Here is a 72,089-nt window from a genome sequence, read left to right as displayed (position 1 = left end):
TTGCAAATCTGCCATGCCTACTTCCATGTCTGTGCCACCTCACTTTCCCAACATGAATGTCATGCCTCCCATGCCTATGAATGTTATATCTACACGTAATATGAATGCACAGTTTTCTAATCTGCCATTTGCACCTAATCCTTATTATGCTGCATTTAGTATGCCACAAATTCCATTTAGCATGCCTTACTGGAATAACATGTTCACTAATAGCATGCCATTCCCTGTTAATCAGAGTATGCATGATAATTCTGTTATGATGAATGGTTTCAAAGGCCCAACTCAAATGACTAAGGATGAATCTGATATTCCCAAGTCAAATGAGATAAAGCCTAAGAAACAGAAAAAGAAAGCTAACAAGGCAGGACCCAAGGAAACTTGGGTACCAAAATCAACTTGATTTAATTTTGATGTGTGCAGGGAAACAGAAAGAATCTTTTGTTCTTGGATAGTGGTTGTTCAAGACACATGACTGGTGATTCTACCCTGCTCACAGAGTTCAAGGAGAGAGTTGGCCCAAGTATTACTTTTGGAGATGACAGCAAGGGTTATACTGTGGGATATGGCTTGATTTCAAAGGACAATGTCATTATTGAGGAGGTTGCCTTAGTGGATGGTCTCAAGCACAACTTGTTGAGTATCAGCCAGCTTTGTGATAAAGGCAATTCAGTAACCTTCAACTCAGAAGCCTGTGTTGTGACTAACAAAAGGAGCAACAAAGTGGTTGTCACTGGTGTGAGAAAAGGAAATGTGTACCTAGCTGATTTCAACTCATCTAATACAGAATCTGTTACTTGTCTTCATAGTAAAGCAAGTCAGGATGAAAGTTGGCTATGGCACAAGAAGCTATCCCATTTAAACTTCAAGACCATGAATGAGCTAGTAAAGAAAGAACTGGTTAGAGGCATTCCTCTAGTGGAGTTTTCTAAGGATGGATTGTGTGATGCCTGCCAAAAGGGGAAGCAGATTAAAGCATCATTCAGGAAGAAACTTGATTCAACAATTGAAGAACCTCTGCAACTGCTATGCATGGATTTGTTTGGACCAGTCAATGTGTTGTCCATCTCAAGGAAAAGATTTTGCCTAGTAATTGTAGATGATTTCTCAAAGTTCTCTTGGACATATTTCCTAAAGTCTAAAGATGAGGCTAGTGAAATCATAATCAATCACATAAGGCAAGTCAATAATCATCCTGATTTCAAGGTAAGAAGAATCTGGAGTGACAATGGAACTGAGTTCAAGAACTCTGTCATGAGAGCATTTTGTGAGCAAAATGGAAAATGCATGAGTTTTCAGCAGCAAGAACTCCACAACAGAATGGAGTAGTGGAAAGGAAGAACAGATCAGTTATTGAAGCTTCCAGGAAAATGCTTGAAGAATCTAAACTGCCAACATATTTTTGGGCTGAAGCTGTAAACACTGCATGCTACACTCAGAATATTTCCCTGGTTAATCAATCAAGATGCATGACTCCCTATCAATTGTTCAAGAACAAGAAGCCAACTCTAAATTTTCTTCATGTCTTTGGCTGCAAATGTTATATTCTGATAAATCAAACTGATCTAAATGGGAAGTTTGATGCTAAAGCAGATGAAGGAATTTTTGTTGGATATGATGTTGGTAAAGCATATAGAGTCTACAATCTAAGAACCAACATTGTTGTGGAATCAATACATGTTGTGTTTGATGATAAAAAGATTGAAGAACTACAAGATGGAGATTACCATGAGAGTCTCAAATTCGACAATGTGGAGATGGTTAGTGATGACAGTGATGATGAAAGTGATCAAGAAACAGTATCAAAGGATAATGCAGAAAATTCCACTACCAATGAAGCACAAAACTCAACATCTGTCGAGTTGCATAATGCTTCATCCGTCGGGAGGCAATCTGCTTTATCCGTCGGGAGACAACCAGCTTCATCCGTCGGTACTCAAAATTCACCATCCGTCGGGTTATCAAAAGGAGCAGGAAGTCAGGATAGATCACCTATAGAAAGTTCCCTTTTCTCAAATCAAAGATCCACAAACTCAGGGGGAGTTTCTAAAAATCAAAACTCAATCACACATCAAGATAACAATGAGGCCTCTTCATCTAGAGCTAATCTACCTCAACAAAGGAAATGGACAAATGATCACCCATTTGAAGGCCTCCAACGGATAAGAAACAAAGCTTCAACGGATGTCTCCACAGCTTCAATGGATAACATCCATCAACGGATGAGTGCATCAACGGATAAAGCTTCAACAGCTAATGCATCAACGGATAAACCCATCAACGGATGAAAGCTTCAACGGATGCTAAGTTCAATAGCAGCTGACAGTGACAATTCATAAGCTGACAGAGGCACATGGGTTGACAGAGACAATTGGAATGTGGCAGCCTCTTGGAGGAATCAAGAAAATGCAGCATTTCCATTCTGGTGCAAACAAGGAAGTATTCAAAGATTCACATATCAACCTAGATTGCATTGGATAGAGAAATGAAGAAGAAACATGTGAAGAATCTTTTTAATTGTACTTTTGTCTTCACTTGTAAACTTGGTGATATATAAACCAAGTTGTAGCTAGTAATTAGAGTGTGAATTTTCCAGAGCTGTTTAGAAAAATATTGAGAGAAAATCATCTAGTTTGTACTAGGAAGCAGCTGTGATCAATTTCTTAAATCACAGATTTTCTGAAATAACACATCTCTGGTGGAACAACAAATCCATCAGAAAAGTTTTTAAGTCTTTTGTGTTCTTTACATTTGTGTTTAAATATATATCTGTCTGTACCAGCTCAAAGCAATTCACACACACTTGTTCATCAAAAACATAGCCTTTGAAACTGCTCAAAACTTGAAAAAGTTTTGAGATTTACATTCAACCCCCCTTCTGTAAATCTCATTGTTAGTTCCTTGGGAATAACAATTGGTATCAGAGCAAGCTCTTAACTTACAAAGAGTTTAAAGATCTATTCTACTAACATCATGAGTAAGAAGGATATTGGTGTAAAGATTAAAATCCTGGAAAGAGATAATTATTATCACTGGAAAGTGAAGATGCACCTACATCTTCTCTCTCAAGATGAAAGCTACATCAACTGCATTGAAAATAGTCCTCACATCCCTCACAAGGTGGCCACAGCTGCAACTGCCACAGTTGCTATTGGACAGTCTATTCCCAAGATAAAAGCAGAATGGACTGATGAAGATATTGAAGAGGTTCACAAGGATAAGAAAGCCATGAACATTCTGTTCAATGGTTTAGATCAAGATATGTTTGATAATGTCATTAACAGCCAAACTGCTAAGGAAATTTGGGATACTGTGCAACTTATCTGTGAAGGTACTGAACAAGTTAGAGAAAACAAAATGCAGCTTCTCATTCAACAGTATGAATACTTTCACTTTGAAGAAAGAGAATCACTGAATGATACCTTCAATAGATTTCAGAAACTGTTGAATGGATTAAAGCTGTATGGCAGAGCGTACCAAGTCAAGGACTCCAACTTAAAATTTCTGAGGTCTCTACTAAAGGAATGGAAGCCTATGACTGTTTCACTAAGGAATTCTCAAGATTATAAGGACTTCACACTTGAAAGATTATATGGAATTTTGAAGACCTATGAACTTGAGATGGAGCAAGATGAGCTGTTGGAAAAGGGAAAGAGAAAAGGTGGATCAGTTGCACTTGTAGCTGACAATGAGAAGACTGAAGCCAGGAATGAAGAAAAGACAATGCCAAGTCTCAAAATTGGAACAAGCAAATCAGAATCAAGCAAGGGAAAGGAGCAAGTAGTTGAGGTTAAAGATAGTTCCAGTCAAGATGACTTTGATGATGTTGATGAACATCTGGCTTTTCTGTCCAGGAGGTTTGCAAAGATGAAATTCAAGAAAAATGCCAGATTCACTAAGCCAAACAAGAACATGGTGGACAAATTTAAGTTCAAATGTTATAACTGTGGCATAAGTGGACACTTTGCAAATGAGTGCACAAAGGTAACCTCTAATAAGAAGAAATTTGAGCAAGTGGATTAAAAAAAGAAATATTTCGATTTGCTCAAACAAAAGGAAAGAGCTTTTTTGACTCAAGATGACAGGGCAGCAGATGGAGCCAATGAAGATGATGATATGGAATATGTCAACCTAAACCTGATGGCTAATTCTGATAAAAATGAAACTAGTTCATCAAGCAACCAGGTAATTACTACTAACCTCTCTCAGCTTTCTAAGATTGAATGCAATGAAGCTATAAATGATATGTCCAATGAATTATATCATTTGCGTGTTTCTCTTAAATCAATAGCTAAAGAAAACATAAGAATTAAAGAGAATAATTTGTTTTTAAGTGATAGGAATGTTGTGTTAGGGGTAAGGTAATTGAGATTGAAAAGATTAAAATTAAATGCTTAACTGTTGAGAGTGAACTAGAAGAATCTTTTAAGAAAGTAGAAATTCTTTCTAAACAATTAGAACGTGAACAAGATGTAATCAAGGCCTGGAAAACATCTAGGGATGTCAGTGCTCAGATTGTCAAGGTTCAGGGAATTGAATCACTATGTGAGAATGCCTGGAAGAAAAACAAAATGGAAGTAGAATTAATTGATGGATTATCAACGGATGATGAAAGTTATCCGTTGAAGGAAGAAAAGGAGCATCCGTTGAAGGCTCATCAATTAAAACAGGCAAGTGATTCTAAAAAGAACAATTTGAAAAATCTCAATAAGAAGTTTGGTTCAACTTCTAAGAACTTTGTCAAAGAAGAAGCCAGCATATCCAAAGATGACAGTAAGGTGAATATAGGACACACGACTTTAGATCAGTTGAAAAATAGGCTTAAGATGGTTGAGGATAAAATGGAAACTAAAAGAAAATCAAATAGAAATGGGAAGGTAGGGATTAACAAACACAACAATTACACACCTGATAAATATGCTCCTAGAAAAAGTTGTGTGCATTGCAAAAGTGTTAATCATCTATCTGCTAAATGCAAGTCAATTAAGAATGCTCCCATGCCTTTAACTCCTTCCATGCCTAACATGTCTATGTCACCTCTGCATGTTATGCCTATTATATCTCAACAGAATCCTCATGCATATTTTGCAAACACGCCATATGTTAATAATCCTTATTTTGCTGCATTCAGTATGCCTCAAATGCCATACAACATGCCTATGTGGAATAATATGTTTGCACAATCTATGCCTTATCAAATTCAACCAAATGTGCTAAATGACTCTGTGACTAACCCTACACTTCAACCAACTACATCTGAGACCAAGGTTGACCCAAAGTTACCTAAGTCAAAAGATGCAGGAGGTATGAAGTCTAGGAAAAAGACTAACAAGGCTGGACCCAAGGAAACTTGGGTACCAAAATCAACTTGATTGATTTTGTTGTGTGCAGGGAAAAAGAAGGAATCTATGGTACTTGGACAGTGGGTGTTCAAGGCACATGACAGGAGATTTCACCCTGCTCACAGAGTTCAAGGAGAGAGCTAGCCCTAGCATAACCTTTGGAGATGACAACAAAGGGTTCACTATGGGATATGGCTTGATTTCAAAAGAAAATGTCATCATTGATGAAGTCGCATTAGTTGATGGTCTCAAACACAATCTATTGAGCATCAGTCAACTATGTGACAGAGGGAATACTGTTTCCTTCAATTCTGAAGCCTGTGTTGTCACAAGTAAGAAGGACAACAAAGTGGTTCTAACTGGAGTTAGAAAAGGGAATGTGTACTTGGATGACTTCAACTCTACAGATGCAGAATCAGTTACTTGTCTTTTCAGCAAAGTAAGTCCAGATGAAAGTTGGCTATGGCACAAGATGTTGTCCCATTTGAATTTTAAGACAATGAATGATATAGTCAAAAAGGACTTAGTTAGAGGAATGCCCCTAGTGGAATTCTCAAGGGATGGACTGTGTGATGCTTGTCAGAAAGGAAAGCAAAAGAGAGCATCATTCAGTAAGAAGCTTGAATCAGCAATTGATGAACCATTACAACTGCTACACATGGATCTTTTTGGACCAGTCAATGTATTGTCAATTCAAGGAAAAGATATTGCCTAGTGATTGTAGACGATTTCTCAAAGTTTTCATGGACCTACTTTCTTAGATCAAATGATGAAGCTAGTGAAATCATCATCAATCATATCAAGCAAGTCAACAATCATCCAGATTTCAAAGTAAGGAATATCAGGAGTGACAATGGAACTGAGTTCAGGAATTCTACCATGAGGTTGTTCTGTGAAGAAAATGGGATCATGCATGAGTTCTCAGCTCCAAGGACTCCACAACAGAATGGTATGGTGGAAAGGAAGAACATATCACTAATTGAAGCTGCAAGAACTATGCTTGAAGAGTCAAAACTCCCAACATACTTTTGGGCTGAGGCTGTTAACTGTGCATGTTACACTCAAAATATTTCTCTAATCAATCAGGCAAAAGGCATGACTCCCTATCAATTGTTCAAGAGAAGAAAACCAACTTTAAACTTTCTTCATGTCTTTGGTTGCAAATACTACATTTTAAGGAATCAACCTGATTACAAAGGGAAGTTTGATGCAAAGGCTGATGAAGGAATATTTGTTGGTTATTCTGCTGGAAAATCATATAGGGTCTACAATCTAAGAACCAATATTGTCATGGAATCTGTGCATGTTGTGTTTGATGATAAAAAGATTGATGGACTAACAGATGAGGGACATCATGAAGGACTCAAATTTGACAACATTGAGATATATTTTGATGATAGTGAAGATGAGAATGATAGAGAAGGCACCTCGAAAATAATTCAAAATCTGCCTTTGGATAATGCACAAACTACTGCATCAGTTGAAAGTCACAATTCAGCATCCGTTGAAAGAAGTAATGCAGCATCCGTTGAAGTACATAATGAAGCATCTGTTGATCATAGTCTGTCAACGGATAATCAATTCACTTCATCAGTTGACAGAACTCCCAGTTCCTTTCAAAGGATCAGTAACTCAGGGGGAGTTTTAACCAATCAACATTCTATCTCACATCATGACAATACTGAGGCAACCTCATCTAGAGCTAATCTACCACCTCAAAGGAAATGGACCAAGAATCACCCTTTTGAATTGATCATTGGTGATGTTACATCTAAAGTACAAACTAGAAGGGCTACTCAAGATGAATGTCTATATAGTAGTTTTCTATCACAGGAGGAACCTAAGAGAGTGGAAGAAGCTCTATTGGATCCAGATTGGATTTTAGCAATGCAAGAGGAGCTAAACCAATTTGAAAGGAACAAGGTATGGAAGCTGGTACCCAAGCCAAAGAACAAGAGCTCTATTGATACAAAATGGGTATTCAAAAACAAGATGGATGAAAATGGCATTGTCATAAGGAATAAAGCCAGATCGGTTGCCAAGGGCTACTCTCAACAAGAAGGAATAGATTTTGATGAGACATTTGCTCCAGTTGCAAGACTTGAAGCCATCAGAATCTTTCTAGCCTATGCAGCCCATGCCAATTTCAAAGTCTATCAAATGGATGTCAAGAGTGCATTTCTGAATGGAGAATTGGAGGAAGAAGTTTATGTAAGCCAACCTCCAGGATTTGAAGATCCAAATTTTCCAGACTATGTGTATTATCTGTTGAAAGCACTCTATGGACTAAAGCTAGCACCTAGAGCCTGGTATGAGACTTTGTCAAAATTTCTTCTAGATAATCACTTCACAAGAGGTACTGTTGATAAAACTCTTTTCTTTAGAAATGTTAATGGCTCTACAATACTTGTTGAAATCTATGTAGATGATATTATATTTGGTTCTACAGATGATAAGCTTTGTAAAAAGTTTGCTAAGTTAATGCAAAGTAAATATGAAATGAGCATGATGGGAGAGCTAACTTATTTTCTTGGTTTACAAGTTAAACAAGTTAGTGGTGAAATTTTCATTAGTCAAACCAAATATATTTATGATCTTTTAAAGAAGTTTGATTTAATGGATTGTTCACCTGCAAAAACTCCCATGGCCACTGCCACCAAGCTTGAATTAAACAAGGCTGAAAAATCTGTGGATATTACAAGTTATAGAGGCATGGTTGGCTCACTTCTATATTTAACTGCTAGTAGACCTGATATAATGTTTTTTACATGTCTCTGTGCTAGATTTTAAGTTGACGCTAAGAATCTCACTTAGTGGCTATTAAAAGAATCTTCAGATATTTCAAAGGGACTCCAAATCTAGGAATTTGGTATCCTAGAGAGTCTGGTTTTGATCTAATTGGCTACTCAGATGCAGATTATGCAGGTTGCAAAATAGACAGGAAAAGTACAACTGGCACCTGTCAATTTCTAGGGAATAAGCTTGTGTCATGGTTCAGCAAGAAGCAAAATTCTGTTTCTACAACAACAGCTGAAGCTGAGTACACTGCTGCTGGTAGTTGCTGTGCACAAATACTGTGGATGAGGAATTAACTATTTGACTATGGGATAACTGTTGACAAAATTCCAATTTCTGTGACAACACAAGTGCCATTGCCATTACTGAAAATCCAGTGCAGCACTTAAGAACCAAGCACATTGACATCAAGTACCACTTCATAAGGGAACATGTGATGAATGGTATAGTGGAACTTCATTTTGTTCCAAGTGAAAAGCAGATTGCAGACATATTTACCAAGCCACTTGATGAATCGACATTCACAAGATTAGTAAGTGAGCTAGGTATGCTTAATTATTCATAAATTCATGTCCTTATTATAATCTGTTTTGAAGCCTGAAATGAATTTGCTGCTAGAACAAAGTTGGCTTTGAGTAAAGATTATTCTATCAATGGATATTTCCTATCCGTTGAAAGCCAAAATTGTTCTATCAACGGATGTTCATTATCCGTTGAAAGACAAATACATCTCTGGTAATTTTATCCTTCAACGGATAAAACTGTGTTAATCTTCAACGGATAACTATTTACCTTATCCGTTGAAGTGTCACATCAGTTGTTTTATGTAAGTCACAACCGTTGATTCTTTTACTTAACCGTTGATACATATATATATATACACAGTTGTATGTATTTGTATTAAAGGCAGTTTTTAGAATACATGCAGTTTTCTTTATTCTCAAACGGTTATAATTTACTTAAAAGTATTATTTAATCATTCTCCTTACATTTTAATTCGAGAAAGTATAAAAGCCTTTTGAATTCTTATTTTCACTTTACGCTTTCTTGCAATCTTTCAAAAGCTTTTACTCTCTTTCTCTCCCAAAACTCTCAACTTTTCTCTGCAACCTCTACTCACTAATATGGCACCAGTAGTAAAAATAATGTCCCAGTCTGGATTTGTCTATGAGAAGAACAATTTCGTAGCTTTGGTGGAAAAGAATGAAGCCCACTCAGATTATCACAAGATGATGGACTTCATCAAAAATTGCAAACTAAGCTATGCAATGCTGGAAGCCCCAACCATTTACTGTGAGATAATTGAGGAGATTTGGACAACTGCAGAGTTCAATCCCACAGATATGACCATCACTTTCTCTCTCAAAGGTAAAGATTACTGTATTAACTGTGATGATATACAGTCTTGTTTCAAACTACCTGAGAACAATGCCATGACACCACACACTGATAATGATATATCTAGCATGTTAGATTCCATAGGCTATTCTTTTGATTCTGCTAGTTTAGGGAGTATTAGAAGAAAAGGCCTTAGGAAAGAATGGAGTTTTCTTTGTGATACCTTTATCAAGGTTTTCTCTGGGAAAATTAGTAATTTTGATGCAATAACTTCATCTCTAGTTAATATGCTCTATATGCTAATTTCTGATAGGTATTTTAATTTTAGCAACTATGTCATGCTAGAATTAGGTACCAGGTTAGGTATCAAAGTTAATAGACCTCATAACATCTACTATGCTAGATTCTTTATGTTATTGGCTAACCATGTTGCTGAAGGATTGGTCATAACCAATGAGAGTAACAAACTCAAATGCTGGGCACAAGAGAAAAGGGTTCTTGCAGACCTTTTGAGAATTAACCTCAACAATCAGGGGCCATTGGTATATTTGCCAATAATGAATGCACCTCAGGTAAGTGAGGTAAATACTTCTTCAACTCTTACTACTTCCAACCCCATTATTTCTTTGCCTTCAAGTGTGGCCATGGAATCAGTGTCTTTGTCCCAACAGATTCCTTCCAAATCCACCAAACCTAAAGTTTCGAGAACAAAGTCAAAGAAAGCTACCTCTGTTGTTTCTCAAAAGACAACAGTTGTAACAACTCCATAAACCCTGAGGAGAGTGAATAGGGTGTGAGTGGTGAGGGGAGGGGTGAACATCAAGAAACCCCCCAGGATAAGGTAGGAGAGGTGAGTGGTACCTCAGCTAGCCAAGCCACAGTTTCTCAAAAGACTGTGGTGGTTGAAAAGGATTCAAACTCATCCCTAGTTGCATCCTCCCAAAAGGGTGCAGCTATTGAAAATAGTCCCCAACCAGGGACACAGAACAAAAGAGGGAGGGACACTGAAGCCACACACTCACCTGTAAAAGCCTTTACAAGAAGAAAGAAGGTTAAAACCTTAGTTTCCACATAGGGTGCACATAATGCACAGATACACCCACCTGTATCTATGCCTTCTCAAATTCAGCTTGATGTGACTCCAACAAATGTGGAGTCACAACCCCATTCTCTCAAAATTGACACACATCAATCACCAAATTCTCCATCACCATCTCTGGATGTGGACATGATATTCACATCAATTCCTGATTCTCTCTCTTTACAACTCAGGGAGGAGCCCCACTCAAATACTGGTGATCATCATCTCTTAGATGATTTATTGGATCATCAGCCAATTCTTTCAGATTTGGTTGAGGAATCTGCGTCCCCTAAATTAAAATCAATCCACACAGATTCAACAATCATGTCACTTTCAATTTCTACTTCTTTTCTTTCTTCAACGGATATTTCTCATCCGTTGACAAGTGGTTGTTCTTCAACGGATAAGCTTAACATCAGTTATCCGTTGATATCATCAGTTCCTACTTCAACGGATACTCCCTATCCGTTGATAGTCTCTACATAAATAACTGAATCAATTCCAAGTGTAGAAGATATGGTTACTGTACAATCACTTCTAGGATTGAGGGAAGGGAGTGAAAATTTGAGTAAGAGGCTGGGTTGCTCCCAGGAAAAAGGAGAGCTTGAGAGTCTAAATATGCAAGCTATTTCTTCCAGCATGGCAAAAGAAAGTGAGAGGAGTGCCACCTTAGTAGGTGAGGGTGAGGGTGTGAGGTGTGTGAGCCAGGGGGAGCCCTTGATGCAAGAATATAGAGAAATTGAGAGAAAAGCAGGTACAAGAGGTATAAGGGTGGATCCAGCCATTGCTAATGAGTCAATGATTGTGGATGATGCTGACAAGGAAAGACAATTTCAGCAACATTACAAAGCTGTAATTGATAACATTTCCTTGGATGCTGACACTTTTACTCATCCTGTGTCAGCCTATCAACTGTTGGCTGCTCAGGGCAATGTGGAGGCAGAACAGACTTTGAACCTAGTACACACTTCAGAATCTCTATAAAGGGATAAAGCTGTTGTCAATAGGATGCCTTCTCAAGCTGGTGAGCCATCTGAAGAATTTGGAGTAAATTCTAATGATGATGACTCTGTCTCATTTGATGGAAGCATGAACTTAGGGGGAGATGAAGGCCCTAGTTCAATTCCAGATTTACCTGAATGGGCCTTGACTAAGGAATCTACACCAGGGCATTTCAATGTCTCCCTGGTCAAACAAGTTATGGCTATTCAAAAGGCCCTTCAGGAAACTTCAGATGCTGGTACCAAGGCTATTCTTCAAGCCCACCTAGATTCTCTACATCTCATGAAACTACAGTAACTAAGACATAATCTGAGTGTGGATGAACTCAAGAAGGATATAGCTGACTTGAAGTCCTTCAATTCTGAGAAGCTGGATTCAGTCATGCCCTATGGTACCATGCAGGACTTGTTACTGAGATTGAGAAGAGAATCAGATGCTGAAAAGAGGCTAGCCAAGTTGGAAGACAGAGTTCAAGTCATTGAAAATTCTGTGGTCACCATTCTTCAAAATCAACAGTCTCAAATAAGTCTACTTATGCAGCTGGCAAAAGCACAAGGCTTGACCCCTCTCCTTGATGATAACAAAAAGGGGGAGAATAGAAGGGAAGGTGAAGGAGAGCCATATATAAACATTCAAATATCCAAAGTGCTAGTTCCTATCATCACTACTTCTCCAACACTTCAAATCAAAGGAAAGCTTGATGGAACTGATCTAATCCAACTAGCAGCAGCTGAGATGCAGGTGAAAGAGTAAAAGAGGAGAATTGATGAAAAAATGCAACAAGTGTTTGGCTCTACAACAACAAAATCCTTATCTGTAAAACATAGCACAAAGGTTAAGCCAATCACTATGGAATACAAGCCAGTAAGGAGGAATAAGGTTGGAGAAACTTCCTTCAAGAACTTTAAACCTGTGGTACTCAAGCCCAACACTAGACTTAACAAGGACTCTACAAAGAATCCCCTTAACTTTGCTCATTTGAAAGAAGTGGACTTTCCTCTTCCAAAGCCCGATGAAGACAAAGTTTTGGGTGGCAGCATCATAAAGCACAAAGAGACCAATGATGTAGTGGAAAGAATGAATATGGCTATCATTTATAGAGAGGGAAAGAGTATCTGTGTGGTGCAAGGACATCCCAAATTCTCAAAAGCCAAGAGGGAAGAGACCAAAAGGCTGAAGGAAGAAGCTGAAAAGCTAAGGGCTGACAAAAGAGCACAAGCAAAGCTTGAAAAACAGCTAAAGTCAAGTCAAATTGAAGAGAAGAAAGAAATTGAATACAGGGGTGAAAGAAGTGAGGAAAAAAAGGAATGGCAGAAAGGGAACAGAAGAAAGGTAAATGCAAAAAGGAAGATTGTAGATAACACTAAGGAAATCCAATCAAAATCCAAACCACTACCTTCTATTCCTGAACCCATTGTGCCTGATCCCTATATAAATATCCATGGTGAAACAATCATTCCTAAGGAGGAACCCATTGATTGGGACACCATCAAATTGCCCACCTTCTTAACTACTTCTACACCACCAAAGAAACAGAAAAGAAAAACCAAATCAACACCTCCCCTAACCTCAAGAAAATTCACTCAGAAACCTAAGCCTAAGCCACAAGCCTCAAAGGATGATTATGTTCACATTTGTGACATAAAGGAACAGACAGACATTGAACTCTTCCTGGATGAGCTGAAGGAAGTAAGGGGAATAGATGCCTACAGACAACTACCAGAAAGATTAGTGTTCAAGTACAAAGGAAATGGAGAAAGGACTTGGCCCCTTTACAGAATTCTGGATGAAGGCTATTCTACCTTGATTAGAGTCTACTCAGCTATAAAAAGGGATTCTGGCTTTACCAGGACTGCCAAAACTGAGATTCTCAACAAGATTGCCAGCATAATAAAAACTTGGTGGGAGCCCAATTCCTTGCATAAAACATTACTCATCCCTGAGCATGGAATTATAATTCATAAATCACCTCATTGGCTGATGGAGTTCAGAGACAATAAAGGAGTCAGAAGATTCTTCAGACTTGAAGACCAGCTTAAAATTTCTAGTAATGAAACTCTCAAGGACATGCAATCTAAGTTGGACATCAGTGAAGATGATGAAGCCGAATTCTACAGACAACTCCAACTCCAAGTAGAGGAAAATGACAGGAGGCTAGGGAAGAAAATAAGGGATCAAAGGAAAAAAAATAATCTGCTCAGCCTAAAGGAGCATCCTTGGAAATAATGTAATCCTTCAATTCTATCTCAGTACATACACTTTTGCAGCACTTTTGAATTTCTACTTGATTTCAATTCATATATTTGTTAAGTGTTTTGTTATCATCAAGTTAACCCCAAATTTATGCCTACAATTCTAGTAGACATAAATAGGGGGAGATTGTTAGGAATATGTGTATTAGTTTGATGATACGTTAAACAAAACACTTAAGTAGGAATCCAGTGTCTATAACCTCAACGGAAAAGACCATTCTGGCTATCCGTTGATAGAGTAGCTTTACTTAGAAATAAGTTTAGTATTGTAACACATTTCAGTTTCTGTATTCAAGTTATGATTCTTAGATATTGTGGGAAATTATAAGTCATGTTGACTACTAGTGGATATGCAAATAGGAGGGCTAACTGTAAATATTTCATGCCTTGTAATTTTGTATAAGTGAAGTAGTATCAACTGATAAGTTAAAGACCTTCAACGGATAAGAAACATAGCTTCAACGGATGTCTCTAAAGCTACAACGGATAACATCCATCAATGGATGAGTGCATCAACGGATAAAGCTTCAACAACTAATGCATCAACGGATAAAGCCATCAACGGATGAAAGCTTCAAGGGATGTTAAGTTCAATAGCAGTTGACAGTGACAATTCATAAGCTGACAGAGGCACATGGGTTGACAGAGACAATTGGAATGTGGCAGCATCTTGGAGGAATCAAGAAAATGCAGCATTTCCATTCTGGTGCAAACAAGGAAGTATTCAAAGATTCACAGATCAACCTAGATTGCATTGGATAGAGAAATGAAGAAGAAACATGTGAAGAATCTTTTTAATTATACTTTTGTCTTCACTTGTAAATATAGTGATATATAAACCAAGTTGCAACTAGTAATTAGAGTGTGAATTTTCCAGAGCTGTTTAGAAAAATATTGAGAGAAAATCATCTAGTTTGTACTAGGAAGCAGCTGTGATCAATTTCTTGAATCACAGATTTTCTGAAATAACACATCTCTGGTGGAACAATAAATCCACCAGAAAAGTTTTTAAGTCTTTTGTGTTCTTTACATTTGTGTTTGAATATATATCTGTCTGCACCAGCTCAAAGCAATTCACACACACTTGTTCATCAAAACACATAGCCTTTGAAACTGCTCAAAACTTGAAAAAATTTTGAGATTTATATTCAACCCCCCTTCTGTAAATCTTATTGTTAGTTCCTTGGGAATAACAAAAATATCTAGAGATGTCCATGCTCAAATCACCAAAGTTCAAGGTATTGAGTCATTCTATGATGCAGCCTGGAAAAAGAACAAGGAGAAATTAGAACCAAATTTGGTGGATGGAGTGCTAACAGATGTAGACTCGACTGATGATGAGGGTCATCCGTCGGATAACAAAAAGGGTTATCCGTCGACTGATGAAAATCCTCATCCGTCGGCTGTAAGCAAGCCTATTAGTAAAGCCAAACTTGTTAAGTTGAATGAAAAGTATGGATCTGTTTCCAAGAACTTTTTTCAGGAGAATCGAGTCAAGTTAAGAGAGGGAAAAAGGCTAATGTAGGTCACATGATTGTCAAACAGTTAAGTGACAGACTTGAAAAGATTGAGGTGAAAACAGAGGTTAAAAAGAAAAATAATAGAAATGGAAAAGTAGGAATTAACAAACACAATAACTACACACCTGATAAATATGCTCCTAGAAAAATCTGTGTCAAGTGTGGTAGAGTAAATCATTTGTATGTTAATTGCAAATCTGCCATGCCTACTTCCATGTCTGTGCCACCCCAATTTCCCAACATGAATGCCATGCCTCCCATGCCTATGAATGCTATATCTACACAGAATATGAATGCACAGTTTTCTAATATGCCATTTGCACCTAATCCTTATTATGCTGCATTTAGTATGCCACAAATGCCATTTAGCATGCCTTACTGGAATAACATGTTCACTAATAGCATGTCATTCCCTGTTAATCAAAGTATGCATGATAATTTTGTTATGATGAATGGTTTCAAAGGCCCAACTCAAATAACTAAGGATGAATCTGATATTCCCAAGTCAAATGAGATCAAGCCTAAGAAACAGAAAAAGAAAGCTAACAAGGCAGGACCCAAGGAAACTTGGGTACCAAAATCAACTTGATTTGATGTTGATGTGTGCAGGGAAACAAAAAGAATCTTTGGTACTTGGATAGTGGTTGTTCAAGACACATGACTGATGATTCTACCTTGCTCACAGAGTTCAAGGAGAGAGCTGGCCCAATTATTACTTTTGGAGATGACAGCAAGGGTTATACTGTGGGATATGGCTTGATTTCAAAGGACAAAGTCATTATTGAGGAGGTTGCCTTAGTGGATGGTCTCAAGCACAACTTGTTGAGTATCAACCAGTTTTGTGATAAAGGCAATTCAGTAACCTTCAACTCAGAAGCCTGTGTTGTGACTAACAAAAGGAGCAACAAAGTGGTTCTCATTGGTGTGAGAAAAGGAAATGTGTACCTAGCTGATATCAACTCATCTAATGTAGAATCTGTTATTTGTCTTCATAGTATAGCAAGTCAGGATGAAAGTTGGCTATGGCACAAGAAGCTATCCCATTTAAACTTCAAGACCATGAATGAGCTAGTAAAGAAAGAACTGGTTAGAGGCATTCCTCTAATGGAGTTTTCTAAGGATGGATTGTGTGATGCCTGCCAAAAGGGGAAGCAGATTAAAGCATCATTCAGGAAGAAACTTGATTCAACAATTGAAGAACCTCTGCAACTGCTACGCATGGATTTGTTTGGACCAGTCAATGTGTTGTACATCTCAAGGAAAAGATTTTTCCTAGTAATTGTAGATGATTTCTCAAAGTTCTCTTGGATATATTTCCTAAAGTCTAAAGATGAGGCTAGTGAAATCATAATCAATCACATAAGGCAAGTCAATAATCATCCTGATTTCAAGGTAAAAAGAATCAGGAGTGACAATGGAACTGAGTTCAAGAACTCTGTCATGAGAGCATTTTGTGAGCAAAATGGGATTATGCATGAGTTTTCAGCAGCAAGAACTCCACAACAAAATGGAGTAGTGGAAAGGAAGAACAGATCACTTATTGAAGCTGCCAGGACAATGCTTGAAGAATCTAAACTGCCAACATATTTTTGGGTTGAAGCTGTAAACACTGCATGGTACACTCAGAATATTTCCCTGGTTAATCAAGCAAGATGCATGACTCCCTATCAATTGTTCAAGAACAAGAAGCCAACTCTAAATTTTCTTCATGTCTTTGGCTGCAAATGCTATATTCTGAGAAATCAAACTGATCAAAATGGGAAGTTTGATGCTAAAGCAGATGAAGGAATTTTTGTTGGATATGCTGTTGGTAAAGTATATAGAGCCTACAATCTAAGAACCAACATTATTGTGGAATCGATACATGTTGTGTTTGATGATAAAAAGATTGAAGAACTGTAAGATGGAGATTACCATGAGAGTCTCAAATTCGACAATATGGAGATGGTTAGTGATGACAGTGATGACGAGAGTGATCAAGAAGCAGTTACTAAGGATAATGCAGAAAAATCTACAACTAATGAAGCTCATAACTCAACATCTGTCGAGTTATAAAATGCTTCATCAGTCGGGAGACAATCTACCTTATCCGTCGTGAGACAATTAGCTTTATCCTTTGGGACTCTAAGTGAATCATCCGTCGGAACATTAAGAGAAGCTGAAAGTCAGAATAGATCACCTACATAAAGTTCCCCTTTCTCAAATCAAAGATTCACAAACTCAGGGGGAGTCTCTCATAATCAAAACTCAGTCACACATCAAGACAACAATGAGGCCTCTTCATCTAGAGCAAATCTACCTCAACAGAGAAAATGGACAAGAGATCACCCCTATGAGCTAATTATTGGTGATGCATCTTCTAGAGTTCAGAAAAGAAAAGCAACTCAAGAAGAATGTCTGTACAACAGCTTCCTTTATAAGGAAGAACTAAAGAAGGTAGAAGAAGCCTTGTTCGATCCTGATTGGATTTTAGCTATGCAAGAAGAGCTAAACCAATTTGAAAGGAACAATATTTGGAAGCTAGTACCTAAGCCTAAAGGAAAGAATTTAATTGACACCAAGTGGGTATTCATAAATAAGATGGATGCAAATGGCATAGTTATAAGGAACAAAGCTAGATTGGTTGCCAAGGGCGATTGTCAACAAGAAGAAATTGATTTTGATGAGACATTTGCTCCTGTTGCAAGACTAGAAGCCATCAGAATTTTTCTAACCTATGTAGCTCATGCCAATTTCAAAGTCTATCAAATGGATGTCAAAAGTGCCTTTCTGAATGGAGATTTAGAGGAGGAAGTATATGTCAGTCAGCCTCCTAGTTTTGAAGATCCAAACTTTCCTGATTATGTATACTATCTTCTGAAAGCACTCTATGGATTGAAGCAAGCACCTAGAGCCTGGTATGACACTTTCTCAAAGTTTTTTTTAAAGAATCACTTCACTAGAGGTATTGTAGACAAAACTTTATTCTCTAGAAATGTCAATGGCTCTAGCACACTTGTTCAAATTTATGTAGATGATATTATCTTTGGCTCTACAGATGAAAAACTTTGCAAGAAGTTTGCCAAATTGATGCAAAGTAAGTATGAAATGAGCATGATGGGAGAACTAACTTACTTTCATGGTTTACAATTTAAGCAAGTTAGTGATGGAATATTCATTAGTCAAACTAAATACATTTATAATCTTTTAAAGAAGTTTGAACTAATGGATTGCACATCTGCAAAAACTCCCATGGCCACTGCAACTAAACTTGAATTAAACACTACTGAAAAGTCTATGGATATTTCAAGTTATAGAGGCATGGTTGGCTCACCTCAATACCTAATAGCTAGTAGGCCAGACATAATGTTTGCTACATGTCTCTGTGCTAGATTTCAAGCTGATCCTACAGAATCTCACTTAATTGCTATTAAGAGAATTTTCAGATATCTCAAAGGTACACCAAAACTTGGCATTTGTTATCCTAGAGATTCTGGTTTTGATCTAACTGGTTATTCAAATGCAGATTATGCAGGTTGTAGAATTGATAGATGAAGTACAACATGAACCTGTCAATTTCTAGGAAACAAGCTAGTGTCCTGGTTCAGTAAAAAGCAAAATTCAGTTTCCACTTTTACAGCAGAAGCTGAATATATTGCTGCTGGCAGTTGCTGTGCACAGATTTTGTGGATAAAAACCAATTGCTAGACTATGGCCTGCAAGTGGAAAGAATTCCTATTTTCTGTGATAACACAAGTGCAATTGCCATTACAGAGAATCCAGTACAGCATTCAAGGACAAAGCATATAGACATCAAGTATCACTTCATTAGGGAGCATGTAATGAATGGTACTGTGGAACTTCATTTTGTTCCAAGTAAAATGCAGCTTGCAAATATATTTACCAAGCCACTGGATGAATCCACCTTTCCATGGTTGGTAAGTGAGTTAGGTATGCTTAATTATTCTTGAATTATTTCAGATATTTCTGCAAGTTACAATGCAGCCAGAAATTTAATCGATTTTTCTACTTTGGATGAAATTTTGTCTAAGTCAAATTTACATCCCGACGGATGATCATTATCCATCGAGTCTGATCATCCATCGGAATAGAATATTTAAAATCAATTACCTTTCTGGATTATTTCAATAACCCGACGGATAAAATGATTTATCCTCATTCGTCGAGTTGTCCAAATCTTAGCCGTTAATTTTCTAGACATCATCCATCGAGTTACTTACAGTCTGTAAGTATATTTCGATGGATGATTGATAGAATTTTGACATTTTATTTTAATTTAAACAGCTATTTTGGGCTATTTTGATTGGTTCTTTATTACATTTGTTAGATTATTTTTAAGAGAGTATAAAATCAAAATTCATTTTCATTTCTTTTCTTTTATCACTCTCAATTCATCTGCTCTAACTTCTTTCTTCCTCAAAAGTAATCACACACTCTCTCTCTGCAATTTTCAATCTCTAACAATGGCACCAGTCGTCAAAATCATGTCTCAAACTGGATACATCTATGAGAAGAACAACTTCACAGCTCTAGTGAACAAGGAGATTCAAAAGTCTGGTAATGACCACAAAATGATGGATTTTGTGAAAAGCTGTAAACTCAACTATGCTATGCTGGAATCTCCCACTATCTACTGTGAGGTTATAGAGAAGATATGGACAACTGTAGTGTACAACTCAACTGACAAGACCATCACTTTCACTCTTAAAGGTAAGCAGTTTTGCGTTAATAGTGATATTGTTAAAGCATGCTTTAGGATTCCTGATAATATTATTACTACTCCACACACAGACACTGATATAGTTAACATGCTAAATTTCATGGGCTATGCACTCACTACCTCTAAATTAAGTGAAATTAGAATGTTGGGTCTTAGGAAAGAATGGAGTTATCTATGTGATGTGGTAACTAAAGTGTTTTCTGGTAATATTAGTAACTTTGTGTGGCGCCCTCCAAATCCGGGTCAGAAGTTTGGGGTCCAAACACACACCTTAATTACAACCTGCTTATAACAATAATAAAGATAATAATGATATATGTAATGACCCTACTTACCAATCACCACGGACCGCAACAGGTTAAAGTATGCACACAAGCCAAACACACTAATATATTACAAACCGTTCAAATCCCAACTATTTCAAATTCAAACTGAGTATTAAACATTATTACAAACTTTTACAAACTTAAATTATTCCAAAAGAAGCCTACTAGCTCAGCTTTCTCAACCTGAACCCCTAGCTCTCGCGCTGGACTGGGGATCCTCTTTACCAACTGGTTCCTTTTTAACTGGAAAGAATATAAACAACATCGCACAAATGAGCTAACTAGCTCAGCAAGTCACAATGACAAAACTGAGAATAATGATCATCAGGTGAATATGTTTATGATATCAAGTGAACAATGGATTATGATTTAGAATTGGATATTATACTTTTAATTTAAAAACCAAGGTTAGGCTGCTGATCAGTCACGCACTAACCTCGAGCAAGGCACACAACATTGCTCTAACTACTGGATCCAAGGCACACATTGGCCTAACTTGACCATTATATGGTCTGACCACGAATCTGGTCCACAATTTTATAAAAACAATCCAATTCTAAGATAATAACAGAATATGCAATAATAAACAATAACCGAAATCATTAACAACAATAAATGTTTAACAATGAAAGGGTTTAAATCCTTGTAAGGATCAACAAGGTACTTTTAAAGCTTGAATGCTGGGTAATGAAAGAATTGGATAACAAAGGAAACAACGTTTCAGGGTTTCAAGGATTTGGTCTTTCAAAGCATAAGATATCATGGATTGAGTATATAATAATTCAGTTCAGTGTCTGGTATTTAGTTTGTATGTATTTGTGAAGTAGTATCGTAGATTTGTGGTTCTTGTTTGGGTATACAATAATCAATGGATTAGAAAAAAATATGGTTCATAGCTCAAGAACAATAACTGAAATCAGGATTTAGGATTCTGTGCTTCAAAGCACTTGCAATGTCAACAAGACTATCAAGAATTACAATATCTCGAGAGAGTTCAGAACACTTGCCTGATATTAGCTTACTATCCTGCACTTGCTTTCAATCACAATCGTCTTACTCCTCAACTACCTGTTTCCCTTTCCTACGCCTTGCCTCTTCTGCTCACATATCATAAGCATCTATCAATCATCAACTCACAGGATTCTATTCAACACATACTTCTATCTATCCTTCGTTTTACCCAAATCCGATTAACGGATTGAAATCTATGCAATAACGAAGTAAACACCGAATATATAGACCGATAGTCAAACAACAGGTCACGTATAACACATAATACATCACGTAATCAATGACATATCATTTATAAAGAAGTCTCGGGTCATAAATATGCTTTCGGGTATTTAAAATGATTTTTAAAACATTTTTCGGAATTAAAACGGGTCGTTGGATCAATTTCGGAATAATAAACAGGGTTCGGTTGGCCAATTCTGGCTCCGAAACAATTTTAGAATAATTATCGAGCCTTGGAAATAATTTAGAATAATATTTTAAAGCTCGAAACTATTTTTCGGAATTTTTAAATCATTTTTAAATAATTAAATCTAATTAAATAATTAATTAAAAATCAATTAATAATTAATTAAATCAATTAATCAATTAATTTTTGAATTAATTGACTAATTAATCAATTAAAAATTAACTGAAATTAATTAACTAATTAATTCAGATTTATTTATGAACATTTAACTCAAATTTGAACATGTTATTGAACTCAATTTTGAACATGTTATTGAACTCCAAATCAGACGTATGACATATGAAAATCATCGGGAAAACAAGCTCTACAACATGCAATCATCAAATCATACAAACAATCATCCGAACAAAAATTCATATTTTTAATAAAATAAATTCGAAAATAAATAAATTTTTAGAAAAATAACCTTGATTTCTGCAGTGAAACAAAGCTCAGAATCTGATAGAACACCTCAAATCCTTCGTTTTGGTTACTCAAGCTTTGAAAACAGAGATTGGTAACGCCTTCGTTTTTGCTGTTTGATTCTTAGAACAGTTTTAAGAAATTAGGGCTTTTCTCTGAAAATTATATAATTAACTATCTGCAAATGATTTTGATACGAAATAAAATACGGTAAAAGGCTATTTATAATTACGGAAAATTAGTATCCCGTTGGATCATTCCCGATATAAAACAGTACGTTTATTTGTAAAAACTGATCCAAACGGTATCGGTTTTCGAGATAATTATCCAAATCAGTACAATTTGTACTGCGGTCTTGGTCTCAGCGCCTGGTTACACGTATTACGAAGTGATAATTGGGATAGTTTAATAAAAAGCTCCCGTTTATCGAGAATACGGGTTTTATTGATTTACCGAAACGAATATTGTATCGAAAATGTTGCGCCGGGACCCGCGCAGGACAAACCGTAAGCCGAATCGAAAAAGTCGAAACATGGAAAATGCTCGGAATATTACAATTAGGTTAGGAAGGAGTTCTCGGAAGAGTTTCGGGTTCCAAAAACGTAACAACGGTTGACGTCGGTTGGTTCCCGTTTTTATAAAATAGATTTTAATTACCCGAAAAAAGATTTTAGAAATTTCATATGATTCTTATAAATCCATAAATCAACATAAAAATAATTAGGAAGATATGACAATTATCTATATTTTATTTTGGACATATAAAAATTAAAATATTCAATTAATATTATTTTTGAATATTCAAGTACAGATAACACTTAACAATTAACTCACAGAATACATACTGGGCACACATAATAATATCAAAAATAATTACATGATATATCCCGGATATTACATCCTTCCCCCCTTAAAAGGATTCTGTCCTCAGAATCTCCTAAGAAAACAAATGAGGGTATTTTTCTCTCATATCATTTTCTAACTCCCAGGTTGACTCTTCAACCTTTGGGTTTCTCCACAATACTCTTACTAACTTTACCACTTTATTTCTCAATACTTTCTCTCTTGCCTCTAGAATCTCTATCAGACTCTCTACATATGATAAATCTGCCTGAAGCTCTATTGGCTCATATTCTATTACATGCCTGGAGTCTGGATTATATTTCTTAAGCATTGATATGTGAAAAACATTGTGAATGTGCTCCATGTGCGGAGGTAACGCCAATTCGTAAGCTACTTTGCCAACGCGCTTTAGGATCTCAAAAGGTCCGACATATCTTGGGCTTAGCTTCCCTTTCTTTCCAAACCTCGTTAGTCCTTTCCATGGTGATACTTTCAGTAATACCAAGCTTCCTTCTTCAAATTCCATGTCTTTCCTTGATTGGTCTGCATATTTCCTCTGACGATTTTGAGCGACTATTAATCTTTTCTGGATAAGTTCAACAACTTCCTTTGTCTGCTGTACCAGTTCAGGTCCAAGTATCTTGCATTCTCCTACTTCGTCCAAATATATTGGAGATCTACATTTGCATCCATAAAGGGCTTCATAGGGTGGCATTCCAATGCTGGCATGATAACTGTTGTTATAAGCAAACTCTACCAGGGGTAAATGTTCGTCCCAACTTCCTTTGAAATCAATAGCACAAACACGTAACATATCCTCGATTATCTGGATCGTTCTTTCACTTTGGCCATCCGTTTGGGGGTGATAAGCTGTACTCATATTCAGTCTTATTCCCAAACATTCTTGAAAACTCTTCCAGAATCTTGAATTAAACCTTGGATCTCGATCAGATACGATAGACACTGGAACTCCATGACGAACTACAATTTCTTTTAGGTATATATGGACCAACTTGTCGAGCGAAAATCTTTCATTTATAGGCAGAAAATGAGCTGACTTGGTAAGTCTATCCACTATAACCCAAATGGCATCATGATTAGCCCTTGTCCTTGGTAATCCAACTATGAAATCCATGGTAATATGTTCCCACTTCCACTCTGGAATTTCCAATGGCTGTAGCAATCCGCTTGGTCTTTGATGCTCTGCTTTAACTCTCTGACAGGTATAACATTTGCTAACCCATTCCGCAATTTCCCTCTTCATATCTGGCCACCAATAATTCTTCTTTAAATCTCTGTACATTTTGGTACTCCCTGGATGGATGGAATATCTTGAACTATGTGCTTCTTGTAAAATTTCATTCTTTAACTCCGTCACTGGTGGAATCCAGATTCTAGATGAAAATCTCAAAATGCCTTGATCATCCTTCTGCGTGCATAATTCTTCACCTACCAAACGATTTATATCTTGATCCATTACATCTTTCTGACATTTCTTTATTTTCTCCAACAACTCCGGCTGGAAAGTCATACTGTACACTTCGCTTCCTCAGGTTCGCAAACTCTAATTTCCAATTCTAATTTCTGAAATTCCTTATATATATCCTCAGGTACTGATAACTCATTTAACTTTTTCTTTTGACTTAACGCGTCTGCCACCACGTTCGCCTTACCGGGATGATAATTAATCGAGCAATCATAATCCTTGATCAATTCTAACCATCTCCTTTGCCTCATATTAAGTTCCTTCTGGGTAAATATATATTTCAAACTTTTATGATCCGTGAAAATCTCACACTTTTCTCCATACAAATAATGTCTCTAAATCTTCAAAGCAAAAACTATAGCTGCTAGCTCCATGTCATGAGTAGGATACTTTTGTTCGTGTGGTTTCAATTGTCTTGACGCATACGCAATCACCTTTTCGTGCTGCATTAAAATACATCCTAATCCTTTATGAAAAGCATCGCTATAAATTACAAAATTCCCTTGATCGTCTGGAAGTGACAAAACAGGTGCCGTGATTAATCTCCGCTTCAACTCCTGGAAACTTTCTTCGCACTTGTCGTTCCATATAAACTTTTCATTCTTTCGTGTAAGCTTTGTTAATGGTGTGGCAATCCTTGAGAAATTCTGAACGAATCGTCGATAATATCCTGCCAATCCCAAGAAACTTCTTACCTCAGTGGGTGTTCTTGGTCTCTCCCAATTCGTAATTGCTTCGATCTTTGCCGGGTCTACTTTGATCCCTTCGTTACTGACTATGTGTCCTAAGAACTGAACTTCTTGTAGCCAAAACTCACACTTCGAGAATTTAGCATATAACTTCTTTTTCCTTAAAATCTCCAAAGCCGTTCTCACATGTTCCGCATGATCCTCTTCCGTCTTTGAATAGATTAAAATATCGTCTATAAACACAATAACAAACTTATCCAAATACTCTTTGAAAATTCTATTCATCAGGTCCATAAACGCTGCTGGGACGTTGGTCAATCCAAAAGACATCACTAAAAACTCGTAATGTCCATACCTTGTTCTGAAAGTTGTCTTTGGTATATCTTCTGGCTTGATCTTTAGTTGATAATATCCCGATCTTAAATCAATTTTGGAGAAGTACTCTGCTCCCTTCAATTGGTCAAACCTCGATTCTGGGTAACGGATACTTGTTCTTGATTGTCAGCTTGTTGAGATCCCTATAGTCGATGCACAGTCTCATGCTTCCATCCTTCTTCTTGACAAATAATACCGGTGCACCCCACGGGGATACGCTGGGTCTAATTACTCCTTTCTCTAACAGCTCCTGCAATTGCTTTGCTAGCTCTTTCATCTCAACAGGCGCCATTCTGTATGGGGCCTTGGATACTGGTTCGGTTCCAGGTACTAAGTCAATTGCAAATTCAATTTCTCTATCTGGAGGAAGTCCTGGCAATTCATCGAGAAATACGTCTGGAAATTCATTTACAACTGGAATATCTTCAAGTTTTGCTGGCTCTTGACTTCTGTCGATCACATATGCTACGAAATGCTCACATCCTTGTCGTAGTAACTTCTTGGTTTGAATCATCGTTAAGAACTTCTTTACCTGCTTCTGTCCCTTGAACGTTACTATTCTTTCGTCTGGCTTTTTCAGCATTACTTTCTTATTTCGACAATCTATCTGAGCAACATGCTTAGATAACCAATCCATTCCTAATATAACGTCAAATTCTCCTAACTTAAACGGTATCAAATCTACATAAAACTTACTACCCGAAATCTCAATCTCACAATTCCCACAAACTTGGTTAACAGTTACACGTTCTTGATTTGCTAACTCCACAGTCATTATTTCATTTAAGCACTCAACTGGACAATTTAATTTACTAACAAAATCTTGTGAAACAAACGATCGAGTTGCTCCCGAATCTATTAACACTTTGGCACATAAAGAGTTCACATTAAGCGTACCTGCCATGACATCCGTATCCTGGATCGCATCCTTCACCGACATGTCAAAAACTCTAGCCCTCGGAGTCTCATTCACTGTTGGGGTAGATCCCATAATTCTCAATGCATTACTGACTGGGGCTGGTGTCTTGCAATCCCTGGCCATATGTCCTGGCTTCCCACATTTAAAGCGTGTAAATCCAATGGCTGGAACCTTCACTGCTGGATTCCGATAGGCTGATCCTTATTTGCTGGCTCTCTTGCTGGCTGATTTTGGCACTCCCTCGAGTAGTGCCCTTTCTGGTTGCATTTAAAACATACCACATTCAACTTGTTACAAACTCCTCCATGCTTCTTTCCACATACTTGACAATCTGGAAAAGTTAATCTCAACTGATTCGGCTGATTCACATTAGCTGAACGATTGCCCTGGCCTCAGTCTCCTGCATTTTGTCTCCTGAAACTAAAATTTCTCCCTGGCTGAAACTTGCCCTTCTTAAAATTTGGAAACTTCCCTGTTTGTGACTGACCCTCACTTCCCTCAACTTTCCTTTTCTTGCTTTCCTTTTCTTTCTGGAACATCTCACTCTCTGTCTCTACGATCATAGCTTTTTGTACAATCCCGGCATAGGTATCCAATTCAAAAATAGCTACCTTCCCTCTGATCCATGGCTTCAAGCCTTGCTGGAATCTCTTAGCTTTCTTTCTATCAGTATCAACATACGACGACACATACCTTGACAATTCCTCAAACTTCCCCTCATAATCTGTTACCGACATATTCCCTTGCTTTAATTCTAAAAACTTCAGCTCCATTTGATCCTGAACAAACTGAAGAAAATACTTTTCTAAAAACAATTCCTTGAACCTTTCCCAACTAATAACATCTGTGCCTTCCAATGTCTTCACCATTTCCCACCAATAGGTGGCCTCATTCTTCAGATAGTAACTTGCAAACTCAACCTTCTGTTCCTCTTTCACTTTCACTAAGGCAAATGCCTTTTCTATTTCTTTTAACCAAACATTTGCTTCAATTGGCTCTAAGGAACCCTTGAATTCTGGTGGGTTTATTGCCTGAAAAGTTTTGAAAGTTACCTGGGGATTGGTCTGTCTCTGCTGTTGTTGTGCCAGGTGAACTGTTTGTTGGGCCAAGATTTGAAGAATCTGGGCTATAAAGTGATCAAGAATCAGTATCAAAGGATAATGCAAAAAATTCCACTACCAATGAAGCACAAAACTCAACATCTGTCGAGTTGCATAATGCTTCATCCGTCGGGAGGCAATCTACTTTATCCGTCGGGAGACAACTAGCTTCATTCGTCGGTACTCAAAATTCACCATCCGTCGGGTTATCAAAAGGAGCAGGAAGTCAGGATAGATCACCTATAGAAAGTTCCCTTTTCTCAAATCAAAGATCCACAAACTCAGGGGGAGTTTCTAACAATCAAAACTCAATCACACATCAAGACAACAATGAGGCCTCTTCATCTAGAGCTAATCTACCTCAACAAAGGAAATGGACAAAAGATCACCCATTTGAGCTCATAATTGGTGATGTTTCTTCTAGAGTTCAAACCAGGAGAGCAACTCAAGAAGAATGTCTATACAGCAACTTCCTCTCTAAGGAAGAACCAAAGAATGTAAAATAAGCTTTGTTGGATTCTGATTGGATTTTAGCTATGCAGGAGGAGCTAAACCAACTTGAAAGGAATAATGTATGGAAGCTGGTGCCCAAGCCTAAAGGAAAAATTCCAATAGACGCCAAATGGGTATTCAGAAACAAGATGGATGAGAATGGCATAGTAGTCAGGAACAAAGCCAGATTGGTTGCTAAGGGCTATTGTCAACAAGAAGGAATAGATTTTGATGAAACATTTGCTCCTATTGCAAGACTTGAAGCCATCAGAATCTTCTTAGCCTACGCAGCCCATGCCAATTTCAAGGTCTATCAAATGGATGTCAAAAGTGCCTTTCTGAATGGAGATTTGGAGAAGGAAGTCTATGTCAGTCAACCTCCTGGTTTTGAAGATCCAAATTTTCCAGAACATGTCTATTATCTTTTGAAAGCACTTTATGGATTGAAGCAAGCACCTAGAGCCTGGGATGACACTTTATCAAAGTTCCTTTTGGAAAATCATTGCATAAGAGGTACTGTAGATAAAACTTTATTCTTTAGAAATGTAAATGGCTCTAGTATACTTGTACAAATTTATGTAGATGACATTATTTTTGGCTCTACAGATGAGAAACTTTGCAAAAAGTTTGCTAAATTGATGCAAAGTAAGTATGAAATGAGTATGATGGGAGAACTAACTTACTTTCTTGGTTTGCAAGTTAAGCAAGTTAGTGATGGAATATTTATTAGTCAAACTAAATATCTTTTTGATCTTTTGAAGAAGTTTGATCTAATGGATTGCACATCTGTAAAAACTCCCATGGCCACTGCAACTAAACTTGAATTAAACACTATTGAAAAGTCTGTGGATATTTCAAGTTATAGGGGCATTGTTGGCTCACTTCTGTACTTAACATCTAGTAGGCCAGATATAATGTTTGCTACATGTTTATGTGCTAGATTTCAGGCTGATCCTAGAGAATCTCACTTAGTAGCTATTAAGAGAATTTTCAGATATCTCAAGGGAACACCAAAACTTGGCATTTGGTACCCCTAGAGATTCTGGTTTTGATCTAACTGGTTATTCAGATGCAGATTATGCAGGTTGTAGAATTGATAGAAAAAATACAACAGGAACCTGTCAATTTCTAGGAAACAAGCTTGTGTCCTGGTTCAGTAAAAAGCAAAATTCATTTTCTACTTCTACAGCTGAAGCTGAATACATTGTTGTTGGCAGTTGTTGTGCACAGATTTAATGGATGAAAAATTAACTGCTAGATTATGGTCTGCAAGTTGAAAGGATTCCTATTTTCGGTGATAACACAAGTGCAATTGCCATCACTGAGAATCCAGTACAACATTCAAGGATAAAGCACATAGACATCAAGTACCACTTCATAAGGGAACATGTAATGAATGGTACTGTGGAACTACATTTTGTTCCAAGTGAGAAGCAGCTTGCAGATATCTTTACCAAGCCACTGGATGAATCCACCTTTTCAAGGTTGGTAAGTGAGTTAGGTATGCTTAATTATTCTTAAATCTATATGAGATAATTTGCAAGTTGAAATGCATCCAGAAATTTAATTGATTTTTCAGTCTTGGATGAAATTTTGGCTAAGTCAAAATTTACATCTCGACGGATGATCTTTATTCTTCGAGTTTGATTATCCGTTGGTATACTATTTTCTAATAAAAATCAATTATTTTTCTGGAATATTTCATGACTCGACGGATAACAGTTTATCCTCATCCGTCGTATTATCTTAATTTTAGCCGTTAATTCCCTGAACATTATCTACCGAGTATACTTACAGTTTGTAAGCATAACAGGACGGATAATGGGTGGAATTTTTACAGTTTATTTTTAAACGGCTATTTTAGGCAATTTTCATTGGTTCCTTTATTTTACTTTATTACTTTTAGCAGTTATTTTTGAGATAGTATAAAAGCTTATTTCATTTTCATTGCTTTTCTTTTATCATTCTCAAATCAACTGCTCTAAATTTCTTTCTCTTTCAAAGCACTTACTCTCTCTCTTCAAGCTCTTATTCTCTAACAATGGCGCCCGTTGTCAAGATTATGTCTCAAACTGGGTTCATTTATGAGAAGAACAATTTCACTGCACTAGTAAACAAGGGTATTCTGCAATCTGGTGACTATCACAAGATGATGGACTTTTTGAAGAATTGCAAACTCGGCTATGCCATGCTGGAATCACCCACAATTTTTTGTGAATTTATTGAAGAGATGTGGACCACTACTACATACAACTCAACAGATAAGACCATCACTCTAACCATTAAAGGTAAGGAATTATGTATCAATAGTGATGTTATAAAAGCATGTTTCAAGATTCCTGATAACACTGTGACCTCACCACCACTGACACTGATATAATCAATATGCTAAATTCCATGAATTATGCTCTTTCTACTTCTAAGTTAAGTGACATTAGGAGACTGGGCCTTAGGAAAGAATGGAGTTTTATGTGTGATGTAGTGACAAAGGTCTTTTCAGGTAAAGTCAGTAATTTTGATTCAGTCGATATCTCCATGCTTAACATGCTCTATATGCTAGTTACAGATAAGTTCTATAATTTCAGTGATCTTGTTTTGTTTGAGTTGGGTTTCAAACTAGGAGAGTTAAATAAGAGAGGTAAGAATGTGTTTTATGCTAGATTCTTTATGATGTTAGCTAACCACCTCTCTGAGGGAATTGTGCTTGAGAACCCTAACAATAAATTAGATTGTTGGGTTCAAGAGAGAAGGGCTCATTGCAGATTTGAATAGGGCCAATCATCACAAGGAGGTGCCACTGTTCTATTTCCCTATAATGGAAGCACCTCAGGTAAGTCAGGTAAGTTGATCTATCCCTACTACTATTCCAACCTCACTAATTTCTTTGAGTTCTAGTGTGGCTATGGCAACTGTATCAATGACCCAACAGTTGCCTACCCAAGCTACCAAACCAGCAAAAATTTCTAAATCCAAATTAAAGAAAGCTCCCTCTGGTATCTCTCAAAAGATGCCAGTTGCAAAATCCACCAAAACCAAAGAGGGGAGTGTGCAGGTGGGTAAGACAGGTGAGGGAAGGGGTGAACATAAAAGAAACCCTAAGGATAAGGATGGAGAGTTGAGTGGTTCCCAGCCTAGCCACACTACAGTTTCCCAACAAACTGCAGTGCTTAAAAAGGATAAAAGCTCATTTCTAGCTGCATCATCCCAAAAGGATGTAGTTATTGAACAAAACTCTCAACCAAGAGCACATGCCAAGAGGGTTAGGGACACAAGCTCACCCCAAACTTATGCCAGAAAGAAGAAATCTAAAACCCTTGGGGATGCACAGGGTACACACACTATGCAAACTGGTGCTAAAGACACAATCACTGCACCTTCACAAATTCAGTTTGATGTGGCTCCAATAAATGTAGAGTCACAGCCAAAATCTCTAGTAATAGAAGCACCTCAAATACCAAACTCACCCACAAACTCTCTGGATGTGGATATGATAAACACATCAATTCCTGATTCCCCTTCTTTAACTTTGTTGGAGAAGCCAAAATCTAGTGCAAGTGAGCATCATCTTTTAGATGATTTGTTGGCTCACCTGCCAATTCTTTCAGGAACTGTTGAATCATCCGTGCCCAAAATATCTTCAATCAACACAGAGTCCATAATAGTTTCCATTCCTAGTTCATTCATTTCTACTCTCTCGATGGACATTGCTCATCCGTCGAGTAGTGATTGTATTCCGACGGATAAGCTTAACAGCAGTTATCCGTCGGATAGCAAAACCACTCACCCGATGGATATCATTCATCCATCGAGTGTCTCTGGACCACTTCAAACTTTATTTATTTCAAGTGCAGAAGAATTAGTGGTTGTACAGTTACTATTAGGATTGAGAGAGAAGAGTGTTATGAGTGAGAGTCTAGGTTGCTCCCAGGAAAAAGGAGAGAAAATGAGTGAAATTATGCAATCCATTTCTTCAGGATTGGCAAAAGAGAGTGAGAGGAGTCTCACCTTACATGGTGAAGGTGGGGGTGTGAGGGTGGGGAGCCAGGGTGAGACCCTTATGCAACAAAAGAGAGAAAATGAGAGAAATGCAGGTACTGGAGCTATAAGGATAGATGTCATTGCTAGTGAGTCAATGAATGTCTAGGATACAGACAGGGATGGACTATCTCAGCATCCTCAAGTTGTTATAGATTCCACCTCCCTTGATGCTGAGGCATTTACTCACCCTATTCCAGCTTATCAACTTCTAGCTGAACAGGGCAATGACAATGCAGAAAGGATGCTCAATCTGGTGCATACCACACAGTCTATGCTAAGAGCTAAGGATGCCATCACAGCTTTGCCCTCTACAGCTGGTGATGTGGATTATGAGACTGGTGGTTCAGCTGATTTCTTTGGTGATGGAAGTGGGGATAGTGAAGATGAAGCAATGGACATAGGGGGAGAAGTAGGTTTCAGTTCAAGATCAGGTATGCCATCATGGGCATTTTTAAAGCACTGTGATGAGCACTACTTCAAGATAACCCTGATCCAACTAATCAATCAGACAAATACTGCTCTTCAAACTACTACAAATACCAGCACCAAGAAGCTCCTTCAGGCACATCTAGCCTCACTGCAACTTTAACAAATTCAAGGCTTCCAACATGCTAGGGATGTAAACACCATGAAGGGTGACATTGAGGAGATGAAGAAGGCCATTTCAGACAAGATGGATTCTAAGCTTCCAGAAGCTACAATGCTTGACATCAAGAGGCAATTAAGGAAAAATTATGATCTTTCAACCAAGATAGATGCCTTGGATACAAGAATGTCAGCCATGGAAGCACCATTCATCTTCATCAAGCTCAACAGACAGATTTACTTCAAAAACTGGTGGCTGCTCAAACCTCCTCCTCTACTCAACTTGATGATAACAAAAAAGGGGAGAAAGGACCAAGTGAGGGGGAGAGGATTCAAATTCAAATCAGTAAAGTAATTGTGCCTTCAATTACTATCTCAAAGCCACCAATTACAGACAGTATAGATCTGATAAATGCAGTAGCAGCCAATATTAGAGCAGCTGATATGAAGCAGTTGAAGCCAATCAACTGGGAGAAGATTGATGAGGATATACAAAAGAAGTTTGGACTAGTCAAGGAGCCAGTAAAGTCAGCCATCCATCACTCTCAAGTCAAGCAAATTTCTATGAATGAGATGAGCATGAACTATCTGGAAAGGGGACAGTCATCCTGCATCAAATCTCCAAACTCTGAAATAATTCTGAAACCAAGGGTGAACTATCCAAAATTATCATTGAAGAACCCTTTGAATACTGTGTATGAGACACCCAAGCCTGATGGAAAGAAGCTTATGTCAAGGTCAATTGCTTTCTACAAAGATCTAGCTGATTCAGCTTCGAAAAAGAGAATTGCTAAAATTTTCAGAAATGGAAAAGAAATTTTCGTGGTGGCTGGACATCCTCAATTTGCTCAAGCAAAGAGAGAAGAAAAGGCTAGATTGAAGCAGGAAAAGAAGCAAGCTGCTCTAGATGCTAAAAAGGCTAAACAAAAGAAAGAGCAAATTGCTATCTTGGACAAGCTACATGCTGTAAATTCATCACAACAAATTCCTGCCCAGCCATCTGAAATCAATGAATCTCAAGATCCAAAGAAGAAAGTTGAACAACAGAAGAAATCTCCAAGAATCAAGGAATTGGCTAAAAAACCAAAAGGAAACTGGACATTGTTGATAAGGAATTGGAAAATCAGTTTCCCAAGGAATCCACTCCAACTACAACTCAAGCATCAAAACCCTTTGTGGTATTTGAAGATATCAAGGTGGTGGATCCTTACAGGAACATTCATGGTGAACCTATTGTGCCTAAGGATGAGCCAATAGAATGGGAGAACATATCAATTTCTGACTTTAATCTGCCAATCCTTAACAAGCCAAAGAGAACAAAGTCAAGAGCAGTTAAGAAAGTGAAGTTGTCACCTCAAAAATCCAAATCTCTAGTCAAAGCCCAATCTAAAGCCAATAAGGGAGATTACCTGTACTTATGTGACATCAAGGAGTTTTTTGATTTAAACCTCTATCTAGATGAACTAGATGAAGTGAGAGGAATTGATGCATACAGAAACCTACCTGAAAGGTTAGTGTTCAAGTACAAGGGAGGAAAGGAGATTTAGTGGCCACTTCACATGATCCTTCAAGAAAACCAAGCTGTACTGATTAAGGTTTATTCATCTTTCAAGAAGAACTTTTGGTTTAATGTTACTGCAAGAAGATTGCTTCTGAAAAAGATTGAAGAACTAAGGAGTGTTAGAGCTAAAGATGCACTACCAAAGACTCTAATCATCCCTCACATAGGGAGAAGAGTGCATCTAAGGCCCTACTGGCTGATGGAGTTCATGGATGACAAAGGAGTGAGAAGATTTTTCATATTAGAAGACCAATTGAGCATCTCTAGCAATGAGACTCTCTTGGAAATGCAAGAAAAGCTAAATCTCTCAGAATCTGATGAACTGGAATTCCACAGGCAGCTCCAAAATCAGATTGAAGAAAATAACAGAAAGCTTGGAAAGAGATCCAGACCTTCAAGGAACTAGATAAATCTGCTCAGGCTAGAGGAGCACCTTGAAAATGACTGTGAGCTAAACTTTGTATATTTTGTTAATTTGAAGCACTTTTCAGTATTATCTACTTTCTTTTAAAGTTGTATTTTTAGGGTGTTTTGTTATCATCAAGTATCTCTTAATTTATGACTACAATTCTAGTAGACATAAATTGGGGGAGATTATTGTGTATATGTTGTGTACTTGATGATTTCATGAACAAAACACCTTGGTAGATTTTACTTAATGAAAATTGTAGCACTCGACGGATAAGGATTATAGTCCCGACGGATGACTCATTTCAGTCCCGACGGATGATGACTTATTATCCATCGAGTGAGTAGCTTATGTAACAATAAGTCTGTAGCACGTTTCTGCATACACATTATTTAGAATCTGTAGTAGTACTTAAGTCATGTTGACTTTAACTAGATATGCAGAATAGGTTGATTAATTGTACATAGATGATGTATTGTAATTCTGCATAGATGAAATGAAGTCTAGTGCCTGATTGCTACCCAACGGATAAACAACAATGAATTCGACGGATGATCAACAACCCGACGGATGATCATTAACTCGACGGATGTTCATGAATCCGACGGATAAAGAATTCAAATATCTATTGACAGTGACAACACAGTCACATGCGTCGAGTGTATGCAAATGGAATGTGGTAACCTATTCAACTGGGTTTTTGAGAACAAAGAAGCATTGCCATTGTTAGGTCACACACACACTGTAGAGGGGTGAATACAGTGTATAATACAATCAAATCGAACTTTTATAACTCAAGTAACAGAAAACAAACTTTATTGAAACAATAAACTCTGTTACAGTATCGAACTGTTACCTCTCAGTGATGAACAAATATCACGAGAGCTGCTAGGGTTACAATGAATAATCTTCTCGAATATGATAACACTTATAGTGTAAACCCTATGTCTGTGTTTATATACTACACAGTTACAAGATAATCGCTAATTGATATGGAATATAATTCTGCTTCTAAAATATATCAATCAGATATCTTTTCTTCCAAGTATTCTATTATTCATAGAATTCCTTCTTCATGCATATCTCTACTTATGTTTATCTCGATCTTCTTTCCTTTAATCAACTGCTGTCCTTATCTGAACGTCCTTCAGTACTTAAGTTCTGATATCCATCTTCTGATGATTATCTTCTGATAATATAAGTACTGATATCCTTAAGTCCTGACTTCCAGTAAGTACTGATCTATCCTGTTTAAGTAAGATCTGAAAACTAAACATAAATCATATTAGCCATGACATTATCAAATATATCTAACAATCTCCCCCAACTTGTAAATTAGCATAATATACAAGTTTGACAGATATTTGATGATGTCAAAAACATTAAGTACAAATGCATGAGAATTAGACTAGATAACTACAACTTATAGTCCTTAAAGCTTTACCAATCTTTAACTTCTGATTACAACTTCAGTCTGTATTCATATCAGAATTTAAGCAGTTGTAGATCTTGACTTGGCTTCATCTTCTGATCTCTCTGATGTCAGGAGTTGTTCTGAGATAGTTCTTCAACAAACATCTCTCAGCATATCTAAGTTCATCAATCATCCTCCTTTTGGCATCTTTAAGTTCTGCAGTATCTTCACCAATTTGAAAGATTGCGGCCCTGAGATCATTAATTCTAGCTTTTCTTATATCCTGATCCAGTCTGATCAAATATGCCTTATCAGACTCAAGATTGAATTCCACAGCCCTGTAACCCAGAAAGGTAGTTATAATCTTAGCAGTGTTGGGCTTCATTTCAACTATATCACCCTTGTGATCTCTGTACTTTGGAAGATATGTGCTGTCAGACTTAACAGAATAAAGCCTTTTCTGTCTCTGAATCTGATTCTTCAAATAGTTTACAGCACTTTCTGTTATTGAGTCATTCACTTGAAGTAAGAATAATATATGCTCCAGTTCTTCAAAATACTTCAATGGAATGGCATTTTCCCTTATGTGTTAAACCCTACCATCTGTCATGAAGTACAACAGGATGTGTTCTTTCAAGTAGGTATGGTAAACCATTTGCACAGATTCTAGTTGATTCAATCTCTCAGGAGTTGCTCCAATACCTGGTTCACTCAAGGAAGTTGGATCATTGGTAGTGTTTTGTATTCTTCTTTCATCAGCACTTCCCAGTCCAGTTTTGTCTCTTTCTTCCTTTCCAGTAACTACTCTTGCTTCAAAACCACTTGCAGCAGTCTTCAAAGGTTGAGTCTGTTTGGCTTTGGTAAATCCTGGTAGGAGTAACTTTGAAGGTTTAACTTGAGCAATGTCAGAGGTTTTCTTTGATTTATCTTCTGATATCAAGTTAACTTGAGCTGTGTCAGAGGTTACTTGCTTCTTCGAAATATCAGAACTAATTATCCCTTGACTCTGAACAACTTGAGCCATGTCAGAGGTTGTCTTAAAAACTTTTCTTGAAGTCAGAGCAAGATTAGCATCTTCATCAGTAATTTCTTCATTCACAGGAGGCACATAAACCTTGATAGGTTCACCAACTTTCTCTTTGCCCTTGGACCTTGGATCTATCTGCAATTGTGATTTAGCCATTGTTGCTTCAGAACTTGTCCTTTCTTTTATCACAATGCCCTTGAGTTTTGGAAATGTCTTTTTACCAGAAGCTTCAGATTTAGATATGACCTTTTCTGATTTAAGTCTGGCTTCTTCTTCCATTAAACTCTCCAAGTCCATTCCTGGATTTTCCTGAAGAAATAACTGTCTTGACATTTCTTCATCAAGATCCAAAAGTTCTTCAGAACTTATCCTTTTACCAGTAGCAGAACTAATTCTTTTTCCAGCATCAGAACTTGTCCTGTGACTTATGATTTCAGCTTTTCTTGATGAGAAACCTCTACCTTGACTATGACCTCTACCCATTCCAGGGTTTCCTTGATCATCCTTTTCATCATCCTTCCCCTTCAGTGTCTTATCAGTTTTGCATTTGGAGTTAATTACTTTCTCCCCCTTTTTGGCATCAGCAGGTAAGAGAAGAGAGACAAGCAATTCCACTGAGGCTTGGATTTCATTAAGTTGAGATTGCTGAGAAGCTTGATTTTTCAGAATATCATCAATCTGAGCTTGTTGTTTCTCTTGAGTCTTCTCAATATAAGCAACTCTGTCAAAGGTAGGTTGGAAGAATTTTTTCTTGTCAATTTTCTGAACCTGTTCTTGCTTCATTAATTCTTCCTGAATCTTATGTAACTCTGCATTAGTAGTTGAATGAAGACCTTGTAGATGTTTAGTACTTAATACAGTGACTCTAAGCTGTGTTTTGAAATCATCAGTAATTAACATCTCATCAGCTTTAGTCAAGTGCTCAGCAAGATGTTGTGCAGATGGAGCACAGGTAACTGAGTTCCATTCCTTAGTCCACTCCTGTCCTGCAGGAGTTTCACTCCACGGCACTGGTGCTTCTCTGGTGACAAACTTCTTAACTAATTCATATTTAAGAACAGTTTGTTGAGGGGCATGTCCGGAAGGACCTGCTTCATCAGTATCTGCTTGTGGAGCAGCATCACCAGTATCTCCAGCATTTGCAGCATCAGAACTTACAGAATCAGCATCTTCAAACAAAACAACAGTATGAGAAGCAATTGAGGCTTCAGCATCATCTTCTAAGTGCTAATCTGGTTCCAAGTTCTGATCAACAGCCATATCCTGATGCTCACCTATATTCTGATCAGCAGCATCTAGATGCAGAGACGGTGTAGTAGATAGTTCTGGAGTTTGAGCAGCATCAGTAACAGGTGTTGTTAATGGATGAATTGTTGTTGGAGCTTCTAAGTAAAGTATTTCAGGCACAACCAGGTTCTGAACATCAATCTCAGCACTTGTGCCTGGATCAACAGGAGATACAGTTTTTTGAACAGGAGACACAGATGGTGTGTTTGCCATTTCAGTAGCAGCTTCCTGAGTTGGAGTTAATGGAGAAGCAGTGGCTTGAGCAGATTCCTTTTCTTGTGAGATCAGAGATTCCTGATCTCCTTCCTTAGCTGCTGCTCCCTCATCATCTGAAACTGGCATTTTAGCTCTCTGTTTCTTGTATCTCTTTGAAGGTTGGGATTCCTTGGGAGCTTCAGTCATTCTTCTAAGTCTTTTGAGAAGCTTAGATCCCCCATTTCCAGAATCCTTGTGAGAAGAAACTTTCTTAACTTCTTTGACAAAAGGTTCCGATGTAGAAACCTGTTCCTCACTGTCAGATTCATCTCTCAAAACAATCCTCCTTCTCTTCTGAGGTGTTTGAGGAACAGTCTTTGTCCTCTTAGGCTTGGAAGATGAAGGCTTCATAATAGGTGGTGAGGATAAGGGTTGAGCTGTCTGTGAAGTGGAGAGATATGATTTGAGATATGTTCTGAGGGATGGTTGAGTAGTATGAATGGTATATTCTGTTGGTTGCTGTGGTGTTTGAGATGTGGTGGTAGGTTGGATATCAGAATAAACAGATCTATAGGTTTCAGGATCAGTATTTACCAAGATCTGTTTTACAGACTGAGGAATCTGTAAAGGTCTAACCACCCTTTTCTTAAGATCAGCATTTACCAAGTCATTAAAGGCTCGTTTTGCAAATTTCAAAGGTGGAGTTAAGTTAGTGGTAGGTTGGGGTTCATCAGCACAACAAAAATTATATATGAGCTGACAAAATGTAGCAAAGTAGACAACATTTCTATCTTCTGTCATCCTATCCCCAATAAAACCTATCACAGCATTTGTAAAATCGAAATGAGATTGGTTAATGATAGCATACCCGATGTGCAGACTCATTATAGGGATGGCATCAAAGTTGGAACACTTATTCCCAAAAGCTTTAGTGATGCATTCGAAGAAGAAGCTCCATTCCTTTCTGATATGAGCCCGTTTCAACTGCCCAAGCTTTGCCAAACTCTGCTCATACCCCAAACTAGCCATTAATTCTTTAAGAGTTGATTCCTCCGGGGTTGTAAAAGTACATCCTTCTGGTAAATGTAGAGCCTTTCGAATTGTACCAGGAGTTACCACATGTGTAGAATCATCCACTTCGAAAACAATACTGGGAGTACCATTTGGACCACCATTATCAAAGTGCCCAGTCCGCCAAAATGTCAGAACTTGTTGGCCGGAAAAGACTGAAGGTTGGGTCAATGCATACCCGATTTTACTGTGTGCAAGAAGATCTTGCATAAAATGCAACTCAGATGGAGCTTCAGCATGATCGAGAATTACAGCATAGTTGTTTGGAACAAATTTAGCTCCATCAATGATCAAGTCCTTAGGTGCCATGAGAAAAATCGAGATTTAAGAGTGCCTGTTAGGTGTTTGATAAAATGTCTGTATGAAAAACCAACGTCAGGAGATGAAAGAGAGTAAAAGCAAAGAGAGAGATAAAGTTGAAAAAGTAAATAAAAGATTGTATAATCTTCTCTCTCTCTTACTTATACTTGGTAAAAAAAAATATAATCGTTGGACACCTGTTAGACATGCAGCAATAATGAATATTTAATGGGCACGAGAAAACAGTAATCATTACTTACCCACTTGCAGTTTTTCAAGGAAAAACCGTTCCACTTACCCAGTAATTCCATTAATCGAGGTAAATCAGTTTTAATTCAAAATTTAAACTGTTCCCACTTATTCAATTATTTTTCACTGCAACTCCAATATTCTGAGAAAAATTCAAGAATGAGAATGACCAAAATAAATCAAATAAATAAGTACTGAAATTGTAAGATCAGAACTTAATTTAAATCAAAATAGAAATGGTCATCAGAACATGGATATATCAGGATTTATCAGTGCACTTAAGTTACAAACATCTCAGAGACAAAAACTTGCAAAGAAAAAGGAAATTCCATTAATATATCAAGAGACTACATTCATGAAATTTAAATTACATCAGAGCTTTACAAGATTGTCCTAAGCTTCTAAACCTAACATCAACAGCCTTTGTCCTAGCTCAAGAAGCAGGGCAAGGCTGACGATGAAGAAAAACAGGAAGAAGAAAATAAGTTATTTCTTCTTCCTACTCTCGACGAACAGAATAGCGAGTCTGATGATTCACTCTTGCTGGCGGAGAGCTTCCAGCCTTTCCTCCTCCAATCGCACCAGATGGCGATGGTAGTCCATGTAGAAGAACAGGAGGTGGGTGAGAACCTCCTAGGGAACTGAGTCCCATATCTCATCAGGAATGGCAGTGACGTGCCATTCCTGCTGCCAGGCTTCACAGCTCAGCTCCATGTTGAAAGTTTCATAGTTCAAAAATATATTGTAGTTGACCATGATTGTGTTTGAATGAAGAAAATGAAGGTGAGTATGTGAGAAAAGAGTTGAAGTATAGGCTGATGTGAAGTGGTTGTTTATATAGGCAAGAGAATGCCAGGAGACACAAAGAAATTTAATGCAGTCAGGTAGAATTAATTCTACCTCGTCTCCCTAGACTTGGAAAAAGAAAAACAGTCATTGAAAAGGTAAAACAGGGTTTAATGCGCAAAAGAAACCAGTAAAAATTACTGTGCATTACGTGAACCAATATCCCTAAATATAGTGTTTGTTAATCTTCCACTTCAACATATTCTGGTTTAAACTGAGATTGTTTTTAAATTTTATCCACAAATAAGTCAAGTAAAGAATCAGAATTTAATATCAGAACTTAAACTTATATAAGAACTTAACAGTCATCAGAAGATGATTTCTTAACTCGAAAAATGAATGCCTATTTTTGTAATTCTTCACACAAATTCTGATGTTGATTCTTCAGAACTTAGTCATCAGAACATTCAACAGAACTTGTCCTCAGAATTTATGCAACCAGACACATAAACTGTTCATCTAAAATAACATAGATCACCACAGTAATTTTCATCATTTATATGGAGTGTTTAGTGTGTGCATTAAGCTAAATATCAGACAAAGAGTAAAGTCTGATTCACTTCAGTACATCTTAGAAATAAGGCAGAACTAAAACTTTACTAAAAACCTGTCATTATTCTGAAGCCTACTATTGAATGAGTTCAAACTTGAGTCCACCTCAACTGTTTTATGCTAATTTTGTGCATCTTTTTAAATTCCATTGTACAGTGGCTTCTCAGTGTAAGTGAGTCACGACTGCTTATCAGAATTTATGCTATTATCAGAGTATTTCTCCCGTAATTATAGAGTGTAAAAAGTCACCAAGAAAATATTTTGCTTTTCTGATGCATATTTACTTAATACCAGCAATGCACTTGGGTCGTCCCTTCCACATTTTTTACTCTAGATCTCAAAGGAGTACCTGATTTTAATCCTTGATTCTTTTTCTTTTTTTTTGATAGGTGAGGTTCATCAGCACTTAGTACATTCAACAGATTTACTAGCATCAGAACTTAATAGATGAGAAGTACTATTCTAGTTTTTGACTTAGTAATAAGATAAACAAAGTAAACTTAACTAAGCTCAATATCAGAATTTGCTTGTGTCAGAGGATTTCCACATAAATAATTACTTCTACCATGGGATTTCTAGTGTATTGAAGACTACTAGGTCAGCATCTAGCACAGATATCCTCATAGGATTGAATAGTTACAAAAACAGACATATCACTGTCAGAGTTTAGAAGATCACATCAGACAACATTCAGTACTTAAGCAATTTTCAATCAAGCACAGAATACACAAAGAGAGTAATTTCTGTAAATACTGATCATAAAGTCTGATGCATCAGAACAAAACTAAGCAGATTTAGAGAAAGAACCTGAAACCATTCCAAGTTCATTTACCAATCTTGTAAAAGTAGCTTCACACAGTGGTTTTGTGAAGATATCTGCTAGTTGTTGATCTGTTGGAACAAAGTGCAATTCCACTGTACCTTCATCCACATATTCCCTTATAAAGTGGTACCTAATGCTGATGTGCTTTGTCATTGAGTGTTGAACAGGATTACCTGTCATAGCAATAGCACTTTGATTATCACAGTAAATAGGGATTTTGAAATATGTTAACCCATAATCCAGTAACTGATTCTTCATCCAAAGAATCTGTGCACAACAGCTTCCTGCAGCAATGTACTCTGCTTCTGAAGTTGATGTGGAAATTGACTTTTGTTTCTTGCTAAACCAAGAAACCAATCTGCCTCCAAGAAATTGGCAGCTTCCACTTGTGCTTTTCCTGTCAATTTTGCAACCTGCAAAATCTGTATCTGAGTAACCTATTAATTTAAAATCTGATTCTCTGGGATACCACAATCCCAGATCAGTTGTTCCTTTAAGATACTTGAAAATTCTTTTCACAGCTGTCAAATGAGGTACTCTTGGATCTGCTTGAAATCTTGCACAAAGACAGGTAGCATACATGATATCAGGTCTACTAGCAGTTAGATAGAGTAGAGAGCCAATCATACCTCTGTAATCAGTAATATCTACTGATTTACCAGTATTCTTGTCCAGTTTTGTTGCAGTGGCCATGGGAGTGGATGCACTTGAACAATCTTGCATTCCAAATTTCTTCAGCAAGTTTCTGGTGTACTTAGTTTGACAAATAAAAGTGCCTTCTTCATTCTGCTTGACTTGAAGGCCCATAAAATAGCTAAGTTCCCCCATCATACTCATCTGATACCTTGACTGCATTAATTTGGCAAACTTCTTGCAAAGTCTGTCATTTGTAGAACCAAAAATGATATCATCAACATATATCTGGACCAGAAGCAAGTCCTTCCTATGGTTGAAGTAAAACAGTGTTTTGTCTACTGTTCCTCTGTTAAATCCACTTTCCAGAAGAAACTGGGCTAATGTCTCATACCATGCTCTAGGAGCTTGCTTAAGTCCATAAAGTGCTTTATCAAGCCTGTAGACATAATCTGGATATTTGGAATCTACAAAGCCTGGAGGTTGTTCAACATATACTTCTTCCTCCAATTCTCCATTGAGAAAAGCACTTTTCACATCCATTTGAAAGACAATAAACTTCTTGTGAGCAGCATAAGCCAAAAATATCCTTATGGCTTCTAATCTAGCAACTGGTACAAATATTTCATCATAATCAATTCCCTCATGTTGAGAATATCCTTTTACAACCAGCCTTGCCTTATTTCTTATAATTATGCCATCACTATCAGTTTTATTTCTGAATACCCACTTTGTACCAACAACAGATCTATTCTTTGGTCTGGGCACTAGGGTCTAGACTTTGTTTCTTTCAAATTCATTTAACTCTTCCTGTATTGCTTGCACCCAATCAGAATCTTGAAGAGCTTCTTCCACTTTCTTTGGCTCAGCCTGAGAAAGAAAAGAGTTGAAAAGACATTCATTTGAATTAGCTGTTCTAGTTCTGACACCTGCATCAGGATTTCCAATTATCAAATCAGGTGTATGCGATTTAGTCCACTTCCTTGCAGATGGAAGGTTCTCTCTAGAACTGGATGCTCCCCCATGATCCATGTTGTCTTCATTTTCATTTTCTGATGCTCCCCCTGAAACTATGCTCTCTGAGTTGGATTCTTCAGAATTTAGATTTTCAGTACTATCAGAACTTGAAGAATCAGAACTTGAAGAGCCAGATGTATGTTCTGATGCTTCTTGAGATGTGGTAATATCTTGAGTATGCTCCCCCTGCATAGATGCATCTTCCTTTGGCGTAGTCACCATAGTTTCAATAACATCAGAGCTTAATCCATCAGAGTTTGCAGTATCAGGACTTATATTGTCAGGATTTTCAGTATCAGAATTTGAGTCTTCATTTTCAAATCTCAGCTGATCATGATCAATAAAATCTTCAAGTCTAGTAATCTTCTTATCATCAAAAGAGACATTGATAGATTCCATGACCACTCTTGTTCTCAAGTTATAGACTCTGAAGGCTTTTGTGGAAAGTGGATATCCAACAAAGATTCCTTCATCAGCTTTTAGATCAAATTTAGATAGCTGTTCAGGATAAGTCTTAAGAATAAAACACTTGCATCCAAATACATGAAAATACTTCAGATTTGGCTTCTTTTTCTTCACCATCTCATATGGTGTCTTTCCTTGCTTGTTAATGAGTGTTGCATTCTGAGTAAAACAAGCAGTCTGCACAGCTTCATCCAAATAGGTTGGAAGCTTTGCTTCCTCAAGCATTGTACGTGCAGCTTCAATGAGAGTTCTATTCTTCCTTTCAACAACTCCATTTTGCTATGGAGTTCCAGGAGCAGAAAATTCCTGCTTGATTCTATGGTTTTTGCAGAACTCTTCCATTATCAAATTCTTGAGCTCAGTGCCATTATCACTCCTTATTATCTTTACTGAGTCTTTGACCAATTTATCCAGTTGCCTGACACGATCAATTAAGATAGATGCAGTTTCACTTTTTGTGTGCAAGAAATACACCCATGTGTGTCTGGTGAACTCATCCCACTACAAGAAAACTGTCAATAGACATCACACATTAGACATCGGTTAGGTTTGCCACTGATGTTAAAAGAATTTATAACATCATCCCGTGTTTTTATGATGTCTATGTTGTTTTAAAATATCAGTTATTTTAAAAATGATGTCTGAAGTTCCAAAAAAAAATTCACTCCCCGCCCACTTTATTTTTGTTTCCGCCTTAGCCAAATAAATTTCCCCCCTTAGCAAATATTCTCCCCCCCTTTTTGTTTTTCCCCCACGAGACACATAACTTGAAAAACTAAAAACTAAAAAAAATGAACACACAGAAGCTCTCTCTCTCTCTCATCCGACTCTCTCGCCCCAACTCTCTCACCCCACCATCATCATCTCCACCACTCACCACCCCCACTCACCAACATCACCGCCGCTCTGCTCACCACCATCATCTCCACCATCTCTCTCCATTTTTCTATGCTAAGCTCATAAGAGGATAAGCTTGAATTAGGATCTTCTCTACTTGGTTATCATTTTAGAAACTCGAATCGGTAAGTGAATTTACTATGTTATTTTGAAATAGGGTCTTCTCGGTGAGTAGTTTTCAATTGGGGTTTTTTAAAATCGAAACCCTGAATTTTTAATTTTGGTTTTTTTTTTAAAATTGTAACCCTAATTTACTTATTTGAATATGTTTAATAGAATTGACGTTGCCGGAGATGATATTAGTATTGGTACATCACTGCCTCTTGTTATTTATCTGTTGCTTCAAATTTTATATCTGATGACGAGCTTTAGATTTACTAGAATAATTTTGATTGGTTGCATAAATAAGGAACTACATATGTATGTGATAGTTAAAGTACATGTGAAAGAAAACTGATCCAATCTATGATCTTTTTGTTTATTTTGGTTTTATATTATGACCTTTTACTTGCCTTTTAGTTTGGATCTAGAGGAATGAACATCTAAAAGCTTGTTTGTGCTCATCTGCTGGATCTTTCCTGCAAAAGGTCGTCACTGATTAATGATTTATCACATATTTATGTTCGAAATAGCTCAGGTTGCTTTAATTTTGTGGAAAGTTGAAACAGATGTATGTGCCATGCTCTGTAGTTGACAAAACAAAAATTTTGTTGAACACTATGACCTGGTTTAGTTTTGGTTGTGTCTTGTATGTGTCATAAAATAACATGTTGTTAAGAACTGCTAAAAACTTGATGCTTATTAACGGGATTCGCGGGGATGAATGATGTGGGAAACTTCAGATCTTATAATAAGACTAATATATGATTAAGCTCCCCAATGAATAGGTTTGGTGATCATGTGAATTTCTCATCTGGGCCTTCTTCTCACTCGAGGTTCATGCCTCTGAATCCTCGGAGGAACCATTCCTAGAGCTTTTGGTCAGCTTCGCGTTGTCTTTCTGTATGGTTTTGTTGTGATACTTGCTAATTTCTTGTCTGCATTTTTTTGTGCAGTGTAGTGAACTAAACATATCTTTAAATTAAGCTTCCTAGCATGACCTCTTAGAGCTGTAGTAAATTAGAACTCTCCTTTCTACAGATCCCTTTTGGGGAATCGTATCCAAGGTTCGATTCCTCAGGAACTAGCCAACATCGCTACTCTTCAGGAGCTGTAAGTGAAAATGTGATCTATATGACTTGGATTTCAAGTATAACCTTTGGTTGACTTAATCTGAGTTAAACTTTTCAGGTTTTTGGAAGATAATCTACTTGAAGGGCCTATTCCTCGAAACTTTGGAAGTTTGATTGGCTTGAGGAGATTGTAAGAATTACAATTACATGCCTAAAGGGTTCTTCATGGAGGGATTTTATCTATTACATAATGTGTTCATATTTTTATCATAATTAAAACATAATTACATAATGCTTTAACACTTCTATCATTATTTATCTATTGATGGAAATCTTGCAAACAATCTTCACATCGTTGTTTCTGCAAGAACTGTAAGAACTGCTCAAATATCTAGCCAATGTTTAATATCTTCATGACTTTCTATCATTGTAGTTGATTTTCGGTTTGGACTTTTGAGATCAGTTGATTACTTCTGTGCTTTCTATTGATAGGAGGATATCTGATCTGACTGGAAGAAATTCGACTATCCCAGATTTAAAAGATATGCAATCCTTGCATGTGTTGTAAGTCGTACATAAATTTTGTCTGATGCAGATGTGTTTCCCTGAAAAAATTAGTTAACATTTCTTTTTTTTTGCAGGATATTAAGAAATTGCTTGATCAATGGTGCACTTCCAGAATTCTTTGGAGTACTTGGTCAACTAAAAACCCTGTAAGCTAACTTTTATTATTGCTCAATCCGGTACTAATTTCTGGTAATGGAGTTCCTCACAATGTATGTCTGTTCATGCGCGTGTGAGGGATTACAATGTACTATATATGTTTTCACAGATGCATTAGTCGATACAAGCACACAACAGAGACCTATATTTTTAAGTATTACTATGTTGAATTCATTAGCACATTCAGAGACTCACCTTATAATAATTTAGTTACACTGTTCAGTCTATGCATATAAAGAAGAACATTGTAAATTATGAGGGTACTTCTGGATTTCTCGTCGAAGTTCAAATACTTTTTCTCTATCCAATATTTTGTTGTTCATTGGATTATATAACCAGCAACTCAGTCTTCTTGTTATGTCGGGAATGGTATTTTTAAAAGTATTGTTCTACTTTTACAGTTAGGTCCTAAAAATTAGCTTTATATGCTTGTGTAGTGTGTAATGTGTCATGTTGAATGCAAAAACCTGCAGAAACATGTATGCTAGGAAATATATCAAAATTTTATCATTTTGAGTTTTATTTTATTTGTTTGCAGAGATCTGAGCTTTAATCGGTTGACTGGCCAAATACCAGATTCAATGGCACTCTTAAACGACCTTAGTATACAATATCTATATTTGAATTTATTTCAAATACTTCTTATAAGAAATTATTACCTTCCAGGAACACATGCAACTAACTCGGATAGCTGGACTTGCATAATTTATCTTCTTTCCTTCACCTGTTTAATTTAGCCTCTATGTAATTTGTAAACTAATGTACTCAGAAGTGTGACACCAACTTGTAATCGAATGTAGGTATCTGAATCACAATTCATTGACTGGAGAGATACCAAGTTGGATTTCTGGCAGCAAAGAAAATTTGTTAGTTCTTTACACAGCTTTCAGTTCAATATATCATCTAGATTTAGAGAAACCACATGCCAGGATGGATCATTATTAAGTTCCATGTTTATCGTATTCACAAATTTCATAATTATATTGGCTGCAGTGATGTATCTTACAACAATTTTTCACGGACAGCTGAATATAACTGCCAGCCATCTAATGTGTAGGTTTCTTCCTGCTTCATATACTCTATAAACAAAATATCAATATTTCTTTAAATTCCTTTTGTATCTTTTACAGGAATCTTGTATCTAGCATGTCATCTTTAAAAAACAATTCGTAAGTTTCTATAGACATGATATCTACTAGTTTTTTATAAGCACGCCATGAACTAGCTTAGTTTATTTTGTAGAGTTGCTTGGTGCTTAATGAAAGATCTTCCCTGCTCCCGAAAACCTCAATGTAAGTGCAACAACAATCTTACTCTTCAACTATGATGTCGAGTTGCTTCCAAATCAAGATCACCTCCATATTCTGAGACAAAGAGCTATTGTGAAACCCGCAGATTACTCACTTTTATCAACTGTGGAGGGACTACAACAGAGTGGGAGTCATGGACTGGATATAGCTGCTCTATTACAAAGTCCTCAAGCATCAAAGTAAAGTTGTTGCAAAACCAGCTTACTAGTGCGCACAACTTTGTATCATAACAGGGGGAACTAGTTTGACTCTTGATTTGGTTGATCTGATATTGCTGAAAATCCTGTAAATATTTCATCAAATAATCTTTGTAGTTTGCACTGGCAGTGTAGAATTTCAAATATATATTAATTCTCAGATCTTCCAATTGCAGCATTTAACTTCAAAAATAAAAATAGTGCTGAAATACTGAGATGCAAATACGTATTTTAATGAATTAATATTGATGTCAAAAAATAATTGTACATCACTTTTAATGAATAAATACTGATATCTCAAAAATAATTATACATCACTTTTAAAGAAGAAAAACTGATGTCAAAAAAGTTAATGTACATCATTTTTGATAAAAAACTGATGTCAAAGATAGATATATTCAAGTGTAAATTGAACATAGACATCACTTTATTTGGGATATAATTGATGTCTATGTGCAACTATAGACATCGCCTTTTACGGAATAAATCGATGTTTAATATCTGATTTTACATCATCTAAAAGAAAATATATGATGTCTATGTTATAAAAAACATAGCTCATTATATGTTTAATCTGTTGTAATAAGTGTAATTTATTTATTAAATTATTTATTTCTAACATTTTTTGTAAAAAAACAATGCATGGACATCAGTTTTTTTTCCAGAAACGATGTCTAAGCTAGTAAAGACATCGGGTTATGGCCGATGTCTAGAATAGACATCACCGACATCAACATCGGTTGCGAAACAGCATAGACATCGGCCAAAAACCGATGTCTATAGACTTTTTTCTTGTAGTGTCCACTATGACCAAAGCATATTTCTTCTTTGTAATAGACATGACATTTACTGGACCAAATAGATCAACATTGTAACACCCCCAAATCCAAGGTCGTGAATTCGGGTCGTTACGATCACTTATTAATTAAATAATTCTCTTTTCACAATATTACTCGACCTTTTATTCAAACTCACATACACACAGGTTATATGCTTGGAAACATTATCAAATAAATCATTTCCACTTATCTACCTGACGGGGATGGCGCACAAAAAGCCTACGGAACTCACGAGCGTTCCTTACCCGCCTACGGACAGCAGTCCTGGTCTGATCCATGCTGGTAGTCTGTTGTGATATGATATATAAAAGCAAGGGTGAGCATTAAAGCTCAGCAAGGTATATATCCCCATAATTAAGTATGTAAGGATAAATAAAACCAATAATTATACTTTGTATCTCCAAAGCGTTCTGAAAGTTTATATGCTTATCAAATTTATAATATTCTCAAAATCAACTACAATAGTATATCCACTGAATACTTGTATTCATCTCTTTCTCAAAATCATTTTATACTCGTACTCATTTTATTTCAAAATCTCAAGATGTTACTCGAACCAAGATTCTCAAATGGGTGTGATATATATTCATCAACATCACAATTTAAAACTCAGCCTTATTGGCAGATTTCTCAAATGGATTTGATATATAATCATCAACATCCTTATTTAAAACTCAGCCTTATCGGCTATCTGTTGTATATTTCACAACAGTTTTTCCAAAATGGAAGAAAGGGACTATACTGGAATAAACCACGTATCGGTGATCAGCCGAATACGAAATTTTCTCTACTAGTAGAAGGAATACAAACCTAGCCGCCTTTGGGCTCATCAAGACACTACACGGTGGTTGCCCATTGTCGTGCAAGTCCGAAAGTCAATGGTCACATAGACCATATAACCGTACAATGCGCCACTCCGCGCTTGCATAATGCGCCACTCCGCGCCTGGTCACTGCCCGATACCACTCTGTGCCGGGCAGGCCACATTCCAGTCCCAAAATAGTTATATCTTTTGCTCAAAATCCTTTTTCGAAGGAATAGGTCGTTAAAAGTTGACCTGTAAATAAGATGTTTTATTCATCACTTTTAACTCAATTGATCTTTGGGAGTTGTCGGATTTTTGAATTTAAAATCATTTTCAAATCCCTATCTGTAGTAGGGTGACACGTATATTACTCACTTGTTCTTTATTGAACGAGGAAGCAAAACTCTTATGCTTCAAGACTAAGTTCCCTAAGGTTTTGATACGTTTCAAATGATTAATCTCTTTCAATAGTTTTGAATAATTTAGAAAGTACCTTTGGGAATTATGTCTATTTTTAAATAAGTTTTTAGAAGTCCGAAGATATTAAAAATCTAAGGTCTCATAATTATATAAGAGGGATTTAATGAATTGATAAAATCTTAAGTACAAAGTATTTCTAATTAAGGTTCAATGAATTAATAAAAACCTTAAATACAAAATATTTTGTGAATAAGGTCCAACGAATGGAGACACCTTAATCAAATAATCAAAACATGATTTGGTATCCTATAATTGCTCTTTGAATAGTTAAATCTTTATTAAATAACGTGAAATTATTTATAAACTATTCAGTATATTTTTAAATACTTTCTGGATATTTAATAATCCCTTAAATATCGCTTTATAAAATAATCAATCAAGTAAGGGTGTCCCTTAAATGAATAAACCAATATTTCTCAAAGTTTAAGTCAAAATCTCAATCGTTCGCTTGATATATATATTACGCGAACGTACTTTATTTATTGAAATAGAAATCTTTCGCGTCCGGCTCTCTCCGGAATTAAATCGTTATTAAAATATCTTCAACTCCCATTATCATATATTATATTTGAAATACGTTTCAACTACTCATACTCGTGTAAAACGAAATTTATTTTCGTAAACAATCGCATAATTCGTATGCATTGATATCATAGACAAGCATATATATATTTGAACTGTAAATCATGGCATCAATATCACAACAGTATATATATAGCATGGATAGTATGAGATAGGGTTTCGAAAACTTGCCTCGAGTAATCGAAGTGGTATGGTCTCTGGTGTTTGGTTGGCGATCTATAAACAAAAACCAACGGTCTAAGTTAGTACGCGATTAACGTCTCGCTTTTATTAAGCAACTTTCGCAACTACTCAAGTATAACGAATCTCCGATCGTCATATTCTCAACACTTATATTCTCACTTTATAACATGGTCGGGTTTTGAAATCGATCGTTCGCTTTAGAAAGTCCATTTCGAGTTTTAAGCTCGAACGTGAGAAAATGTTCGTCAAAACTAGGTTTTTTATGCGTTTCTCGCTTGCGCTCGCTTTACCAAAATATTTTTATAAAATCGAAAAATTAATATTTTCCCAAGATTCTTTTTGGAAAGTCTTCTCTACTGTCATATCCATTTTTCATAATTTTTCCAGAATCTCAAAATTATTTTAAGTCCTTCAAAATCACCATGCAAGTGGACTTAAGTGCAGTTGGCTAATCGCAGAAATATTTTACACTAAAACGACCATAACTCCTAAACCGTAAATCTCCTCATGATTATCTACACATGTATAGAAACTATAAAACAATATATATCTAGTCATGGCCAGTGGTTTTCAAATTTTAACCATTTTCATGGCCGAATGTCTTGCAGAAAACAGATCAAGTGTAAGAATGCCCAAACTCAATTTCTACTACTTGATCTTAACACAATCACTACCTATAACCATCATAAACACAAGTACTTCTCAAGATCAACCCACATGAACCTTATATGCTCTATCTAGTACCACATACATGGATTACAACTCAACATCTCAAGTCTTTAGCAAGAACATAATCAATACAAACTCAAACAAACACAATCCTTTGGATCTTAACACTACAACAAACATAACTCTTAAATCCAACCATAAAACCTTAAAGGGTTGAAAGTTATACCTTCTTGGATACTAGGAAGGTTAGTGCTAGGATTATTGAGGCTTGGTTTTCTTAGAAAACACTTAGAAGGGCTAGATCCTTAAGAAACAAAACCAAGAAACAAGTTAAAATTTCGGAGTTACCTTTCAGCACCTCATTCAAACATTTTTATAAAATTTAAAAATATTAATTTGAGGCTGAAATTTGGTGCGAAGCTTACCCATGATATATAGAAGCTATGGTAAAAATTTCATGATATTTGAATGAGTATATTTTGAGTTATGAATTTTTCTTTCTCCCTTGCTCAGAAAATCCGAACTGCTGGAATGAAAAATGGGAGAGCTTTAAGTGAGGGAAAAGTGGTTGTTTTCTTTTGTGGCTAAAGTGTGGGAGTGTATAATGAATATATGGGATGTATGCAGCAGATTTGACAATAATTTGGCAAAGGTATGGGTTGGTTTGATTGTATGGTGAAGTGAGAAAAGGGAGAAGTATGGCTTGTGTACTTGTTTGTCTCCCATCACTATTCAACACTATTCCACTAACTATTCTAGTTAGCTTCTAATCATCTAGTTACACTCCTAACTACTATTTAGGACTTGGTTATGCATGGCCAACTTGCATGGGATTTAATTTCTCATTCGTTTATTTATCGTAAATGCAATCGTCGTTCCATTCCGATAGTTTCCACGTATAACGACTTGTTTCGTAGCGATTTCTTTTATCGCTTATAATCCTATAACCAATTCCATTCCTTCTCTTGATCATAGAAATACCTTGATATATTATTTATTTCACGTAGTATTCCCGGTTCTACGCCATTCTTTACGGATACGAAAACACGTAGTATAATTGTGAATCTTCGAATTCCGTCGGCTTTTACATTCACTTATTTTCCTCGATAAACAAGAATATGATCTCGGATTCTCAAAATTCCACTATTCATTTAATAATGATCCCCATACGTATTACTTAATTAGCTCAAGTTACTATTCACAGAAGTTTTAAAATATTACAAAAATCAGGGTTCTTACAGTCTCCCCCCCTTAAAAGGATTCCGTCCCGGAATCAACTCACAAATAGATGGGGGTACCTTTCTCGCAGGTGGCTCTCTAATTCCCAAGTCGACTCCTCGACCTTGGGATGTCTCAATAAGAATCTGAATAGCTTGACACTCTTGTCCCTGAGTACTTGCTCTTTTCAACCAATGATTTCAACTGGTTGCTCAATGTAGGACAGATCTAGTACTTACTCATGTTTCACTATATTCTTGGTATCCGCATTATACTTTCTCAACATTGGCACATGAAAAACACTATGAACCTGTTCAAGGTTTAGAGGTAAAGCCAATTCGTATGCCACGGTTCTATTTGTCACAAAATCTCAAAGGACCCATATATCGGGAACTCAACTTCCCTTTCTTTCCAAATCTTATCAGTCCTTCCCATGGTGACACTTTCAAAAATACCTGGTCACCCACTTCATACTCTCTGTCTTTTCGTGCTAAGTCGGCATATTTACGTTGTCGGTCTTGGGCTGCCGCTAAGCATCCTCTGATCAACTCAACTATGTCCCTCGTTCTTTACACCAAGTCGGGACCTAGTAACTTTCTTTTACCAACTTCATCCCAGTACAAGGGTGAATGGCACCTCCGACCATACAGCGCCTCATGTGGGGGCATTTCTATACTCGCATGATAACTATGATTGTAGGCAAACTCTATCAAAGATAGGTGTTCATCTCAATAACCTTAAAAATCAATTACAAAATTTCTCAACATGTACTCCAATGTCTGAATAATTCACTCACTTTGTCCATCGGTTTGGGGATGGTATGCAATACTCACATTCAGTTTGGTTCATAAGCATTCCTGAAAGCTCCTAAAAAAATCTGGAGTTGAATCGGGGATCTCTGTCAGATACGATAGCTACAGAGACTCCATGTCTTATCACAATTTCCTTGATGTATAGCTCTGCTAATCTATCCACCATGTAGGTTTTCTTGATTGGAAGAAAGTATGCTGACTTGGTCAGTCGATATATAATTACTCATATTGCATCACGGTTAGCCTTAGCTCGGGGAAATCCTACCACAGAATCCATGGCTATTTGTTCCCACTTTCACATCGGAATTCCTAAGGGTTGTAGGAGTCCCCTCGGTCGCTGATGTTCCACCTTCACTCTTTAACAGGTCAAACACTTACTGACCCAATTGGCCACGTCTCTTTTCATGTTGGGTCATCAATAATATTCCTTTGGATCTCGGTACATCTTGGTACCTCCAGGATGAATTGAATATCTAGAATTATGTCCTTCGCGTAAAATTTCATCTTTTAATTCTCGAACATTCGGAATCCAAATCCGGTTCGCATACCTCATAATTCCCTTCTCATCTTTCTCATATTTGACTTCTTCTCAGTCAAAAATTCTCGCTCTTCATTCGTCTTCTCTTCCTGATAATGTCCCATCTTTTCTAACAATTCCAGTTCTAATTTGATCTCAATTAGTCCATCAGTCCCTTTACCAGTGACTTCACCTCTATCTCCATCTCCTCGAGTTCTCTCACTAGTTCCTCCGGCGTTGTCAACATCTTGAGTCTCTCTTTACTACTAAGGGCATCGGCCACCACATTGGCCTTCCCTGGGTGATATAAAATCTCACCGACATAGTCTTTCATTAACTCTAACCATCTCCTCTGTCTCCTGTTGAGTTCTTTCTGAGTAAATATATACTTAAGGCTCTTATGGTCAGTGTAGATCTCACAATTTTCTCTGTATGGATATTGTCTCCAATTTTTCAAAGCAAAACTATTACTGCTAATTCTAATTCATGAGTAGGGTATCTTACTTCATATTCCTTCAGCTGCCGTGAGGCATAAGCAACCATTTTCCCATGCCACATGAGCATGCATCATAATCCTTTATGTGACGCATCACTATAGATCACAAAATCACCCTTTCCATCGGGCAATGCCAGCACGAGGGCTGATACCAAACTTCTTTTCAATTCCTGAAAACTTTCCACACATTTTTCATTCCACACAACCTCTTCCGTTTTGCAAGTAGGCCTAATCAAAGGTCCTGATATCTTAGCAAAATCCCGTACGAACCTCTCATAAAACTGGTTAATTCCCAAAAAGTTCCTACTTCCGTAGGTGTGGTTATTCTTTCTCATTGGAATACTGCCTCAACATTGGTAGGGTCAACTAACACTCCTTCACTGCTCATCAATTGTCCTAAGATCTGAACTTCATTTTGCCAGAATTTGTACCTTGAGAATTTGGCAAACAACTTTTCTCTTCTCAATGCTTCTACCACTATCCTCAGATATTCCGCATGTTCTTCTTCCGTTTTAGAATAGACTAAAATATTATCAATAAAAAAATAATGACGCACACGTCCAAATACTTTTTAAACACTCGATTCACAAAGTCCATGAAAGCTACTGGGGCATTCTTTAGCCCGAACGACGTCACCAAGAACTCATAATGTCCATACCTCGTGCGAAATACGGTATTTGTCCCCTGTTTTAATCTTCAGTTGGTGATATCCCATTCTTAGATCGATTTTCAAAAAGTGTACCACTCCTTCAAGTTGGTCAAACGAATCGTCAATTCTAGAGAGAGGGTATCTGTTCTTAATAGTCAGCTTATTCAGTTCCCTATACTATGTGCACAATCGCATACTACCGTCCTTCTTTTTGACAAACAACATTGGTGTGCCTCATGGTGACACATTAGGTCTCATCATTCCTTTATTCAACAGTTCTTGCAACTGTGAAGTCAATTCTTTCATTTCAACCGGGGCTAGCCTATATGGGGCTTTTTGAAACTGATGCCATTCCTGATGCTAATTCGATAGCGAACTCTATCTCTCGGTCAGGTGATAATCCTGAAAGGTCTTTGGAAAACACATCCTCAAACTCGTGAACAACTGGTATGTCACATACATCGGGGCTTCTCTCTTGGTACCCACCACGTATGCTAAATACGCTTTGTTATCTTTCCTTAATAATTGCTTTGCTTGAGCAATATTAAAAAATTTCTGGGTCTGACGCTGACCCTTAATCACAATTTTCTTGCCGTTAGGCATTCATATTTTAACTTTCTTTCCTTTATAATCAATCTGAGCACCATTGCTCGACAACCAATCCATTTTTAAGACCACACCAAATTCTCTCAGCCTGAAAGGAATTAAGTCCAACTTAAAGTCCTTCCCTCCTAGTTCCCACTTGTAGATTAGATGAATCTCATTAATTGGAACAACCTCTCGATTCACTATTTCTATTCGCAATAATTCTCGCGTTGGAATCACATTAAGTTTTAACTTGGCCAAAAATCTCGCAATATAAAATACTTAGTTGCTTCAGAATTAAACAGAATATTTGCAGTAACCAAATTGAGTAAAAGGATACCTGCTATCACGCCCTAGCTGGGTTGGGGCAGTTGCTAGAATAATGTCCTAGTTGGTTGCAATTAAAGCACCTCAGTAGCTATTTTCCCAATTACATACCCCGGGATGTTTCTCCCCACATGACTTATGATCCGGTAGGGGTGACCGAAACTGGTTATGAAATGTAGTCTTATATTGACCACCTCCCTGGGCGATACTCTTGCTTACCGGTTCGCTAAAGCTATTTCCGCCAGCTACGGTAGTGGCGAACCTGGTACCCACTGCGGGTTGGGACACCACTCCCCTCTCAGTCCTAATCGGAAACTTCTGTTTATCGCTCTGCCGCCTTGGCTTCCGAACTCCTCTTCTTGCTCTCTTCCTCTTTTTGACTTTGCTCACTCTATGTCTCTACAATCGAGGCCTTTTTGCACATAGTCTGTTATCTCAAGTAATGACACTCGATCCTGAATCTATTGTTTCAGCCCTTGCTGAAATCTCCTCGCCTTTTTCTCTTTCGTGTTCACAAACTCCGGCACGAATCTCGACAGTTCAATAAATTTGGCTTTGTACACAGCCACTGACATCTTATCTTACTTAATCTCTAGAAACTTCAACTCCATCTGAGCCTCCATAAACCTGGGAAATACTTTTCCCCATGTGATAATCACATCAGTCTCCAGGGTTCCTTTAGGTTCCCACTAATAATTTGCTTCTCCTTTTAACATATAACTGGTGAACACAGTCTTTTGCGTCTCTTCTATGGGCACTATCTCAAAGCTCTTTTCCATTTCTTTCAGCCAAGCTCTGGACTTAATAGGTTAGCAGTCCCTTGAAATTTCTGGGGGTTTTAACCACTTAAAGGCCTTAAAGACATTAGTAACTGGAACATGATCCACCTGGGTTGAGGGTGACAATTTAAATTCTCTCGAAGAAGATTCATAATTTGGTCCATGGGGTTTCCTCTCTAGCCTTCCCCCTCGTTAGTATCCATAGTTTCTTCTTCATTGTAATCCTCTAAGCCGAATTCATTATATTCGACTTCCTCGTATTCTTGGTTATTTTGGTTTACCAATTCAGCAGGGTTTGCTCTAGTTTCCCAATATGTCGGGGTGGCATCGTTATGCTATTATAAAAGATCACCAATATAATATTATTCGCGTCTCTACTCATTATGTTAAAGTCGCTTAATAACTCACTTTGTCACAAATACATTCTTCATTCCTCTTTAGTTACTCGCAACGTTGTGCCCACGCACCTGATTTGATGCGATAACAAAAGACGACATCCTGCCGAGAATATACACGTAGCTCCTAGTGACATCCCACTCTTGGAATTCTGCGTCAGACTTATTGGTCTTCTCCTCCAGTAGTTCGGAGCTTGCTGCGTTGATTGCAGGAGCATGAAACTTTTCAGAAATTATTCTGTCGATTCTCGCTTTCCGTGTTGAACCATAATGGCTTAACGGACGAAATGATTTTGTATTATCGCATAGCATTCTCATCTTGGGACACGCTAAAATCTTCCTTATAGGACATAGATTCCTCAATGGTATAGCGAATACCCTTCTTGGTAGAATCGTTGTTCGTCATGTATTGAACCCTTATTATCGGAACAATACTTTCAACCAATTCAGGTAACGTAATAACCTTAATAGTAAAAGAATTAAGCATCTTGATTCTTGCCTAATATGTCTCCTCAAGGACACTCTATAAAGAGCTATGAGTGGCAAGACTCGGGTTTTCCAATCAACCTATGGTATTGGGGTATCGTCTTCATCCCGCTTTCTCCGGAGACTTAGCTCCACTTCTATATCAACATTATAAAAAAAATCATGTACAATTTTCTCCTTTCCTCATTATGTCGATCTTAAACGATTCCATCAATTTCCGTATAACACTTCACATAAACACTTCAACATAACTCCTGGTAGTCCATCAACAAACTCTATTGGCTCAACCAATGGACTCTCTTTCGCATATAACTCTTAGCAATCTTTTCTCTGAGTGCTACAACTCATTCTCTTCCCTTAATGTTGGCTTTTCAATCGACTGTTAATAACTCAACCAATGCCTCAACTCTTAAGGCTAAGGTCCCCTTGGGTACTACCGTCGCGACTACTCCATAGTAATCCGACTACGAACTCGATGAGACTTCTTGTTAACTTTTAGATCCTCAGTCTACCCATTTTACTCTTACTGCTTCCAAAACTTATAACCTTTGGCTCTGATACCATTTCTGTAACACCCCCAAATCCAAGGTCGTGAATTCGGGTCGTTACGATCACTTATTAATTAAATAATTCTCTTTTCACAATATTACTCGACCTTTTATTCAAACTCACCTACACACAGGTTATATGCTTGGAAACATTATCAAATAAATCATTTCCACTTATCTACCTGACGGGGCTGGCACACAAAAAGCCTACGGAACTCACGAGCGTTCCTTACCCGCCTACGGACAGCAGTCCTGGTCTGATCCATGCTGGTAGTCTGTTGTGATATGATATATAAAAGCAAGGGTGAGCATTAAAGCTCAGCAAGGTATATATCCCCATAATTAAGTATGTAAGGATAAATAAAACCAATAATTATACTTTGTATCTCCAAAGCGTTCTGAAAGTTTATATGCTTATCAAATTTATAATATTCTCAAAATCAACTACAATAGTATATCCACTGAATACTTGTATTCATCTCTTTCTCAAAATCATTTTATACTCGTACTCATTTTATTTCAAAATCTCAAGATGTTACTCGAACCAAGATTCTCAAATGGGTGTGATATATATTCATCAACATCCCAATTTAAAACTCAGCCTTATTGGCAGATTTCTCAAATGGATTTGATATATAATCATCAACATCCTTATTTAAAACTCAGCATTATCGGCTATCTGTTGTATATTTCACAACAGTTTTTCCAAAATGGAAGAAAGGGACTATACTGGAATAAACCACGTATCGGTGATCAGCCGAATACGAAATTTTTTCTACTAGTAGAAGGAATACAAACCTAGCCGCCTTTGGGCTCATCAAGACACTACACGGTGGTTGCCCATTGTCGTGCAAGTCCGAAAGTCAATGGTCACATAGACCATATAACCGTACAATGCGCCACTCCGCGCTTGCATAATACGCCACTCCGCGCCTGGTCACTGCCCGATACCACTCTGTGCCGGGCAGGCCACATTCCAGTCCCAAAATAGTTATATCTTTTGCTCAAAATCCTTTTTCGAAGGAATAGGTCGTTAAAAGTTGACCTGTAAATAAGATGTTTTGTTCATCACTTTTAACTCAATTGATCTTTGGGAGTTGTCGGATTTTTGAATTTAAAATCATTTTCAAATCCCTATCTGTAGTAGGGTGACATGTATATTACTCACTTGTTCTTTATTGAACGAGGAAGCAAAACTCTTATGCTTCAAGACTAAGTTCCCTAAGGTTTTGATACGTTTCAAATGATTAATCTCTTTCAAGAGTTTTGAATAATTTAGAAAGTACCTTTGGGAATTATGTCTATTTTTAAATAAGTTTTTAGAAGTCCGAAGATATTAAAAATCTAAGGTCTCATAATTATATAAGAGGGATTTAATGAATTGATAAAATCTTAAGTACAAAGTATTTCTAATTAAGGTTCAATGAATTAATAAAAACCTTAAATACAAAATATTTTGTGAATAAGGTCCAACGAATGGAGACACCTTAATCAAATAATCAAAACATGATTTGGTATCCTATAATTGCTCTTTGAATAGTTAAATCTTTATTAAATAACGTGAAATTATTTATAAACTATTCAGTATATTTTTAAATACTTTCTGGATATTTAATAATCCCTTAAATATCGCTTTATAAAATAATCAATCAAGTAAGGGTGTCCCTTAAATGAATAAACCAATATTTCTCGAAGTTTAAGTCAAAATCTCAATCGTTCGCTTGATATATATATTACGCGAACGTACTTTATTTATTGAAATAGAAATCTTTCGCGTCCGGCTCTCTCCGGAAATAAATCGTTATTAAAATATCTTCAACTCCCATTATCATATATTATATTTGAAATACGTTTCAACTACTCATACTCGTGTAAAACGAAATTTATTTTCGTAAACAATCGCATAATTCGTATGCATTGATATCATAGACAAGCATATATATATTTGAACTGTAAATCATGGCATCAATATCACAACAGTATATATATAGCATGGATAGTATGAGATAGGGTTTCGAAAACTTGCCTCGAGTAATCGAAGTGGTATGGTCTCTGGTGTTTGGTTGGCGATCTATAAACAAAAACCAACGGTCTAAGTTAGTACGCGATTAACGTCTCGCTTTTATTAAGCAACTTTCGCAACTACTCAAGTATAACGAATCTCCGATCGTCACATTCTCAATACTTATATTCTCACTTTATAACATGGTCGGGTTTTGAAATCGATCGTTCGCTTTAGAAAGTCCATTTCGAGTTTTAAGCTCGAACGTGAGAAAATGTTCGTCAAAACTAGGTTTTTTATGCGTTTCTTGCTTGCGCTCGCTTTACCAAAATATTTTTATAAAATCGAAAAATTAATATTTTCCCAAGATTCTTTTTGGACAGTCTTCTCTACTGTCATATCCATTTTTCATAATTTTTCCAGAATCTCAAAATTATTTTAAGTCCTTCAAAATCACCATGCAAGTGGACTTAAGTGCAGTTGGCTAATCGCAGAAATGTTTTACACTAAAACGACCATAACTCCTAAACCGTAAATCTCCTCATGATGATCTACACATGTATAGAAACTATAAAACAATATATATCTAGTCATGGCCAGTGGTTTTCAAATTTTAACCATTTTCATGGCCGAATGTCTTGCAGAAAACAGATCAAGTGTAAGAATGCCCAAACTCAATTTCTACTACTTGATCTTAACACAATCACTACCTATAACCATCATAAACACAAGTACTTCTCAAGATCCACCCACATGAACCTTATATGCTCTATCTAGTACCACATACATGGATTACAACTCAACATCTCAAGTCTTTAGCAAGAACATAATCAATACAAACTCAAACAAACACAATCCTTTGGATCTTAACACTACAACAAACATAACTCTTAAATCCAACCATAAAACCTTAAAGGGTTGAAAGTTATACCTTCTTGGATACTAGGAAGGTTAGTGCTAGGATTATTGAGGCTTGGTTTTCTTAGAAAATACTTAGAAGGGCTAGATCCTTAAGAAACAAAACCAAGAAACAAGTTAAAATTTCGGAGTTACCTTTCAGCACCTCATTCAAACATTTTTATAAAATTGAAAAATATTAATTTGAGGCTGAAATTTGGTACAAAGCTTACCCATGATATAGAGAAGCTGTGGTAAAAATTTCATGATATTTGAATGAGTATATTTTGAGTTATGAATTTTTCTTTCTCCCTTGCTCAGAAAATCCGAACTGCTGGAATGAAAAATGGGAGAGCTTTAAGTGAGGGAAAAGTGGTTGTTTTCTTTTGTGGCTAAAGTCTGGGAGTGTATAATGAATATATGGGATGTATGCAGCAGATTTGACAATAATTTGGCAAAGGTATGGGTTGGTTTGATTGTATGGTGAAGTGAGAAAAGGGAGAAGTATGGCTTGTGTACTTGTTTGTCTCCCATCACTATTCAACACTATTCCACTAACTATTCTAGTTAGCTTCTAATCATCTAGTTACACTCCTAACTACTAGTTAGGACTTGGTTATGCATGGCCAACTTGCATGGGATTTAATTTCTCATTCGTTTATTTATCGTAAATGCAATCGTCGTTCCATTCCGATAGTTTCCACGTATAACGACTTGTTTCGTAGCGATTTCTTTTATCGCTTATAATCCTATAACCAATTCCATTCCTTCTCTTGATCATAGAAATACCTTGATATATTATTTATTTCACGTAGTATTCCCGGTTCTACGCCATTCTTTACGGATACGAAAACACGTAGTATAATTGTGAATCTTCGAATTCCGTCGGCTTTTACATTCACTTATTTTCCTCGATAAACAAGAATATGATCTCGGATTCTCAAAATTCCACTATTCATTTAATGATGATCCCCATACGTATTACTTAATTAGCTCAAGTTACTATTCACAGAAGTTTTAAAATATTACAAAAATCAGGGTTCTTACAAACATGTAGTAGGTGATAAGGCTCAAGAATTGATGATTCAGTCTTGCTCTTGAATGAGGATTTTCTTTGTTTAGCCTTCTGACAAGAATCACAAAGGCCATCAGGAGAAAATACTGACAATGGCAGTCCTCTCACAAGATCTTTCTTGGCCAACTCATTTATATTGTTGAAATTTAAATGAGAGAGTTTCTTGTGCCAATTCCAGCTTTCTTCAATTGATGCTCTACTCATCAGACAGATTCCAGAACCATCAGCACTTGTTGAAAGCTTGGCTTCATAAATGTTACCACGCCTGTATCCTTTCAGAACAACTTTGCCTGTAGATTTACTTACAACTTCACAGTGTTCTTCAAAGAAATCCACATGATAACCTCTGTCACAGATTTGACTTATACTCAGCAGATTGTGTTTAAGTCCTGAGACCAGAGCTACTTCTTTAATGATGACATTCCCAAGTTTGATATTGCCATATCCCAATGTTTTTCCAATGTTGCCATCTCCATAAGAAACACTTGGGCCAGCTTTCTCCACAAAGTCTGATAGCGGGGCTTTATATTTAGTCATATGTCCTGAACATCCACTGTCCAGAACTAGGATATTTTTCCTGTTGCCCTGCAATCACAAAGACCACTAATGATTAGTTTTAAGGATCCAAACTTGCTTGGATCCTTTGGCCTTATTAAGTTTGTTAACATTTGCAGCGGATTTAGCATCAGAGTTTATGTTAACATTTTTCTTATAAGAATTTACACTATCAGACTTTGAATCAGAACTTACACTAGAAGGAACAATGAAAATTTTCCTTAAAGAAGGTTTTATTTGATAATAATCATAGTACAAACTATGATTTTTTTTACAAGTATAAATGGAATGCCATAAACTACCACAATGAAAACAAGGATTTTGTGGCTTATATCTAACATACTGACTCTTAACTCTTGACTTTGAAGGTAAGGAGTTTATGTTCTTATTCTTCCTGCAAAAAGAAGCCAGATGGTTAGAACTTCCACAGTTATGACACGTTTTCCTAGGAGCTTTAGGAACAGGCTTATAATCATTGCTTTTATTCACACCCTCTTTTCCATTCCTATTTTTTCTAGGTGATTTTACCTTGTTTGCATTCTTAACATCTTTCAGCTTATGCTTAAGCTGCTTCTTAGTCATTAAGCCTATGTTTACATCACCTGTCTTTTCCTGTTTTAGTTTGTCAGAAGTTAATTCCTTTTTAACTTCTGATTTTTCATTATCAGACTTTACAGCTACAAACTTAACAGGTTTTAACTTTGGCTTTTGCTTAACAACAACAGGCTTAATTTCTACAGTTCCTTTATCATTCTTCTCCTCTCCATAACCTAAGCCCTCTTTCCAGTTTTCACTACTTAGCAAATTTTGAGTTGTTCTGCCAGAGTTAGTCCAAGTCCTGATAACTTCTTTTTCCTTTTCTAACTCAGTTTTTAGAGATTCATTCATTTTTAGCACTTCATCCCTAACATAAAAAGCATCATCTCTATCTTTCTGAGTTTGATGGAACATAACTAACTCCTTTTCTAAGAAATCATTTCTTTTCTTAAAAGTAAGATTTTCAGAAGTTAATCTTTCACATGTTAAAGTTTGATCTCTATAACTAACAAACATGGTTTTAAGATATCTTCTCAACTCATTAATATCATCAGTAAGAAAAGCATAAGTAGTTTGAGGTACCTTTGATTCAGCAGCTTCAGAACTGCTTTCAGCACTTGCCTTATCAGCATTTTCCATCAAGGCATAATTCTCCTCACTTTCAGAATCTGAGGTGTCTGTCCAGCTTTTCTTCTTTATGACAAGAGTCTTGCCTTTGTCACTCTTCACTTTCTTGCAATCAGGAGATATGTGGCCTTTTCCACCACAGTTGTAGCATTTGACATTTGTATAATCTCCTCTGTCAGACTTTCCTCCTCTGCTCTCAGATCTTCTTAAATTCTTCTTATCAGAGCTTGTGCCTTTTCTGGAAAACTTCTTTCCCTTCCTGAACTTCCTGTATGCAATCTTTGTGATCCATTTCACCATATGAGCACACAGTTTCATCATCTCTTCATCAGCATCCGTCTCAGGCAGGCTTTCAGATTCTGAGTCATCATCACTTTCAGAACTTGATGACTCAGTATCAGACTTTGTGAAAAGAGCTTTACCCTTATCTTTCCTTGATGTAGGTGCTTTGGGGGATTCTTCTTCAGCCTTAAGAGCAACTGTCCTTGGCTTTCCACCTTTCCTCTTGCTTCTTTGTTCCATCTCAAGTTCATGAGTCTTGAGCATTCCATAAATTTCATCAAGAGTTATTTCATCAAGATTGTAGTTGTCTCTTATTGTTGTTGCCTTCAAATCCCAGCATTCAGGAAGAGCTAACGGGAATTTAAGGTTTGAATCTACAAGATCATACTCCTTATTAACCAGTGACAAATCATTCAAGAGTTTGACAAATCTATCATATAAATCAGTCAATGACTCATTAGCCTTTGAGTCAAAGTGTTCATACTCCTGAGTGAGTATTGTCTTCCTGTTCTTCTTAATTGTATCAGTTCCCTGACACCTTGTTTCCAGAGCATCCCATATCTCCTTTGCAGTCTTGCAGTTAATTACCCTGTTTGACATTACATTATCAATGGCACTATGCAGTAAATGCCGTACCTTAGCATCCTTAGCAATTGATGCGATATCTTCAGCAGTGTAATCACTCTTCTCCTTTGGTATAGTCTTTGCTGCTTCACCTGCAACTGCAACAACGAGCTTGGTTGGTTTGTGAGGTCCTTCCTTGATTCTATCAAGATATTCTGGATCTGTAGCTTCCAGAAACATGGTCATCCTCACCTTCCATATGGCATATTCAGATGGTCTCAATATGGGAACTCTGATGGTCTTATACCGACTTTGAAAATTTGTGTCTTTGGAGGTTCTTCAGTTTTGGTAGGCTTAGTTAGAGTTTCTGTGTCAGACATGATTGTGTTTGGATCTTAAACTGTTTGTGTGTTAACAGACAGGCTCTGATACCACTTGTTAGGTCACACACACTGTAGAGGGGGTGAATATAGTGTATAATACAATCAAATTGAACTTTTATAACTCAAGTAACAGAAAACAAACTTTATTGAAACAATATACTCTGTTACAGTATGGAACTGTAATTTCTCAGTGATGAACAAATATCACGAGAGCTGCTAGGGTTACAATGAATAATCTTCTCGAATATGATAACACTTATAGTGTAAACCCTATGTCTGTGTTTATATACTACACAGTTACAAGATAATCGCTAATTGATATGGAATATAATTCTGCTTCCTAAAATATATCAATCAGATATCTTTTCTTTCAAGTATTCTATTCTTCATAGAATTCCTTCTTCATGCATATCTCTACTTATGTTTATCTCGATCTTCTTTCCTTTAATCAGCTGCTGTCCTTATCTAAACGTCCTTCAGTACTTAAGTTCTGATATCCATTTTCTGATGATTATCTTCTGATAATATAAGTACTGATATCCTTAAGTCCTGACTTCCAGTAAGTACTGATCTATCATGTTTAAGTAAGATCTGAAAACTAAACATAAATCATATTAGCCATGACATTATCAAATATATCTAACAGCCATTTTCATGCTATTATGAAGATATTCAAAGATGCTGGAATAGAGTAATGAAGTAGCATTGTAATAGACTCGATAGTTTTTATTTTTAGTATCTTGTCTTATTGCTTTGTAATCTTGGTGATATATAAACCAAGAAGTAGCAAATAGAACAACTAACTAAGAAACCAAGCAACCAAGAGAGAAACATTTGTAAGTTGAATTCTCAGTATTTCTCTGTATTCTTAGTTGTTCATTTGTAAGCAGCTGTGAGCTTTTTGCACACAGAGTTCTCTCGATATATATTATATATCTCTGGTGGAATCATTCAAATCCACCAGAAAGTTTTTAAAGACTCTTGTTTTTAATTACTTGTGTTTTGGTTCATTTCAAGTAGCAATTCCGCATTATGCTAATCAATTCACACTTATATATATATATATATGAGTGAGAACATTTTTATTCAAGAAAAAGTTTCAAGAATTCCATTCAATCCCCCTCTGTAATTCTTGTTACATTGTTAAGGGACTAACAAAACTTAAATAAGATATTAATAATTATAAAATAATTATTTATTTACAGATATAATGGGTCAAATTATACTCTACATTTGGGGTCAAATCGAATATGAGTCATGAATCATATTTGGATATTCGAGTAGGAACGTTTTATATAAAATAATATGAGACCTAATTGAGCGGATATATGAGTGCTCATATCCGGGATCATATTTTATTTAAGTTTAATTTTTTCACCAATTTTAAATCGTTTATAAAATAAATATGAGACATATATCATATTTTCAATTCGGATATACGAAGAGACCCCGGATAACCCCAATCAATTTACGATCCTGTCCAAAAAGATTGTTTACCATCTTAATCACATTTTAGTACTATAATCTAAAAATGATTTTCTAGGAGCCCATTAGCCAAGTATAAGCCTGTTTCAGTTCCATACATCCAGAACGTTGTTTATGCAATGTGGCCCAAAAATATTTTACATCTGGGTTGATCACTTTTTTTCTAAATGGTTGACCATATTTTAGTGACAACTTAACAATACAAAATATTTCGGGAGATCTGCGATATTCTTTTGTTGGGAGAAGTTATCAAGATCGAAATGATCATTTTCAACAAATTTTATTTGTTGTGTTGCAATCTTAGAATTTACGAGTAATGTTATTTGCCCGAAAATATCCCCCAAGTACTGAGGTGAAAATATATAAATGTTAATTTTCTTAATAATAATATATATTTGTGTATGTATATATACGTATTTAAATTAAAATTTAATATATATTATAACCACATTATTTGATAAATATTTTAAAATTTTATTAGAGATAACTAGCCTTACCTATTAATTATGATTTCACAATATTAATCATGTGTTATATGATGTATAGTGAATAGAGATAAGATTCGGACTAAAAATAAGACACGTTAATTTTCTTATTCCTCCTGATGAAATCAGATCAGCTCTTATGTTTACATTTTAAATGGAAGAAAACATAATTGTATTTATTAAATTGAAGTTACTCTTTTGAATAGATTTGAAATTGAACCGTTTATAGTTAGTCAGATGACTATAAAAATAGTTGAGATAAATGTGTTTAAATTTTTTCGTGCAAAGAAAATTAACACGTTCATATCATTTGCTTTTGACACATTTAAATTTCTGACTATTGATGCCGTTGAGTTTCTCAATAGATTGAAAAAAATCATGAATAAAGATGTTGTGACTCGACAGAATATATTTTTTTCGTAGGATATTATTTATTATTTAACGAATTATTGTGATGTAATTTGATACTCACTTATGTCGTACACTTATACGATTTTTTTTTTCCAGTTATCCTTAATTTAAAATTATATTTTAAGTTAAAATTTCTTAGAGTGTGTTTGGAAACTTACTTTTTTATTTTAAATGAAAAATTTCATATAACATGATTTGAGTTATGATTTCAAATTTTCATATTTATAAAAATATTTGAATATTTTGAATTTCAAATAAAATTTAAATTCAAATTCTCTTATATGATCAAATCTAAATTTTGAAACAAAATCAAGTTTACTAAAGGGGCTTGAATTGTGCAATGTATAATTGAACTTGTAAATAAACTAAAACAATACTCGAAAGTAATAAAAACAGACACCCTCGATTTAAGCAAATTACACATACAGGACAGGATTGATCCGATAACGTTACAGTTAAAAGGGAATATAATTCTGTTGGAAACAAATTTGAAGATGAAACCACACAAGAAACAAGACAAATAAAATGACACACTAGAAGAAGGGAGCAGGGGCAGGGGCAGTAGTATAATTATCGGAAATGGTGACAGCAACTGCATGGAGCCTCAGCCTCAATCAAAAACCAAACTAGGCGGCAGCTCTTGTCCCTATCTCCTTGTTTCTATTTTTTAACAAAAAAGAAATAGCAAGAAAAAGACGTCACAGCTACTTTGTTACATCTACAAGACAGCAAGCGCCATAGTGCTTTGTTATTAACAATAAACTATGCACACAACAGTTGTGTTCATATATTCTGTTCAGATGTTGTCTAATATTTTTACCCAGGAAATTCTCACGCTCAGATCTATTGTTTTGATTTTGTTCGTTACGTGATCTGTCCCCGATATTAGTGCACATGCTGTCACTGAAATTCTACCATTGCATTGGGTGGGGTGAAGAAATAAAGCAAAACACCCTACATTATCACTTAATTATTCCGTCTAGATAGTTTAGTTTATTAATCACTTTTGATTAAACTAATCGGTAGTCTTATCTAGGATCTTACTTAGCAGCAACAAATAATTAGACTTCATACATGTATTCAAATGTATAGCCCTCTTGGACCCATTAGGCATTCCTTAATTTGTTTGCTCAAAGGTCGTTGTTTTTCGATGCCAGATGAAAAGAGGGTCATGGTATACTTACCGACTTCTATTTAGATTATAGAATTCACGTTAAGGAAACTAAGTAGTAAAATACGCAGAAAATGGACTTTTGCACTCCAATTTCAGCTAGTTTGCGCATTGAAACAGAATAATATATCCGTATTTTTCCAACATACATTTCTTAAATATGATTCTTCAAAAAGAAAAGAAGTTGATGTATGTGGCAATTCTAAAATTCCCGATTTTATCGATTAATTATCTACAAATTATATGATCGATCCGATATTTTAAAATTTAATTAATCGCTATGAATTCTTATCTTAGTCAATATATTGTAAATAAATATTTAGATATAGTATAAAGTTTCAATTTTAATTTAAATAACTATACATCATATGTAACGCCCCGATCAGCTGATTTGCGTGTCAAGATGAAATCTCAATATAAAACAGTCTATTTAATCAATAAACAAATGCCAGCAACAGCTCAACAGTTTAAAATATCTAATTTTCGACTCCAAACTATACCAAACTATACCAGGATCTTTTAGGTTATAATTCAGGAAACAAGATATTGAAATTTCACAAATAAATTTTCCATTTTTTTAAAATATCTTTTTAAAATATTTCAAACTCAAAACTTAGTCCACTAGTATAACTTCGAAAAGAAGTATACTAGGCTCAACTACATGATAACACAACTGATATATATATACAAATAAATTTACATAATAGAATTTATTTTAGTTCTGCAAACCCTGAACCAACAATTTTCGTAATTGCATCCTTCTTTTTTCTTTCAAACAACACAATTAGAACTCACAAGTTATTCCTCACTGAAAGGTTAAATTTAAAACAGGTAAGTATGAGCGAAATAAATGCTCATCAAGTTCAGTATAACATATTTATGGTCTTTTGATATAAAACCGAGCAGAACATTTATAATAATAATTGCTGAACTAGAAAATTAGTTAAGGAATCCAATAATTGTTTTTTCAACCTTATTCAAAACTCTTTCCTAACATTAATAACCATTTTGATGTCAATGTCAACTTAAATATCAATACTAATTTTGATGTTAACAACATCCCATACTGAAGTCGACAACAACTTAAATATTAATACCAATTTTTGATATTAACAGCAAATAAAATACCAATATCAATTTTTGATATAAATCACACAACAACAATTTATGATAAATCATCAATATTGGAAATTAGTCAACAAAAAAGAGTTATTCGTTCGTATTAGATTATCAACAAATTAGATTGGAGCCATCAAGATGCTGTATTGCCACTAATGATCAGTCGTGAAGTAATACCGGCATGTCGAAGCATATTCAAAAACAAGGGGTACCCAAAAATAAAAGGCAACACATTGGCCTACAATATATATATATATATATATAATAATAATACAATATGTCGTAATATATGCACACGCTAGGCCGACGCCACGGCCTCTTACGCAACCATCCAATATAGAATATAAAAATTCAGTATAAATGCAATTTTTATACAACAATAAACTACTATTCATATTTGTCAGGAACTAGGACCTTGCCCGCGCGCTTCGCGTGCTAACCAAAAATTTGTAATTTTCATATTTTTATGATAAATAGATAAGAAAAATATTTTCTATTCATTTTGATAATTTAAATTTTAATTTGATAGTAAAAGTCATGGTTTCAGGTTGTATCAAAAAATGAAATAGTATTCCTCCGAATATTACGCTACACGTGTTCTAGCCAAAATTCTTGTTATTTTTTTATTTATTACAATGAACAATTGAGGATATTTTTATAATTTATTTTTGGTCATTTTAATTTTGATTTGACGTTATTTTAAAATATAATATTTTACTTGATCATCGCATTATTAGGAAACTTATAAAATGTTAATTTCAAAAATATGTATAGTGCACAACATTTTGAAATAATGTAACAGCTAATATGTATTTCCTCCACAAAATTTATTAAATTTAAACAAAATAAAAAATGATATAATTAACTGTATATATAGTGATTTGTGCGTTTAGTAAAGTAATAAAAAATATTTTTAGAAAGACTGTAACATAGTATAATTCAATAAAAGGTATAAATCCCAAATGTCCAAAGTGCATATGTAAGAGAATTGACACATCTCTTTTTCATCCGGATTTCACACCAAAAGTTTTGATTTTCAGAGTAAAGATATGTTAAAAATGAAGGTAATATGATTATTCACATTACCTTTTTATATTAAAATCAAAATAATATATTAACTGATTGCTTATCGGCTTTCTTTTGGACCATGACTCGTACTCTATAACTAAAAAGTATAATAGAGGATATCGAATAA

The sequence above is a fragment of the Apium graveolens genome, chromosome 2 (genome assembly GCF_009905375.1).
Source record: "Apium graveolens cultivar Ventura chromosome 2, ASM990537v1, whole genome shotgun sequence".
Lineage (NCBI taxonomy): Eukaryota > Viridiplantae > Streptophyta > Magnoliopsida > Apiales > Apiaceae > Apium > Apium graveolens.
This window is presented reverse-complemented; position numbering follows the sequence as displayed.